At 34.5% G+C, this 72,089-nt stretch overlaps 3 protein-coding genes, 1 long non-coding RNA gene and 1 pseudogene across 9 annotated transcripts; 1 reads left to right on the top strand and 4 right to left on the bottom strand.

Annotated features, from left to right (window-relative positions):
* Positions 1-16,425: 16,425 nt before the first annotated feature.
* On the top strand, positions 16,426-23,756 carry LOC100527028 (uncharacterized). Its single transcript, NM_001250608.1, is given in 3 exon segments — positions 16,426-16,581; positions 17,153-17,351; positions 23,336-23,756. Coding segments are annotated over 2 exon segments (354 nt in total). The 5' UTR covers positions 16,426-16,581; positions 17,153-17,171; the 3' UTR covers positions 23,510-23,756.
* LOC113000132 (gluconokinase-like) lies at positions 23,739-25,456 on the bottom strand (annotated as a pseudogene).
* On the bottom strand, positions 24,629-30,034 carry LOC100775946 (putative pentatricopeptide repeat-containing protein At3g25970). Of its 6 annotated transcripts, none has more exons than XM_041012338.1 (3): positions 26,003-30,034; positions 25,807-25,896; positions 24,629-25,324 (listed from the first exon to the last, which is right to left on the bottom strand). In XM_041012338.1, the coding sequence occupies exon 1, from the start codon at positions 28,377-28,379 to the stop codon at positions 26,268-26,270; it is 2,112 nt and encodes a 703-aa protein (XP_040868272.1). In that variant the 5' UTR covers positions 28,380-30,034; the 3' UTR covers positions 24,629-25,324; positions 25,807-25,896; positions 26,003-26,267. The 6 variants fall into 6 exon arrangements, with proteins under 6 accessions (XP_040868272.1, XP_040868273.1, XP_040868269.1 ...); XM_041012339.1 differs by having other exon boundaries at positions 25,807-25,880; XM_041012335.1 differs by having other exon boundaries at positions 25,807-30,034.
* A 253-nt stretch (positions 30,035-30,287) lies between these two features.
* On the bottom strand, positions 30,288-32,475 carry LOC100775407 (gluconokinase). The gene is made up of 4 exons (XM_003551134.5): positions 32,325-32,475; positions 32,193-32,235; positions 31,091-31,170; positions 30,288-30,974 (listed from the first exon to the last, which is right to left on the bottom strand). The coding sequence occupies exons 1-4, from the start codon at positions 32,338-32,340 to the stop codon at positions 30,532-30,534; spliced, it is 582 nt and encodes a 193-aa protein (XP_003551182.2). The 5' UTR covers positions 32,341-32,475; the 3' UTR covers positions 30,288-30,531.
* A 2,115-nt stretch (positions 32,476-34,590) lies between these two features.
* Positions 34,591-37,447, bottom strand: LOC100820328 (uncharacterized). The gene is made up of 2 exons (XR_137510.5): positions 37,114-37,447; positions 34,591-35,038 (listed from the first exon to the last, which is right to left on the bottom strand). It is a non-coding gene; the product is annotated as an uncharacterized lncRNA (long non-coding RNA).
* Positions 37,448-72,089: the final 34,642 nt, after the last annotated feature.

Raw genomic sequence — 72,089 nt, 5'->3', positions numbered from 1 at the left:
GCTTCAGTTTTATGCGGCCAGTCCCTCATTAAATCAATCCTGTGCAATAATGTCTCCCAATTTTTGGTACAAACGTCCTAGCGCACTATTGTTGACATTTAGTGCATTAAGTAGTATTCACACTTAGTGTTTTTTTTATTTATTTCACTAAATTGAATAGGATATTTAGATATTCAAAGTTAATCAAAACATAATAAAAATTAATTTTGAAGGTATAACACATCATTTAAATGGCTTACTTAAACTATGATCCATCTAGCAACAACCTTAGATTTAATTTATTGATTATCGTTGAATCCCTTCAAAGTACTGATTAAGAGAAACATGCATGTGTATTATACAATAAAAATATTGATGTCAAATTGTAATCATAAAGTAAATGTATTACAAAATTCATTTCAATTAGTTGTTGGACCTATTTTGGAAGGAACAAACTCAGATGACAACATTGTCTTTAGGCAAAATAACGACCATTTGCCAATATATACTGCGTTGGAGAACATTAAGTTATTATGCATACATGATTTAAATTGATTTGTTCAATTTAACTTACCCATTTAAGTAGGCTCCTAGGTACACATCTCTTTATGAATTCATTTATTTCTTAATATAATCTTCTGATTCAAATTGCGATTGTCCAGATCTTTGTATAGACTGTGGCTTGAGGAATCCATACACATCAACATTCTCCGCTCACATAGTTGTCTCAATCGTGTGCATATTGTTGTTAAAGTATCGTAAACTATGCACGAGTATAAAATAATCAATTAGCTAATATTCAGTAATGTAAAGTGACTTACAGAATTCACAACAGTATAACAAAGATGCTCAGACATTGACTACCGTGAGCTATTTCAAAAAGATCTTCATGCGTACAATGGGAAGTTATCATTATACACCCTGAACACGCTAGCATCCCACGACACCTACAATGGCTTGAGGAAAAGCTACGGGATAGTCAATGCCATCAAGTAGAAGGGTTCTTTGTCAAGATCCGACATATGTACAGGTTTTGTCGGTCCCTCAACTACCTGTTTATCTTACACAGTTAATAAACATTAAGCGAATGACAGCCAAAACTTGATTTGTAACAAATCCTATATTAATAATTATAAAAAAGTGAAATACCTATTTTGAAAAAGGCTTTGCAAGATGTATTGGTCAAGCAAGGAAGGTGTTAAGTGTCTGCCCCATTAATTGAACCTCTTAAGTGGGTACAGGAACACAAGCATCAGCATCTCGGACTTGCTTAACACCGACCTTCACTTGATTATTTCCCAAAGGAATGTTGTGCACAGTCGTGGATCCTTCATAAACTCTTCCAACAACAACTAGTCGGGGAGGATTGTCATCGACATCCAAGTCACATTTGTCCGAGTCTCCCATTTCTGGGTCCTGCCCCGAGGGATTGACACATCTTTCCTTTGTGCTAACACGAGTGGCAGAAGGACCAACCTCAACCTCAGGAGGCAGTGCGAGTCCTTGTAATTGCATTTGCGACTACATCTAGCTGAAGGACATCATTAATTGTTAAGTCACTTTTTGTGTGATCGAATCCTCTAGTTGGCCTCTGATCTTTTGTGTCAGCTGTTTTAGGTCTTCAGCAGCTGATATAGCTCCATGTGGAGCTTGTAGGCCTTGGATCTTCTTCATCAATGGAGTTCTTTTGCTTCTTGAAGAACAATGACGATGGCATGGAGAAGGAAGAAAGATGATTAAAGATGCCACTTCAAGGAGAAGACGAGTCAAGAACAAAGCTCACCACCATAGGAAGCCATAGATAAGAGCTTGAAGGTAGGAGAAGATGAGTGGAGGGAGAAGGAGAGAAGGAACGTGAAATTTTATGTCTCAAATGAGGTCTGAAGTTTGAAGTGTAATTCTCAAATGATCAAAGTTGAAAAAATGCACACATAAGGCCTCTATTTATAGCCTAAGTGTCACACAAAATTGGAGGGAAATTTGAATTTCGATTCAAATTTCACTTGAATTTGAATTTGAATTTGTGGAGCCAAATTTGGAGTCAAAATTTCACTAATTATGATTAGTGAATTTTAGCTATGGTTTAGCCCACTAATCCAAGATCAAGTCCAAGATTCTCCACTAAGTGTATTTAGGTGTCATGAGGCATGTAAAACATGAAGGACATGCACAAAGTGTGACTATATGATGTGGCAATGGGGTGAAGCAAGCAAATGCTCACCTCCCCCTTAGGATGGTCCAAAATTTAATTGGATTGGGCTTCTCCCAATTCAATTAAATTTCTCTCCCAACACACACACACATCAAATAGTGCACTTAATGCATGTGAAATTATAAAACTACCCTTAATACAAAAACTAGTCAAGGTGCCTTAAAATACAAGGGCTGAAAAGTCCTACATTACTAGGGTACCCTCCCTAGACTATGGAGCCCTAAATACAAGACCCAAAAATAATGAAACCCTAATCTAGTATGTACAAAGATAAGTGGACTAATACTTAGCCCATGGGCCCAAAATCTACCCAAAGGCTTATGAGAACCCTAGGGCCTTCTCCTGCATCTCTGGCCCAATCTTCTTGGAGTCTCCTAGCCATGGCTCTAGTGATGGGTCCCTTCCTTGGGAGGATTGCATCATCCCCTCCCTCTTGAAGAGGATTTGTCCTCAAATCTGTAGACCCCTCATCATCAGAATTAGCTACACCTGCAAAAGGAACCAAATCAGTAATGTTAAAGGTGTTGCTAACTCCGTACTCCTCTAGGAGGTCTAGCCTATAAGCATTGTTGTTGATCCTCTCCAAGACCTGTAAAGGGACATCACCTCTGGGGCTAAGTTTGGACTTTCTCTTAGTAGGAAATATATCCTTCCTAAGATGGAGCCAAACCCAATCCCCTTTATTAAGCACCAACTCCTTCCTTCCTCTATTGCCTGTAGCTGCATAAACCTTTATTTGGTTCCTAAACCTCTCATGTAAGTTCTTCACAAACTTTAACCTAGATACCCCTTCTTTATGTATAAAAGAAGTGTCAAGTGGAAGGGGAATTAGGTCCAAAGGCGTGAGAGGATTGAACCCATAGACAACCTCAAAAGGTGATTGCCTGGTAGTTCTATGAACCCCCCTATTATAGGCAAACTCCACAAGAGGAAGGTACTCATCCCAAGACTTATGATTTCCTTTTAGGAGAGCCCTTAACAATATGGATAAAGATCTATTTACTACCTCTGTCTACCCATTAGTCTGTGGGTGACAAGTGGTGGAGAAAAGGAGCTTAGTTCCTAGCTTAGCCTATAAAGTTTTCCAAAAATGGCTAAGGAACTTAGCATCTCTATCAGACACAATAGTCTTAGGCAAACCATGAAGCCTCACAACTTCTTTAAAAAAAAGTCTTGAGATGTGACTAGCATTATCTACCTTGTGGCATGGTATGAAATGTGTCATCTTACTAAACCTATCCACCACCATAAAGATAAAGTCTACACCTCTCTGGGTCCTAGGAAGCCCAAGGACAAAGCCCATACTTATATCTACCCAGGGTGCAGATGGAATATGTAAAGGTGTGTATAGCCCATGAGGCATTATCCTAGACTTGGCTTGTTAATAAGCCACACACCTAGTGCAATACCTATGGACATCTTTTTTCACATGGGGCCAAAAGAATTTTTCCTTGAGGAAGACAAGAGTCTTATCAATTCCAAAATGCCCCATTAGCCCACCCTCATGGCTCTCTTTGACCAACAACTTTCTAATGGATCCTTAGGGTATACAAAGCCTTCCCTCCTTGAACAAATACCCCTTAACAATGTAGAATCCATCTTGGGCCTTATGCCCACAACTAGCATAAATGGGAGAGAAGTACTCATCAAAAATATACAATTCCCTTATGTTATCAAATTCTAAAATTTGAGCTCTAAGGGAAGAAAGCAATGTGTGTCTCCTAGAAAGATCATCTGCAACCACATGGGTCTTTCCCTTTTTGTATTTGATAACATATGGAAATTGCTCTAGGAATTCTACCCATTTTGCATGCCTCTTGTTTAACTTGCATTGCCCTCTAATGTACTTAAGTGATTCATGATCACTATGAATAACAAACTCCTTGGAAACAAGGTAATGTTTCCAAGTTTAGAGGGATCTAACTAAGTCATAAAGCTCTTTGTCATATGTGGGGTAGTTAAGAGCTGCACCATGAAGTTTCTCACTAAAGTAAGTGATCGAGGCCGTACCCGAATCAAATAAACATGAAAATGCAGTAACTAGGAAGTGATCCTAGGTCGTTTCCCAACGAGCAGTGACAAGCCAAATGTTCATAATATACTTGCAGTAACAGTAACGATGGGGGGGGGGGGGTTGGTTGTTTGGTAATTAAAGAGCAGAACAAATAAAATGGAATACGAAACTACTAATATTAAAAACGGGTTGTTTCCTCTGATTCAGAAGCCACTCTCTTATCCTGGGTTATGGAGAATTCGTCCCTAACAGTCAACCACTTAATCCAACCCTATTTCAATTTACTAAGCGAAAATCAACTTAGGGTTTTCAATACGTGATTAGGAACCACATACACCAGTTAGCCCTTCGTCCATTAAGCATGAACGCAAGTTAGGCTCAGAGGCAATTAATCGAACACGAAGCGTGCACCGATTAATATTCACGAAATTGGGATAACTGGTGAAGGAAAAACTGCCAGGAAACCACATTACAAACGAAACCTCAAAGAGAGTTGGGCTTCGTCCTCAAAAGGAAACAACACCTGAAAATCTAGCCTTCCATGGATTCAAACAGAAAACGCAAATGAAACATGAAGCAGAAACGTAAATGAACAAGAACGTAAATGAACAGAAACGTAAATGAACAGAAACGTAAATGAAAGTAGAAGAAGAAGCAAGAATGAACTCGTAATTAGAAGCAGAAAACGGAAATTTGCATTAAGAACGAAAACTGTAACAAGGGCACAGAAAAACGTGAAAACCTAAAACCAAAGCTCTGAATAATGAAAATAACATAGCAGAATAGAATGCCCTGCACGAATCCCAAGGCAGCTATTTAAAAAGAGTCACTCAAAGTCACTGGGCCCTATTACAATACTCTGGCCCAAAACGAAATAAACACTGAACAACATAAAATAAAATTGCGAAATTTCCTAATTAGAAATTAACTAAGGTAAGCGCTGCTTTATTTGCCCTCTTCAAGTCCACAACCAAAATCCGGATTAAGCCCAATGTTTCATTAATTCCTGAAATTAGATTAAAAACATCAAATTAGCTAAATGAGCCCAAACAATAAAACTGCCTAATTAATTGACAATTAAGACCAATCAATAATTAAAATGGTGCAAAAAGGGTTTAGAAAATAGAAGAAAATGATGGCACATCAGTAAGCGATAGGGTGCCCACCTTGCAACAACACAGCTCCCACACCTACACCAGAGGCATCGCACTCAAGCTCAAAAGTTTTAGAAAAGTCAGGGAGAGCTAGAACAGGTGCCTTGGTGAGCTTTTCTTTGAGCAAAGTAAAGGCTTGCTCTTGTCTCTCTCCCCATGTGAATGCCACATTCTTCTTCACCAACTCATTGAGTGGTGAAGCAAGTGTAGAGAAATTAGGAACAAACCTTCTATAGAAACTTGCCAACCCATGGAAGCTCCTAATATCTCCTACACTTTTTGGGGTGGGCCACTCTTGGATGGCTTTGATTTTTTCAGAGTCCGCATGGACCCCATTTTTACTAACCACAAAACCTAAGAAGACTACACTATCAACACAAAAGGTGCATTTATCTATATTAGCAAAGAGAGTGTGTTTCCTAAGAACTAAAAGAACTTGCCTTAGATGTCCTAAGTGATCATCTAGGTCCCTACTATAGACTAAGATATCACCGAAATAAACAACTACAAACCTACCTATGCACTCCCTTAGGACATGATTCATTAGCCTCATGAAGGTGCTTGGTGCATTAGTGAGCCCAAAATGCATCACTAGCCATTCATACAACCCAAACTTGGTCTTGAAAGCGATTTTCCACTCATCACCTTCTGTCATCCTTATTTGGTGATAACCACTTTTAAGATCAATTTTGGAAAATATATTTGCACCATGCAACTCATCAAGAATATCATCAAGCCTAGGAATGAGGTGCCTATACTTCACAGTTATGTTGTTGATGGCCCTAGAATCTATACACATTCTCCATTTATCATCCTTCTTTGGCATCAACAACATATGCACAACACAAGGACTTAGGCTCTATTGGACCCAACCCTTCTCCAACAATTCCTTAACTTGGGATTCAATCTCCTTGGTCTCTTAAGGATTAGTCCTATAAGCTGGCCTATTAGGAAGGCTTGTTCCTAGGACTAAGTCTATTTGGTGTTCTATTCCCCTAAGAGGAGGTAACCCAAGGGGTATCTCTTTGGGAAATACATCACCAAATTCCTGTAAGAGTTCTTGGACCTTTAGGGAAATGGTCTCAAGTGGGGGAATTGTGGCAGTGCTAAGGGAAGTCTCCATTGAAAGGAGAAGGTAGAAAGATTGCTTGAGAAGAAGAGTTCTCTTAATATCTCATTTTGTTGCAAAATGACTCTCCTTTTTTATAACTTTCTTAGAGGAACACCTTCCCTCTTTTTCCTTCTCCTTGACTTTTGGAACTAAGGCCTTACTATCCTTTTTTTTTTCTTTTGTTTTTCTAACTTTTCCTCATCCCTCTTGTCCTTCATTGTAAGTTGATCCTTAGCTACCTGTGAAGGTGTTTGAGGATGCAACACAAATTTAGTGCCAAGATGGGTGAGGGCAATCTCATTAGTTAGGCTATTGTAAATGATCTTCCTATCAAATTGCCATGGCCTTTCTAAAAGAATATGCCTTGCCTCCATGGGAACTATATCACAATTAACTTCATCCTTATATGTCCCAATGGAGAAAGGTACCTTCACTTGTTGGTTAACTATCATTTCCCCTTGCTCATTGAGCCATAGAAGTTTATAAGGTTTTGGGAGGGGAATGATAGTGAGGTTTAACTTGGAAACTAATCTTGTGCTACAATAATTGCAACAAGATCCACTATCCATAATGAGAGAACAAGTTTTATCTAAAATTTTTGCATCTTGTATGAAAAATGTTCTCTCTTTGGGATTGAGATAGATCACAAGATTGACCTTCAATGAGCCTTCTAACCATTAGGAGGTCACCTTTTCTTGCTCATTTCTTTTTCGTTTTTGTTCATTCTTTTTCCATTGTTTTCTTCCAGATGTCAATTTTATCCAGTTAAAATTTTAGCTCAAAACTCAAAGTATTCAAGCCATGGTGGAGTTAAGAAGACAATGTGCCAAAACTGACAGCAACCAGAATTTCAACCTAGAAATCAAGAGTAGTGTTTATGTTGCTTAAGGCTTGGATAGTTACAATTTGTGTTTGCTTATGCTCAATTGTCTTGAATAACATAATTCAAGAGAGCTTAAGACTTATTTTGATTCACAAATTCAGCCACAACTCAGCACCACAACTCAATTTCTTCATAGGCATCATATAGGAAACTTAGAAAACAAAAAAAAAGTTCAACAACAAGACTACTTCTTGGAATTGATTTAAAACATGTTATGAACTAAATAATATGCATGAATTAGACTCAAAATACAAAAGATAGGCTAAGAATGACAAGAATAAATTAACAAATGTATCTAGAATTCAATCAACCACAATCAAAATTCAACACAAACTTAGAACATAATGTAACAATTATTATGACTAAACATGACTCTAAGACAACATGGATTAAGTGATGTACACTTAGATTTTTGTTTTTTTTTCTAATCAACATTTTGGAAGAAAATTTAGATCTAAAGGTTTAGCGCAAGAAGATTATTACCAAAAAATGATAGAACCTAAAATCAACAAAAAAAAAACATGATTCAAGAGTAGATCTATAAAATTTGAACCATAGAAATGCAAGGACAAGTGTAAATCTAAGATTTAATCAGTTTATTTTTTTGAATCTACTCTAAATAGAACCAAACCACAATACAATGGAGAATAAGAGGAAGAACAAGGAATTAAAGTGAATTGACCAGAAAACAAAAGAACATCGCCTAGACGAAGATGCTCTTGATACCACATGATGTAGCTCCATGTGGAGCTTGTAGGCCTTGGATCTTCTTCATAAATGGAGTCCTTTGCTTCTTGAATATCAATGGCAACGAAATGGAGAAGGAAGAAAGATGGTTGGAGATGCCACTTCAAGGAGAAGATGAGTCAAGAACAAGCTCACCACCATAGGAAGCCATTGATAAAAGCTTGAAGGTAGAAGAAGATGAGTGGAGGGAGAAGGAGAGAAGGAGAGAAGGAGCACGAAATTTTATGCCTCAAATGAGGTTTGAACTTTGAAGTGTAATTCTTAAATGATCAAAGTTGAAAAAATGCACACACAAGACCTCTATTTATAGCCTAAGTGTCACACAAAATTGGAGGGAAATTTGAATTTCTATTCAAATTTCACTTGAATTTGAATTTGAATTTGAATTTGTAGAGCCAAATTTGGAGTCAAAATTTCACTAATTATTATTAGTGAATTTTAACTATGGTTCAGCCCACTAATCCATGATCAAGTCCAAGATTCTCCACTAAGTGTGCTTAGGTGTCATGAGGCATGTAAAACATGAAGGACATGCACAAAGTGTGACTATATGATGTGACAAATGGGTGTAGCAAGCAAATGCTCACCTCCCCCTTAGGATGGTCCAAAATTTAATTGGATTAAATTCAATTAAATTTCTCTCCCAACACATACACATCAAATAGTGCACTTAATGCATGTGAAATTATAAAACTACTCCTAATACAAAAACTAGTCTAGGTGCCCTAAAATACAAGGGTTGAAAAATCCTACATTACTAGGGTACCCTCCCTAGACTATGGAGCCCTAAATACAATACCCAAAAATAATGAAACCCTAATCTAATATGTACAAAGATAAGTGGACTAATACTTAGCCCATGGGCCCAAAATCTACCCGAAGGCTCACGAGAACCCTAGGGCCTTCTCTTGCATCTCTAGCCCAATCTTCTTGGAGTCTCCTAACCATGGCCCTGGTGATGGGTCCCCTCCTTGGGAGGATTGCATTAGCAGCCATGGACAAAGAGGTGCGGGAGGCCCTTGAAGCCGACCCAAAGTGTAGAAGCAATGCCTTCCAAGGTTATTTTGATGATTGCAAAGAATCAAGAGTTAAGCAAAGTTTCAAGTAAAGATTCAAGAATCAAGTTTCAAGAATGAAGATTCAAGAATAATCAAGATCATGATTCAAGACTCAAGATTCAAGAATAAAGAAGAAGATTCAGTTAAGATAAGTATTAAAAAGTTTTTCAAAACATTAAGTAGCACAAGAAGTTTTCACAAAGTCTTTTACCAAAGAGTTTTACTCTCTGGTAATCGATTACCAAAAGGTAGTAATCGATTACCAATAGCTAGCATTGTTTTTCAAACTGATTTACAAATCTGTAATCGATTACCATAATCATGTAATCGATTACCAGTGTTTTAAAACGTTAAGATTTTCAAAATTCAAAATGAAGAGTCACATCTATTGATGTGTAATCGATTACACCTTAATGGTAATCGATTACCAGTGACTGTTTTCGAAAAACTCATTTCCAAAAGTCACAATTCTTCAAGTGACTTGTTTCTGAAGATTCTTTCAAAAGTCATAACTTTTTAAGTAATTAGTTTTAAAGGAATTGCCAAGAGTTACAAGTTTCGACTTGAGTCATCAAGAAATTATAAATATGTGACCTTGACATGAAACATTTTAATTCATTGATCTTAATCATCTCTTTCAACAGATTGTTTCTAATTCATTTTCTCTTCATCTTTCTAAAAGTTTTTGTTCAAAACATTCTCTTCCAAGAAAATTTCTTTGTTCAAAAACTTGTGCTATTCATCTTTTCATTCTCTTCTCCCTTTGCCAAAAAGAATTCGCCAAGGACTAACCGCTTGAATTCTTTTTGTGTCTCTCTTCTCCCTTTTCCAAAAGAACAAAGGACTAACCGCCTGAATTCTTTTGTGTCTCCCTTCTCCCTTTTCAAAGAATTCAAAACGACACAGTATGAGAATTATTTTGATTCTTCCCTTTCCCTTAAACAAAAGATTTCAAAGGACTAACCGCCTGAGATATCTTTTGTTTCCCCTTCACAAAGTTTGAAAGGACTAAGCGCCTGAGAACTTTGTCTTAACACATTGGAGGGTACATCCTTTGTGGTACAAGTAGAGGGTACATCTACTTGGGTTGTTGTAACTGAGAACAAGAGAGGGTACATCTCTTGTGGATTAGTTCAAGTGGAGAGTACATCCACTTGGTTGTTCAAAGAGAACAAGGGAGGGTACATCCCTTGTGGATCTTTGCTTGTAAAGGATTTTACAAGGTTGAAAGAAATCTCAAGGACCGCAGGTCGCTTGGGGACTGGATGTAGGCACGGGTTGTTGCCGAACCAGTATAAAATTCTTGTGTTTGTTTTCTTCTTTCCTACACTCTTTAATTTCTGTTGTGCACTTTAATTATTGCTTTTACTTGTGGTTAAGTTTCAATTACTGTTCTTTACTTTCTTAACTTGGTAGTGAAAGCCTAATTAAATCTAGTAACATTAAGAATGATAAGTTTTAATTAATCAAGGTACATTAATAATTAATTCAACCCCCCTTTCTTAATTATTCTGAGGCCACTTGATCCAACACAAAGTAGTTATTGATGGTGACACTGGCTCTAGCAGCACGGACATGACCTGGGTGCTCTGATCGCTTAATGGCAACAGGTAATACATCTTAACATCCATGGGCAACAAAGCTTTCCTATTAGGCCTGCTCCTCCAAGGAATCATGTAGTAAACAGGCAAAAAAAAATAAAATTGGTTTACTCATCCAACAATTATTATAAAAAATTACCACTAACAAATGAAAGTGACTTACAATCCTGTATGCGATTTCATACAGGTATAAGTAACTATGTGACACGAATCAATGGAGTCTTGGTGGACAAAATGACAAAATTGATGGAAAGTAGCTTTTGTTGGTTTGGAGGTAGTGTCATAAGAGGGTAATTAGGCCTTTATGGTGGCTGAGAGTCATACAGGGGATGAAAAAATTAGAGGTAATGGGACCTAAGAAACTAAGCCATTGCATACCCAATACTAAGCCAACACCTTGGATAGGAAGAAGTCACATGGGAACCTTAAAAACTTGGTCCTGAATCACCAAGGTAACCTTAGAACATAGTCCAGAGCAATAAATGTGCTTGCCATTTCCCAACATCACCGAAAAAGCAATAGTTGGGGAAATGGGAAGGTTCAAATGGCCAATGAGCCTTGGTTGCAAAATGTTATGTGAGTTGCCCATGTCAACTAATACCATCATGATTTGGCCTAAAATGGATCTTTTAAAATGAAGGGTGTTAGAGGAGGGTAAACCTGTGAGGGTATAGGTGGATAGTTGAAGATGGAGAGTTGGTTCCTTCTGTGGCTCATGTGGTGGGTTAGGCTCACAAGTGGATTCTATAGGATCATCATCCATAAGAAACAACAAAAACTTCGATGCTTGGCACCTATGTCCTGTGACATATTTTTCATCACAATAATAATAAAGGACTTGGGCTCTCCATTCATGGTATTGAGCTTGGGTTAAGTGTTTAAAGGAAGGGGTGGCGGGGTTGGTAAGGTTAGATGAAGTAGTAGAGTAAGGAGGTTTGGTGTTGGGTTTAGGCTTAGAGTCTTTTAGTTTGGCCTCCACCAACTTGAGCATATTGATGGCATGATGGATGGAAAAGGGTTTGAGGACAGTTCTCAACAAATGTCAAGAAAGAGGCTTGAAAGGAAACAATTGAGAAGCATTTATGCATTTAGCTCGAAAACGCGATTAGAAAGATTCTCAAAGTGGTGTTGATACTCAGTCGTCGTGCTATACTGGTAGAACTTGAAAAGCTCTGCTTGGTGATTTTCATAGGACAAGGGCCTAAAGCGGACTTCTAAAGCATAGATAAACGTCTCCCAATCCATGAGTTGATGGTTGTGGTGCATCCATTTAAACCAACTCAAGGATTCACCTCGCATGTAAAACATAGTCATGGAAAGACACAACTCAGGGGGAACTTGGTAAAATGCAAAAACTTGTTTAGCTTGGAACAACCAATCAAGGGGGTCTTGGCCATCAAAGGAATTGAGTTGTAGTTTAAGAAGACAAATGGAAGGTTGGGGTGGTATTCAAGGACGAGACACCAGAGGGTGGTGGAGGGAACTGGTTATTGGAACCAAAACCAGGGGTATTATGATGGCAAGAATGAGCTTGTGGAGAGGGTGTAAGATTATGCAATGTGTCATCAGGAGCAACGAGGAAAATAAGGGATGTGCGAGAGACCCCATTAACACTTGGTGGATCGTCCAAATTAGTGGTAGGAGTGGAAAAAGTAGGTAATGAGGCCACCTTGTAAGCTAAAGAGCTAATAATACTTTGAAGCATGTCACAACGAGTGTCCATGGCAGAATGAAATTGCTCATAATGCATAGACTGGTGCTTTTGCATAGTATTAAGTCTATCGTTCAGAGTCTACAGAACCTCCTTGAGATTCATTTTGGGGGGCATGAGCATATCAAAAAGCACCAATGATAGGTTGAAGATCTACGAGAGAATACTAGATAACAAGGAATACTACACTAGACTACCAATTAGAGTAAAATATCCATTGTATTATTAATGAACCCTTTCAACAGTTAAATACAAATATCAAAATCAAGGTACAATGGAATATTACAATTGTCTCCCACTACTCAACAAGTATAATGAAATATTGTAGACCTATTTCATTCTTATCTGAAAATCCTGGGGTCTTCAAATTACGTTTGGGCCTGCTGTGAGGGTTGACCTTGATTGCAATACGGGCCCATCAAAGGATAACAGAGGGGGTTGTTGCAGCACTGGGAATAGAAGGGGGTGGGTATCAACTAGGTTCTTGTGAAGAGAAAGAGATTGTTGTGGCGCGGTTATGTTTTGGTGGAGAAGGTTAATTTTATTTGTCAAAATAGGTTTATTATTTTTGATTTTACATAGCAATTCTTTTTAATTATTAAAATATTCTTTAAAAAAATACTGGAACGGCACCAAACCCGTCATTTATTGACGGCACCGAAATAAGCACCTTAAAAATTATATGCATCACACTGAGTGTACAGGCAATAAAAAGAAATTACAAACAGGAAATCAGAATGAACAAAATTACACTGCCAGCATGCAATATTAAATCAGCTCCCCTCCCCTCAATCTTCATAGGGTCCTAACCCTTCATAAGCATGATTCCTATACTGCTATGTCAAATGCCCCTCCCACGTTTTAGATGACAATGCAAATTGAATGTTTGTGTTCCGATCCTGGTTGCTTGTGGTATGTTCAATTGTAATCAATTGTCACTTAATTATATTGATATTCAATTGGAATATTGCTACGTGAATTGTTTTGAAGTTTCAATTTCTATTACTATTATTATAGTTGTGTAGTTGAAAAACTATAAGGAAAAAGTTAAAAATTTCCTTTGCTACGTAATGTCACGTGAATTCCTTTACTGGAAATCCTCCAGAATGATGTTATTTTGCCAAAATCTTATGAGTAAGTCGATATTGTCTCTGAAAACTATAAGGAAAAAGTTAAAAATTTCCTTTGCTACGTAATGTCACGTGAATTCCTTTACTGGAAATCCTCCAGAATGATGTTATTTTGCCAAAATCTTATGAGGAAGTCGATATTGTCTCTGATAATGAGATAAGAGATTACCTGTGATGGGATAAAGAAAAATCTGATAAACAATTTAAAAAAAAAATTTACAAAAATTTTAAGAGTTTGTGTGAGATTGACTAATAAGATTTTTTACTAAAAAAAGTCAAATGAAATTTATCTTAAAAAATAATTCATCATTTTTTAACAGTTTTTATAAGTTATCAAAAATCTTAACCAAATACTAATGAATTTTAATGACTTTTTTAAAAAATCTTTAAAGTCTTAATTAAATAAAAAAACTTATTTATTCAATTTAAAATTTTTAGTTGAATATGACAAGGTTTTTTTACAGAAAAAAATCTTTTAAAACCGTTTGATATTCTAATCTAATACACTCTCTTTAATATTGTGCAGGGCACGAACTAATATTTATATATATAAAGGAAGATTTTATTTTATGAGGTGATGTGACTTAATAATTCTATATTCATTCTTCTCTTAAAGTCAACCAATTTCATTTTTATTTATTTTATTCTTCTCTATTAAATGTAATTAATTTGATTATTTATTTTAATTGTTTTATTTTTTTCTATGAAAATCAAAATCATACATAATAATTACTGAATTGCCTAAAAAATGAATGAATTAACAAATTTATGATTTGTATGATTTTTAGGATTGAATATTCAACCTAATAGTACAAGAATATATTATGATTCAAACTAAATTATATTAGTGATTTTTACCATTCAATTTTTTAAGATTAAAACATTCAAAACTAAAATTATATGTATATATTCTGATTCCTATTATGAATACTAATATATATATATATATATATATTAATACATAATTAACAAAATTTTGATTGTAAGGTTTCTATGATTTCAACATTTCAAACTAATAATAAAAATCATAATAGAATTTATGTCCGTCATTTATATTTATTATCATTAATTTATATTTTATTATTTAATGATTTAATAATTTATAATATTAATGTATTATAAAGATATTCATGATAATAAAGTATTATATTTCTTATAAATTAATGTAAAAAAATTAAGGTAATAGTATTATTTGATAATTTATATTTATCCGTTACCATTTGTCACATTAATAATTTATAATCTTTGTTACGGAGTATTAAATAATACTATTATCTTAAATATAAATTATTTCAAAATATTTATGTTGACAATAAATCATTATATTTATATATATATATATATATATATATATATATATATTAATACAATTACCTTAAATACTTTAAATAAATTATTATTATTATTGGTGTAGGTTTATAATGATTTTTTTAATAAAATATAATTAACCAATTATTACATATATTAGTGATAAAAAGTTTATAAAAAAGTTTTAGATTATTATTTTAAAAAATCATATATATGATAACTATTAAATATATTAGTCATAAATTTATTTAAAGTATTCTAATTAATATGTTATTATTTAAAAAATTAAATAAACATTGATTTGAATCAATTTACGAATTAGTAGTTATCTTATTAATACTTATATCAAATAAAAAAATACATTAAACTATATCATACCTATAATATATACAAATGATTCTATTAATTTTTATCACTCTTTCTAACAAATTAATCTTAGTGCTTTTAATATTTTTTTATATATGTTAACTTTAACATAATTAATTAATTTAAAAATCTACTAGAAGGTTTTATCATGTGGATAAATGTTAAAAAAATGAACTATATTTTGTTTAAAAGAAAATAAAAAAAAAACATAAAAGATATCACCAAAGTTAGGGGAACTCTACTTAGTACAACACCTCAATGATAACAATTTTTTAGAGCATGTATGTATATAAAAATATATTTAAATATTTATTGACATATTTACTAATAAAAATTTATTAAATATATATTTTTGGTTTAAACTAAATAATTAATAATATATGAAAACTTAAAATAATATAAAAAATTACTCTTGTAAATTAAAAAATGTGAATTTAATACAAGACACGGACACTAAACTAGTTGAGAAAATAAATTAACATAATATAAGTTTACTAATCTCCTATTTTTTTCCTAAATATCTTTAATTAGAATTTAATGTCATAAATAAAAAAGTAATTCAAAATAGAATCACTATTAAAGGAAGATTATTTTAAAAATAATATCATCAAAGAAGATATAATTAGTTTGATTTAGTTACATATAAATCCATCACATATGACAATTTTTTTGTTTATATTTGAGTAAAAACATTTAAATCCTTTCAAATTTATTTATTATTTTGTATACACAAATATAATGAGAGTATTCATACTTCAAAATTTACAATAAAGGAAGGAAGTTAACAATATTGACAAAGGCAAGACATGTTATTGCAAACAATATTTGTACGCATGCCACTTATAGATAAATTAAAAAAAAAACCTTATAAGTGCTTACTAGTCTCATATAGGAACGAAACTCACCCCAAATTTCTTTCCAATAAATTACACAATTCTGCCTTATTCTAATATCAAAAATAAAATTCCAAAAGAATTGAGAAGAAAAAAAACAAGGGACAAAAAATCTATGGGCTGAAATAAAAGAACAGAAAGTGGGACACAACATGGGCCCAATGAAAGTCCCTTTCTTAATTATTCAACTAGGAGCTTAAGACCCAAAATGAGTTTTCAACTTGGTTCACTCACGCATTCATTCACCTTTCGCGTGTGGCTTCGTCTCACTGTCACTGCCGAATGACATTGGTGATGGCTTCGTAGTTCATAGTAGTAGCAGAAGAAAACGAAACTCTCAAACCAAGCGAAACTATGGGCATATAACTGAGAGAAGAATATATCAATATCATCTCCAAATACGACGTCGTTCAGGTACACCTTCTCAATTCTCATTATGTGGTTCCGTTTCGATTATATATATTCCCAATTAATTAGTTTTTGGTCTGAATTTTTTTTTTACAAACTTCATACTATAAGGACCTTTTTTTCTTAATTATTTTAGCGTTGTGATTTTAGCATAAAAACAGAATAACAGGATTCAAGAGAATAACAGAAAAAAAACAAACCCAAGAGGTGTGTTTCTTGTGTACATCATTGTTTTGTCTTTTTGTATTCCTGTTGCTTGTTCTTGACTCTGAATTTCCATATTTTTTTTTCTTCTAATGATATGAAATTGCGTTTCCCATTGGGAACCTTCGTTGAAAAGCCTAAATTTGAAAATCAGGGAATGACAATTCATTGCAAAGGGATTGAAATGAAAAACAAGTGTTTGGTTTGGATTAAATTTTGAGGAAATGATTATTGTGTAGATTTGAAAGCTTTTTCAAGAAGCTCACAAAAAAAAAAGTAATTGAAATGAGCTTAAACTAATGTGAGTGAATTCCATTTCTCAAACTGAGTAATTGGATATAGTAGGATTATTTTTGGGTGTGTGTGGTGTCAGGTTGGGGTTTTAGCACAAGATGTCGCTGCGAATAAAGGCGGTAGTAGATAAGTTTGTCCAAGAGTTGCAGGAAGCGTTGGATGCTGATATTCAGGATAGGATCATGAAGGACAGAGAAATGCAAAGTTACATTGAGGAGCGGGAACGAGAGGTTGCTGAGCGTGAAGCTGCTTGGAAGGCTGATCTTTCTCGTCGTGAGGTATCTAACAAATAACCATTTCTCTGAAATTCTTAATCCTTTTAGTTTTTCGTACTTTAATGTGCGCTCTCCTATGTTAGGGAAACTAAAGAGAGAGAGCTGAGAAAGAAAGATGGAATACTAACACAGATGATGAAAGAATGACTTATTCTTATTATATTTTTCAACAGAATGCTTTTACACACTACTTATAGTAGTTGTCCACTTACTAGTCAAAACTAATCACACTAAGCTTTTATACTACACACTACTTAACACTCCTCCTTAGTACAAAAGCTTATAGAAAAAAAACTCAGACACCTGCAGAATTAACAACACACATCATCTTCCTGAGCATCTTGAACCTGTCAATCTTCAAAGCCTTGGTCATAATATCTGCTACCTGCAAATCTGTCTTACAGTGCTTCAAATCAATTTTGCCTTTGTTCACTTGATCTCTCAAGAAGTGGAACTTAGTTTCTATGTGTTTACTTCTGCCATGTGAGACTGGATTTTTGGCCAAATCTATAGCAGATTTGTTGTCCACCAACAGCTCCACATTTCCACTCATCTTCACATTCAATTCTTCCAGCAAGTATGTAATCCAATTGGCCTGACAAGCAGCATTACAAGCAGAAATATATTCTGCTTCACATGTGGAAAGAGCAATCACATCCTGCTTCTTTGAGCACCAACAAATTGGAACCCCAGAAAGAAAGAATACATAACCCATTGTACTCCTCCTATCCACCTTGTCCCCACACCAGTCCGAGTCTGAATAGGCTACAAGCTGTAGACAAACCTTCTCTTTTTGATATGGGAATAGAATTCCAAAACTAGCAGTGCCTTGTAGATACCTCAGTATCCTTTTGGCTGCAACCAAGTGAGATTTTCTAGGATCACTCATGAACCTACTCACCACTCCCACACTATATGAAATGTCAGGTCTTGTGTGGCACACAAACCTTAAGCACCCCACAATCTGCCTGTACATTGTGCAATCAACCTTGTCCTCCTCAGTGGAACTTTCAAGCTTCACATTCATATCAGCTGGGGTCTCTGCAGAATTGCAGCCTTTCATGTTGAACTTCTTCAACATATCAATCACATACTTCCTTTGCAGCATGAATGTTCCACAATTAGTCCTTAGAAATTCAATGCCTAAGAAGTAAGTGAGCAGTCCCAAGTCAGTCATTTCAAACTCTTGACTGAGCTGCTTCTTGACTCGATCAATCAACTTCACATCACTACCTGTAATAAGTAGATCATCAACATACAAGCAAATGATTGTGATATCTCCAGCTCCCTCTTGCTTGACATATAAACCATGTTCAACAGTGCACTTAACAAAGCCCACATGACTAAGAAAGGAATCAATCCTTTTGTTCCAAGCTCGAGGGGCTTGCTTTAATCCATATAAAACCTTCTTCAGCCTAAACACCTTTTCTTCCTCACCTTTCCTCTCATATCCAGGTGGCTGCATGATGTAAACTTCCTCATCTAGTGGACCATTGAGAAATGCTGACTTAACATCTAATTGCCAGAGATCCCAATGATTTAGATTTGCTAAAGCCACAATGAGTCTAATTGTCTCAAATCTAGCAACTGGTGCAAACACCTCTTTATAATCAATGCCTTGCTCCTGAAGAAACCCTCTAGCCACTAATCTAGCTTTGTGCTTAGATATAGTGCCATCTGGATTGAGTTTGGTCTTGTAGACCCATTTCACTGAAATAGGATTCTTATTCTGAGGTAAAACCACCAATTCCCATGTCTTATTCCTTTCAATTGATTCAATTTCTTCAGCCATAGCTTTCCTCCATACCTCACTATTGATGGCTTCATCAAAGCTGACTGACTCTATGTCAGATTGGAGTGCTAAATGGATCAAATCACCATCATTAGTCACTGCATTATCAGGAAACAACTCATAATCTTGCAGTCTCACTGGTTGTTGTCTATTTCTTACTGGTCTTCCTCTGACTCCTGTTGGGGATGCATCATGATTGAACCTTGTAGGATCATTAATCACCTCAGAGTTATCCCAACTGAGCTGCACTTGTCTTCTTGAAACACTGAAATTTTCAGTATAATCCTTCCATGATCTTTGTTCATCCACATAGACATCTCTGCTGTACACAATTTGATGTGCATTAGGATCATACAGTCTATATGAGCCTGTGGGATTATACCCAACAAAAATCATCACCTCTGACTTGGAATCCAATTTCTTCCTTCTCTGGTCGGGAACATGTTTGAAACACAATGATCCAAACACTTTGAAGTGACTCACAGATGGTTTCCTTCCAGTCCAGGCTTCCTCAGGGACCATGCCAATGAGCCTTTGTGTTGGATACCTATTAAGAACATAGGCAGCAATTGTAGCAGCTTCCCCCCAAAATCTGTGAGGAAGTTGCTTGCTTCTTAGCATGCTTCTCACCATGTTAAGCACAGTCCTATTCCTCCTCTCAGCAATACCATTATGCTGAGGAGTATAGGGTGTTGTTATCTCATGAACAATGCCATGTTCCTTGCAATAATTGGACATCTCTGTAGAGCAAAACTCTCCTCCATCTGTTCTCAGAATTTTAATGCTTCTCCCTGACTGCTTTTCAACCATACTTTTAAATATTTTAAAAGTCTCAAACACTTCACTCTTGAGCTTCAGCATATACAACCATAATTTCCTACTGAATTCATCAACAAAGCTCACAAAGTACTTGTTGTTCCCAAGTGAAGGTGTATCAAAAGGACCACAACAATCAGAGTATACAACATCCAACAAATTCTGAGACCTAGAGTGTGTAAAGTTGCTGAATGAACTTCTAGGTTGTTTGCTAAAGATGCAATTTTCACATACCTTTTTTGGAATAGTAATAGATGGCAGACCACGAACCATGCCTTTGGATCTTAACATGTTCATTCCTTTGAAATTCAAATGCCCTAGCCTGAGATGCCAAAGCCAAGTATCACTATCCAGAATTTCAGCTGACATACACTGAGATTCAGTGACTGAAAGATCCACTTGAAAGGTTCTGTTCTGGGCAAGTGGGATCTTCAACATTCTCTTCCCTTGTTGATCAAACAACTCCAGAACTCCTTCTTCACATTTCAGTTTGAATCCTTTTTCAACCAATTGACCAATGCTCACCAGATTACTCTTCATACCTGGAACAAACAAGACATCTGAGAGGAGAGCATTGCTTCCATCCTTCTTAGATATCAGGACATCTCCCATTCCTTGAGCAGCAATTGTTCTATTGTTAGCTAATCGAATGACACTTCTTTTTGAATCATCAAAATTTACTAGCCAATTCCTATGCCCTGTCATGTGATTCGAGCAACCAGAATCCAAATACCATGTTCTTGAACTGCCAGAATCTGAATTGGTGGTCATCATCATCATCACAGGAGGATCTTCATCAAGATCGCCATCATCTTTGAGCAAATTGGCTTCATCACCACCATGTCCATCATGATGATTTCCTTGGGCAGGGGCATTACACTCAGAGGAGAAATGACCAATCTTGTTACAATTGTAACACCTCAGCTTCTTGCGATCAATCACTTTCTTCTTGCCCCGATACCTTTGATTTCCCCCATTTCTACGCCCTGATGATTCAACTGGCTCTTGATCAGACTTTGAGGGTTCATGATTTCCAGAACCCTTTCCTGATGAACTCTTGTATTCTTTGCCTTTCACTTTGCCCCTATTGTTACCTTTGCGGTGAAAATCGTTCTTTCGTGAAGACTGGGCCTGATCCGAAGCTCTACCTGTGGTACGCTCTAGTAGGCGTTGTTCGTGAGCTTCGAGGGAACCTTGAAGCGCAGCAATCGTTATGGACTCCACCTTCCCGGATTCTTCCATGGCAACAACCACATGGTCGAATCTTGGAGCCAAACACCGCAAGATCTTCTCAACAATCGTCAAGGTCTTCAATTCCTCGCCGTATGCCTTCATCGCATTCGTGAGGACAAGCACGCGGTGGAAGAACGCTGCAATGGTCTCGGAGTCCTCCATCGCCATCAGCTCGTATTGCCGTCGCATTGTCTGCAATTTCACCTTCTTAACCTTCGCCGCTCCCTCATTCGCCGTTTCCAGGATTTCCCAAGCCGCATGAGCACTGGATGCCTCAGCGATCTTCTCAAAATGGGCTTCATCTACGCATTGATGAAGAATGTACATCGCCTTGCAGTCCCGCTTCTTGTTCTCCTTGAAGGCGGTGCGTTCTGCAGCGGTGGGTGCTTCGCCGAGCGCCGGGAATCCCTCCTCCACAATCTCTAGAACCTCTTGATACCCAAGAATCACGCGCATCTGGATGCACCACCGGCTCCAGTTCTTGCCGTCGAGGATGGGAAGGGTTGTGGGGAGAGAGATGGCTGAGCTTTTCTGGGCCATGGTCACAGATCACAAATGGATCTTGATTTGGCTCTTGATACCACTTTGTTAGGGAAACTAAAGAGAGAGAGCTGAGAAAGAAAGATGGAATACTAACACAGATGATGAAAGAATGACTTATTCTTATTATATTTTTCAACAGAATGCTTTTACACACTACTTATAGTAGTTGTCCACTTACTAGTCAAAACTAATCACACTAAGCTTTTATACTACACACTACTTAACATCCTAGTGGGATAAGACTATTGTTGTTGTTGTAATTTTCACTCTGCATTTCCTTTCCTATATGGATTGGCAGAGGAAGGTAATGAACAAAATGCAAAGCTCTGATCTCTCACTATGTAACAACCTAAATTTGTCACTGCTGCTTTAATATTTTAAGTCTTTGACTCTACCTGAGCTAAGTCCAGGTGGAGTGAAATTAAGTATCATTTATGCATACTAAATAACTATTAAACTCTCTCTCCTTAGCTTCTATTTTTGGTTCAAGGGAGGACTCATCACAGAGGTGGACCTTGGAGGAATCCCATAGGGGCATGGGAAGGGGATGGACTGCATTAGGGTTTGAACCCATGTTATTTGTCCTACATCTTTACTACCTGTGTTGTGTCATTGGGACACTCCCCATAGCTTTGCCTCTAATCGTTTTTACTTATAATTTTTTCATTGTTATGCAGACTACTGATAAAAGTTGCACCCAAATTATATTGTTACTGTTTCTGTAAGGCTCTAGTACATTATAAAGCAAAGTGACTTTTAGGCACTAGGCATTGTGCGAAATGATTCTTAACTATCACATTCTGAGGTAGATTCATTTGAGCTTTTTGGTACCGCCTATATTAATATTGATGCAATTTTAGCAAACTGCTTCTGAAATTGAAAAAAGAAAGCAATGTGGCTTTTATGCTCCAAGCACTATATGTAGAAAGGATTCTTTAACCATCACAAGCTGAATAAATGAAGCTTTCTAGCGCTCTAAATATGTCTACTAAGTGTTTGCTACATGATAAACCCCTTGATGGGAGTGATGGTTCAAATAGTGATCGTGGAACAAATCTAGATATAAACAAATTGCCTGAAATTTGAAGCAAGAGATAACAAATATAACTAACAGTTGCTTCATGGTTGCAAGAAACAAAATAAATGTATAATATAAAAAAATGAAATTAAGAATTAAACAGGTGGCATAGTTAGCCTTTAGAATCTGATATATGCCCTTAAAAGTTAATTTTAGATCTAAATTTGAAATTCCTTTGCCCTTAGAGTCTGCCTCTGGGATGTTGTTTTAGTGATCACTGTTCTTGCATTCAAGTTATCACATGGTCACCAGATAAGGCTTTCTGGACAGCACTTTTTAATGTTTCAATTAATGAATAATAACATGCTTCTCTATGTTCTGTAAAGATTTGTGCATATTACTGTGAAGCATAAATATTGTTGCACTTGTGAAAGAGAAAAAAGGGGAAGAGAAGTTGAAATTGACTGATTATTCTAACAATATTTCCATTCATCAAACAGATATTTCTATTTATGATCCTGCTATTAAAGAAAATAAAATAAAATAAACAACTCCTTCGTTTCCCTCAATTTTTTAATGTTCCAGGCAGAAATTGCTCGTCAAGAAGCAAGGCTGAAGATGGAGAGAGACAATCTAGAGAAAGAGAAAAGTGTCTTAATGGGAACTGCATCAAATCAAGATAACCAAGATGGAGCTCTTGAAATTACAGTAAGTGGTGAAAAGTACCGTTGCCTCAGATTTGCCAAGGCAAAAAAATAAGGCTTTGCTGGGGTGACAAAAAGGAAAAGTATGATTTTGACTTCTCTCCCCCAGGGCTAGTGCTGTCGAGGAATCACCTGAAATGCCAAGCTCAGTTTAAGTACTTCTAGGATTAATTATTGAAATTTAACTGTTTAGTTGTGGTTTATAATTCCTGTTAGATTTGAGTTAAGTGTCATGACTTCCTCAATTAAATTTTTATTTCATTCTTTTCTGTGATGGTGTTGATGCTGTTTGCTGAAATTATGTTTCCGGGTAAATTATTTATGACATTAGCTAAATTTAGTTACCAATTTTAACATCATGCAGAAAATTATTGTATGAAAAGGGAGACTAAATTGGTGAATTAAATTTCAGGAAGATCGATTTAATGAGTTGGGATAAATATGAAAGACTATTTTTGCAATTAAGTCTATAAATTAAACAAATATTGATGCATTAGTATCCAAGGGTGATGGTACAGAACTCGGTTCCATTTTGAGGGACCATAGGGGCCAAGTGCTTGCTTGCACAACCCAGCACTATAAAAGTTCTTTCCAATCAAAACTTGTGATGGGGAATCATGATGGCTGCCCAACCATGTCTTACTTAAGTCACCTTTGAAATAGATTGCAGACAGCTATTGTAAGTCTGGTCATGAAACAAGTTATTTCCATGGAATAGTTAAAGAATGTCAGTCTCATGCACTTTGGACTCTTTCTCTCTCTCCTATACCAAATGCTGTGGCAACATGGCAGCAAGATAGCTAAATTAGCTTTTTCAGTAACATCCAATTCATTCTTTAAAAAAAAATGATAGAACCAAGCTAAATTGTGATTTAAATTATCTGGGGTTTTAGTTTGGACGATGTACTATCACATTGTAACTTAATAGTGTACAATTGTCACGTCATTTAAATTAATTAAAGACTAAATTGCACTAACTACTAAAGAAATAGAATGGCATGAATCAATCCGGGGAATGTGAAAAATTCATATTTACAGCTTGATCTTTTTTTCCTATTGGTTATCCTGCTCTGAACCAGTCTCTCCCCCTTTTAGGCATAATCTTACTCTTCCTTTTTTTTGTACAAACTATTTGAAACCTGAAATAATGATGCCATGTTATTAATGAGTTCAATACAATCATGATTGAACAGCCCTGAAACTGGTGCATGTTTACAATGGCTTGGGGTCTCAAAGTAGCATCAACTCTAAGTACTGCCTCAGAAGTCAGAACATCAATCTTAAGTAAATCTAACTGAGATTGCAGAACAGATGCAGACTCATGCAGGCATATAATGTTTCCCTTCTGCAGCTCTCTTATTTACTTGAACACTAAGCACTCCAGCAGGAGCATCCAAGAGAATGAAGTTAACACCACTTGCATAAGTCCCCCATTCATAACCAGGGTCACTGATCTAAGCATTTCTCTATATTGATTCCTCAAAGCAGAACGACCAAGAATCAGACCCTTTTTGTTAATTAAGTATTCGTTTATGGTATCACATAGTGATTCAAGCCCGACATTCGGTCTTCATCCGTAAGTGCCAGTGGGATTCCCATTCGCATCTTTTCTGTTGTATTGGAAGAAGTGAGATGAAAACAAAGTAAAAAAAGAAAAGAAAAGAAAAGAAAGAATGAAAAACAGATAGAAACAAGTTCCTTATCGAGGGTTAATCAACGTGCCTACCTGTTCTATCAGCCAAATATGCATTGAAATATGTGCAATTGTGTATACTCATATATATACACACCTTTGTTTGATTCAGAATGAAAATCATCAGCATCAAGATACTTGTATTTCATCTCTTTTTCCAACCTCCGACCAATTGTGCTGTTGAATAAATATCCGATAGATAAGTTTTGCAACAAAAAATGTTAACCAACCAGTGCCGTTCAACAGCTTGAAAATGGTTAAATGTCCCACATATCATCACGAGAGCAAGCAATCACTTGCAAAAGCCATATTTAAGAATAATCATCCTTTTTCTATACATATATATAAAAAATTTGTCATGCCTTTCGATGATGATAACTAATATCCTAGGTAGATAAAGGCTATCTACTAAGTAATGAAAGAGTTCAACAAGATCTGCAGGCATTTTCACAAATTTAACGTACATAACACTAGAAGTGTCTGCTACTGTCCTTTGCAGGGAGGAGGGAAGTATTTTTTGGATATTGACCACAGGTATTTTTCGCAAAAAATAATCTTGTTCAAACTAGGTAGGATAACTGTGAACTCGGTAGGATAACCGTCAGCATTAATGAATTTAATTGGTATACAAAATGAAGGGAAAATAGTGGATCATTTACCCTTGTTTGAAGCCATATTAATGTATATGATTGGGATGCAGAGATCAGAAATTGTATATCTTGACTTTGGGAACCTGAACAAAAGAGAGCCTGGAAAAATATATATTATATGTGCACAAAGAAAATGATAAAGTTCACAATCACATGCATTTTGCAGCCAACGTGGTTTGCACCAAATAAAATGAGGTAAGATTACCTCTCTTAACGTTGCGTGCCTTATCAGAATTTAAGTCTTCACTGAACTGTGATTGTCATTGTAGTTGTCGTTGTGGAATGTGGATATACGTAGGATCCAACTCATCCCATCAAGTTATACCGATCAATTGTAACTGCAACTGATTTTGCCTAGTATGGGTTTTAAAAATTAGATCTCAGTGACAAAGTTCATATCACATCTTGTGAAGACTCTGTACACCATCCTTGAAAGCTTCCAACGAAATCCAACAAACAAAATACAAGAATCATAAGAACTTTTGATCATCATAAACATCTAGATTATCTAAACTTTGCAGTAACATTTGATCGACAAAATTATCAAATAACTTAATTCCCTCATTTAGTTGTTGTAGTAGTATGTATATCTCTTCACATTGGGGATGGGAATGATCTTCAGCGTTGAAAGCATGCACATTATTTTTCACTTCTATCCAACTCCAACCTGGAACCTTTTTCACTCCCCTTTCTCGCATCATCCTTGTTACACTAGCCTTCTCACCCCACATCTTGAAGCGCCCATACATTTCAGAGAGTATAACATATGTGCAGTGCTCCTCAGGCTCCAGCTCTAACAAAATTTTTGCTATTTGACTAGCCAATTCAATATCACCACAAAATCTACAAGCACCTAATAAAGTTTTCAACACCATTGCATCAGGTTCAAAAGGCATTGTTTCAACCAAAGCTGTTGCCTTCTTAAGATGCCCTGCCCTACCATAGAGATCAATTGCACAAGCATAGTGCTCCTGTCGTGGTGGAATACCAAAATCAGACTCCATAGACTCTATAAAGTTGCAGCCTTCTTCTACCAGCCCATTATGACTACATGCAGTTAGAACTGCAACAAAGGTTATATGATCAAGTTTCACCTTTCTCTCTTTCATCATGTAAAAGAGGTCAAGTGCAATGTTTCCTTGTCCATGTTGTGCATACCCAAAGATGATTGAATTCCAAACAATTGCATTGTCTTTGGAAGTTGCTTCAAAAGATTTCCTAGCATCTTCTATGATCCCACATTTAGAATACATGAAGATCAACGAACTCCCGACATAACTATTGGTATCAAAACCTACTTTAAGTGCTAAGACATGAAATTGTTGACCTAACTGTAAAGTTGCTAAATCTGAGCATGATCTTATGACAGCTGAAAAAGTATAGTGGTCAATTTCTATGACCAGACATCTCATCTGTAAAAATAACCTCAAGGCATCTTCACTCAAACCAACTTGTACATATCCTGCCAAAATGGAGTTCCAAGTGCAACAATCTTTGAGATCCATGGAAAAGAAGATTCTTAATGCATCTTCCATGCACCTATCATTAAATCTGATATACATGGAAATCAAAGCATTGGAAACTGGCACAGAATTGTCAAGACCCCTTTTTATCACCAACCCATGTAAACATTTTCCACAGGTTTTATGCTCTTGCACAGAACAAGCACCGACAATCCCAGTGTAAGTATAAGCATCAGGCTCAAACCCAAAATTCTGCATATCAAGGAAAACTTTAAATGCAAGATCTTCTTTCTCATGCATCAAGTAAGCACCAAGCATGGAATTCCATGTAACCAGATCACGACACAACACAGCACCATCAAATACTCTCTCAGCATCTTGCAAAGAGCAGCACTCTGAATATGCCGTGATAGTGGCATTGCAGACAGTGTTAAACAATTCCAGCCCATGTTTCACAATTTTACAATGCAACTGCATTGTCAACTTATAAAACATGGCATTATCAAGCAATGTTAAAAGTGGAGACACTGTGCCATCATCAATCTCTACACCTTCAAGCTCCATACAACTTAGCACCCAAAATGCCATGTCACAATCACCAACTCGAGAATAACTGGCAACAAGTGTATTCCACGACACATAATTGCGCTCTGGCATGCTCTGGAACACAACATATCCATCGTCAACTCTCCCACACTTGGCATACATATCCAAGAGGGCACTACCAGAAAACACGTTTTCTGATAGCCCCACCTTGAGCATAACAGAATGAAGTTGTTGCCCTAGCTTGAGCTTGCCAACATAGGCAACACCCTTGAGAATGCTTCCAAATGTGCGGCTGTCAAATGCATGTGTAGACCTTCTCATGGCACCGAGGAGTTGCCATGTGGTGTCCAGGTCACCGGAACTTGCAAAAGCGGAAATTATGGCATTCCAAGACACGGTGTCTCTGTGGGGCATTTCGTCGAACACTTGGTGAGCAGAATTTAACTCGGTGCATTTTGCATACGAAGTTATGAGGTTGTTGGCAGTGTAAGGATCTGCGATGGAGCCTAACTTGATTGCTCGGCAATGGGTTGCTATGAGGCCAAGCAAAGTGAGGGAGTGCAACCTCTTCATTCAAAGAGACGATAGCGTGGTTTTAAAATACATAAGATTTTGATGCCCATAATGGAATTTGAATGAGACAGTGAAAGAGGTCTTAATTAACCAAAACGTTGCGTTCCCAGGTTTTAGTTTCAAATTGCACCAAAAATTACGAGTTTTGAAGGCTACCAAGACGTTGGTCATGGTACGGACGGGCTTTGTTTTCATCCATTAAAACCCAAATTCAGTTTTGAACTTGGTTCTTGCATTTTTGTCTCACTGTGCTCAATGGTTATGGCTTCGGAGTTGTATCAGAAAACGAAACCCTCAAACATGAGCATATGTCAGCCTTAAGTGAGAGAAGAATATATCAATATCATCTCCAAACACGACATCGTTCAGGTACACCTTCTCAATTCTCATGCCTTTTACTACTACTAGTATTAGGGTGTCTTTGGTTTAAACTTTAAAGTCATGACTTCAAAAAAAAAAAAAAAAAGATGTAAAAGAAAGAAGAAGATGTATTTAGTTTAAAGAATGGAAATATAAAAATAAAAAATAGAAGTGAATTTTTTTAATTAAAGTAGAGAAGATGTATTAGTTTAAAGAATGGAAATATAAAAATTGAAAATAGAAGACAAATTTTTTAATCAAAGTAGAATATAAAAGATATATGTTTCACATGAAAAATACAAAATTTATCTTATATTTTTCTTCTTCTATCCTAAACTAAACACAATCTTATTATTATTATTACGAGGTTATATAGTTTCATAATTAGTTCTTGAAAACTTAGTTTTAACTTAATTGAATTTCACAAATTGCAAATTATAGAGGATTTTTGTTATAGGGAATAAAAGAAAAAAAAAAACAACAAAGGTGTGTTTCTTGTATACATCATTGTTAGATTTTCAATTAAATTTTTTAATTTCAGTTTTGCGCGGATGGAGTTGATGCCTTGTTTTGCTGAAATTGTTTACAACATTAGCTAAATTTAGTAACCAATTTTAATGTCATGCAGAGGATTTTTGTATGAAAAGTATATAACGTTGCAACTTCTTTTTTTCATTGAAAAAAAGAGTAATACTTGCAAGTACAATGAAGTTAGAGGAGAGATTCAACAAATTTTACTGGTTTGTAGGTCATTTGCCAATTAAGTTATACAGTTCCAAGTTTATGAACTTTACAAAAACAAGTCAAAATTAAGGATTGAACCAAACTCTCTGGTAGTTGAAATGTGTCTAGTCCTAGAAAAAATGAACTGGCGGTAGTTCTTGGAATTAAGGCAATGGAGAGTCACCAGAAATATTTCAGTCTTCGTGCCTTAATAGATCATAATAACAAATATTCAACTGTCTGGGATATGGAGGTATAAATTAAGCAAATATTGTTGCATCAGTATCCAAGGATGGTGTTACATGAGACTTGGCATCATTTTCAAGGATCATAGTGGCCAGGTACCTGCTTGTGCAACCAAGAACTATCAAAGTTGTTTCCAACCAAAGCTTGCAAAGGCGATAAGGAATGTGATGGGGAATCATGATGGCTTCCCAAACAGTCACGGCAAGCCTGGTGGCAAGACAAGTCAGGAAAAAGAAGCTATCTCCATTGAATAGTTAATGAATGTCAAATTGTCAGTCTTATGCACTTACTTTGGCCTTTTTGTTGGGCAATATGGTAGCACACAACTGACACTAGTTAAGTTAGCTTTTTCCTTAGACGAGATGTATTTATCCAATCTGATGTACAGTTTTAGGCCAATGTTGAAATTCAATAACATCCAATTCATTCTTCAAAAAACAGAAGGATCAAATCAAACTGAATTGTAACTCAAATTATTTGGTGCTTTAGATTGGACAATACATGATATGTTCCAACTCGATACGTGTTCAATCGCCACATCATTAAAGTTTAATTAAATGATAATAAGAAAAAATTCAGTTACAAAACAATGGTCTATTGAGACATGCAATTTTCTATATATACATCATATGGTGAAAAAGAAATAGAATGGCATGAATCAATCCAGGGAATGTTAAAAATTCATATTTACAGCTTGCTCCTTTTTTACTATTGGTTATCATACTCTGAACCATTCCCTTCAACCTTTCTTTCATGCATAATCCCATTCTTCCATTTATTTGTACAAACTATATTTGAAACCTGAAATAATGATCCCAATTTATCAATGAGGCTCCACAAAATCAACATTGAAACATCCCTGAAACTGGTTCATGTTTAGAATGGTGTTTACAATGGCTTGGGGTCTCAAAGTAGCGTCAACTCTAAGTACTCCCTCAGACTCATCAATCTCAAGCAAATCTAACTGTGATTGCAGAAGAGATGCAGGCATATAATGTTTTCCTTCTGCAGCTCTCTTATTTACTCGAACACTCAGCACTTCAGCAGGAGCATCCAACAGAATGAAGTTGACAGCACTTGCATAAGTCCCCCATTTATAACTAAGGTCACCTGATCTAAGAATTTCTCTATATTCCTTCTTCAAAGCAGAACAGCCAAGAATCAGACCCTTTTTGTTATTTAAGTATTCTTTTATGGCATCGCGTAGCGATTCAAACCATGGCATCCGATCTTCATCTGTAAGTGGGATTCCCATACGCATCTTTTCTGTTGTATTGTAAGAAATGAGGTTGAAAAAAGTTCAAGGAAAAAGGGGATGAAGAAAACATATTGAAACAGTCTTTATGGAGGGTTAATCAAATTGTGCATACTGATATACACACCTTTGTTTGATTCTGAGTGAAAATCATCAGCATCAAGATACTTATATTTCGACTCTTTTTCCAGCTTCCGACCTATTGTGCTGTTGAATAAATATCCATTAGATAAGTTTTACAACAAAAAATCTTAACCAAGCAGTGTCGTTCAACAGCTTGAAATTGATTAAATGTCCCACATATCAAGCAATGACTTGCATAAGCCATATTTAACAAGGATCATCCTTTTTCAATATATATATATATATATATATATATATATATGTATGTATGTATATAAAAGAAATCGTCATGCCTTTATATGTTGAAGTATGTGATAGCAGGCATAATAATATCTATTTTTGGGGCGCTACATAATGATAAATTTTATCACCAAAAGAAGTAGTAATAACTAGTAAGAATGATAATTAATAACCTAGTTAGGTAAAGGCGACCTTCTAAGTAATGAAAGAGTTAAACAAGATTACGTTCCACAGCTGCAGGCATTTTCATAAACTTAACGTACATAACACTAAGTGTCTGCTACTTTCCCTTACAGGGCAGAGGGTGGTAAAAGAATTGGATAGTTAAGGCTCTCCCAAAAATAAATGTTAATAGAAAAATGAGATTTAACTCTTGTAAACTGAGTAAAAGTGCAAAGTGAGAAAATAAAGGTATATTTATCATTGAGGTACAGTTAGTTTAAATTACAAGTACTTTAATTGAGATCAATGGGGAATGCACTTTCACTTTTCATTTTACAAAAGCACCAAGAAGACAAATCTTTCATACATATATTATGACGTCTTTTTTAGTTCTAGCCCCAAAATAACTGTAGTTTAATGCATATGAATCTTTTCTTTTAACTTAAAGTATCCTTCGGCCGGGAGTTAAACACTAATCCTTGAGATGTTTTGATCAACATCTCCTGATAGATTTTTTTCCATACGCACACAAACCTGGGATTGAACCGTTGAAGGGACAAAGTTATGTGTCAATTATGTTATACTATGTAACAATTGGTCCAATCCAGCAAAATAGCATGATAATAACACAAAATGAAATGTAGTGCCTATCTAATTCTTATCTGAAGTTTATTTCATTATATGGATTGGAGTTGGACACTTACGTTTTTCCAGCACCGCTGACACCCATGACCACGATAACTACACCTGTGATGTTTTCGGTTTCAGATATGAATTTAATTGATACACAAAAAATGAAGCAAAACATTGAGGAAGAGAAATAGTGAATCGTTTACCATCGTTTGAAGGCATATTGATCAATTAGATTGGAACGCAGAGATCAGAAATTGTATATTGACTTTTGGAACCTGAAAAATTGAGAGAACCTTGAAAAGTACATAGATATTATATTATATCATATGCACGAAGACAATGAAATAATGTTCACAATCACATGTTTTTTTTTTTTTAGACAACTTCACGTGGTTTCTACCAAATAAAACAAAATATCGTTGTTACCTCTATTGTTTTTTTTTTTTATTTTTTTATTTTTTTTATCAGCATATGTTAATTAGTTTGATAACAAGGGAGAAATCAAATCTAACCTTTTCTTTTTTTTCCTTATTTCTTAACAATCCGACCAATCTTACATCTTATATCTGTTGTTACCTCTATTAACTTTGCGTGTCTTATCAGAATTTAAGTCACGATTGAACTGTGATTGCCGTTACGTAGATCCGATTCATCCCATCAAGTTATGCTAATCCATTGTCACTGCAACTGATTTTGACAACTATGGGTTGTAAAACATTAGATCTGGAGTGCTTTGAACAAAACAAAATCAAATTATACTTTTTTTTCAAGGATGAAATCAAATTATACATTAATTGTTACATTCTTTTGAGATTTTATACTTTATTAATAACGTTTGTCCAATGTTGCACACCATAAGAGTAATTAATTAGGTACTCACTTTCAACTATAAAAAATCAATATTCCTTTAAAAAAAATCAATATATTAATTATTAAGATTCCTTCAAATAAACAATTGTCTATTATTTATTTATTTAATACATTTATTTTCTATAATATCTATTCTTTTAAAATATATATATATATATATATATATATATATATATATATATATAATTACTCATTTAATATTGTTATAACCACAAATACAGGGACAATGGACCCCTAACAATGGTGACAGTAACAACCATAATAGTGATGATAGAGGTGGTGATAATAATGAAAATGAGAACTATAGTATGAGTATAGTTATTATTTTTTAGAAGAGATATTATAAGAAGTGAATTGAATAAATATGAAGTAGATAATTATTAGTAATTAATATATGGATTTTTTTAGTTAAAAGTAAGTAACTAATTATTTTGCGTACAACATTGCACAAATTAGAAAAAAAAAATTCATTATGTAATCTTTTCTCAATTTTTTAAATTAAAGTAAAGTATGCATTTTTACTTTAAATTAATATTTTCTATTATCAGTGAAATAAATTTTTAGATGTAAGGTTGTATATAAATTAGAAATGTATGTAACAAAAAAGAAATGAAAAATAGCAAACTATTTTTTTTTTTGTCTTGGTAAGTTAGTATTGTTGTTAACTTTTAAACGAGTGTTTTCCACTATTTTGATTTATCCAATAACTCTTATGGAATCCATATTTAATCCAATAGAATTTTAGCATTTTTTTTTTACCAATGTAGAATTATTTAATAAAAATTCAAGGTAGGCAAGCAATGGCCCAAATTGAAGAAATTAACAATAAGTCAGACATTAAAGTAGTGTTTATTGTTATTCTAATGCGATTATTGTCACTCTTATTTAACTATTTTTTTTAAAAAAAAATCTTAGTTATTGGTTTAATCGATGAGAATAATATAACATTTTTTTTATAAAGGTGTTGAATAAGAATGATAATAGACAAGACAATAATAATAGATACTCACGTTGGGTACAAGCACAAGATATTTTTTGTGCTATATAATAAATCTCTTACCATTTCATTGAAGCATTGCTTGAATAGCACATGTTACCTTACCGTTTTATTGAAACATTACTTGAATAGCACATGATAACGAGGCTTCCCTCAATCAATTGTGTTCGACCTTATCTATTCTTTCTTGGTAGGATTATGATACAACCAATTAGAATGTTTTAAATAATGCTACTTACACATCACATATTTTTTTTTTCTTTCTATCGTTTAATTATATCTGGTTTTATTTTATTTTGTACTTCCCTACCTTTGATTGTGATACAACACATAGATGTGATGGAATGTCTACGAAATTGTACACCAATCATTATCCTTGCAATTCATTGTCAAAATTCTTAATCATTTCCTAGTGCCATAATTACTATTCATTACGACCAAAACTGCCTTGGTTAAGATTTAAGACAGAGTTTTCACTTCATTAAATTTACCTGGCTATTACAAATGTTGATAAACTTCCTAATGTGACAAATCACAGACTACTTTCTTATGCCAACATACATACTATTAACAACAATAGAACATGATTGAACAAAAAAATCTATTGTATAACATATAGCATGTTTATGTACCCACTGCTGAGTGGTGATCAACACTAGGGTTTCAGAATACAACCATCTACAGGAATTTTATAGCCAACCCAAAGCAACAATGTGACTCATTTTTTTCGCCCTCTGAACAATTTAATGTAATCATAGTGCAGCTACAAAGTCACAATAATTGTCTATATGGCATATAGAAATTATCTACTCGAACAAATGAGCAAGATCAGGATCATTCAAGTCCACATCCAACCATCCATTCAACTTCATATGTTCTACATAATGATTGGGCGGCTGCACTGCACGAGTACGTTTTGGAGTAAAGCCGTGAATTCTTACAAGGTCTCTAGCAAGCCATTTAGCATAAATCTGGTTCACAGGAGGTACAATCTTGAGTAATATTATGTCATCCTTCTCTTGCTTCTCCCATTTGTTTCCCCTGACAAATCTGTTTCCCATGACAATTTAACTTGAATGAAGGTTTTTGAAAAATGTCAGTTGTACAAGGTATTTGTATGGAACTAGCAGAAATGATGCTTATAGCAGTCATAACAAACATTGAAATCAACATGTTTGGTTTGCTTGTGCTCCCAGAGTGTAGTGCAGAAGCAGCAAGCAACACTAAAATTACTTTGGTCCTGTTTTGAATGAATTGTTTCAATTAAGCACTCATAGGAAAAGTGCTTATCATAAAACTGATGTCAAAAGCTACTTCCCAACATGTTGTTTTGCACCTGAATGTACACTTGCACATGAGTACATAAATGATAAGTTCTGTTTGGATGTATTTGTACAAGTGCTTCAATTTGATGAAATTACTAAAAGGTACTTATTTGTAATTACAGTATCAAATGTACAGACTAGTCAAAAATATATATATCAAATGTAGCGAAGTTAATAATATTATAATGTTTTATGTAATATCCAACAACATAGAACATCCAAAATAGTATCACACATCGTCTTATGAAAGACATGGTACTGAAGAAAAACGTGATAGCACATTGCCTCAACCACAGAATTTGATCTCTTTATTAACAAACATAGCTGATACGACTACAAGTGTGATCCGATCTTATATGGACTCAGTGTCAACCATGCATAGAATGTTATAATCAAACTATTCCTCTCTTTGACTCAACCATTGGCTCAGTCTGCTGGCAAAACGTTCTCCTACAGTTTAATATGCACAATCACCAACTCCACTAGCAGGGTAAGTTTCAGTACGATACTGTGGTTTCTGGTTCTGAAGTCAATAGAACTCCTATTGTAACTAAGGGTCATGACACCTTCTACTACCTCTCATTGGTAAACTCAGAAACAAGCATTCACTAAACAGTCTATACTTCTGGTAAGATGCTAAATTGGCTTATTGTCATTGAATCTTTCAAACAGCCTGATATAAATCAAGCAAACAGTTTATAGAGTTTACATGATTTTGCTGTTTTTTTCATCTACAAGGCAAGACTACCAAGACGTTGTTTTATTTATAATATAAAAGAAGTTACTGTAATCTACCAAAAAATTTACATAATATATATGATTCTTTTTTTTTCATCAACAAATATTAGTTCGTTAGAATATTAGTTTTGTTAAAAGAGGAGATTGAACCCACGACCTTTCCCCTCTTTCTCTCTCCCTTAACCATCCAACCCACCTTACTATTCAATCAACAGAGGATACTGCTTTATATAAATGAACCCTATTTTTTCTAAAAACAAGTTGTCAACCTAGGCACCAATGCTTAGTGTAAAAATGTTTTTGAACTAAAGGTTGAGATACAAAAAAGTTAACCTTCCAAAGGCATTTAAATCAGCTTTTAACAAAACTGGTTTACTAGGCCAACTTTGCCATTTCTAAGGATGGTAGATTGGATGAGATGCTCATAGTACTCTCACATCACTCACTTAAGTGCTTTCTTAAAAGTGGGATCCAGGTAAAAACTAATAACTCTCATCCTTTCCTCTCAATAAATCATTAATAAGAAAAAGGTGGGAGAAAACTATGCCTAATGTAACATCTCATTGATTCTCACATTACGCAGAGGAGAGGTTCTAAAGCTCCCTCCATAAAACTTCTACAAAAATAATTAGAAAACTCCTAAAAAAATCAACAATGTGAGAAAGCATCAAAACCATACTTTGACAAACCCCATTCCCAAATCCCAAACTAACTCTTTCTCAAAACACAGCAAAGTTCAATTCCAACCAATACCAACTTGCTAAGTTCATGGAAAACAACATTAAACGAAATTCATTCCTACTTAATAGTTCAATTTATCATATCCGTGATCAGTGCATAAACTACCCTGTTGGCATCAGTAGGCTGAATTAACAGAATTAATTAATATAACTGCAAATAAATAAATAAACAAGCATCAAAGAGTGCTAAACATAAAAAAATCAATCGAATTCAACAACTGAAAATAAAAAAACAAAAAAAGAAACCTAGAAGCACCCATTACAAATTCTAACATTCTCAGAAGCAACAACCGAAAAAACAATCGCATTGGAACGTACATACCGTGGCCAACACAAAAGCAGAGCGATTTTTAATGGTTTGGCGATGAGTGGTTCCGAATTATACAGAGTTGGTTTTCGGGATGGATTGGATAATATAAGGAGGAAAATGGCTCATCCTCGCCTCAAGTTCACTCGCAGTATTATATTTCTGCGGGGTACTATTAGTATTTTATTTATTTAAAAGTTTAGGGAAGTTGGATTTTGGTACTCAAGAGTGTCAAGGTAGACCTCTCAATGAATACTTATTTAAAAGATTAGCCATTAATAATATCTCACCTCGAAGGCAAGAATCAAATCATGTCCTTGAAATATCAGTTGGTAGTTGTTTATCAACAATTGGATCAACTTTCTTGATAAGTACCAATAGTATTAAGTAGATTAGGGTTTGTTTGAATGCATTATTGTAAAAGATTTTATAGACAATGAACTTGTCTAAGAAGTTTTTCTCTAAAAAGTTACTTTTACATAAGTTAAATTGATATTTGAATGATAAAGTCTTAAGTACTTATTTAAATTAATATGGTGTTTGGATGAAATTATAGAAGATCTTTTACATAATTAAAATTATCAAAAAGGATATTATATGCTTCGACATTATTAAAACTAATAATTAAATACTTAAATATTATTATATAATTATTAAATGCCTTAAATAATTAAATATTATTAAAAATAATAAAATTATTTTTTTTCTATTTCATTTATAAAAATATTTTGACTTTATCATTATATTTAAAATATTGTTATATATTTTCTAGAAATTTTGATTAAAAAATAATTATTTTTATAAAAATAAAATAAATGTATCTCATAAAAATATAATTATACGTCTTTCTACATAATTATTTTTCATATTTAAAATCTAATTAATTTATTGTTTTAGTAATGTTGTCACATACATTCTAGTTTATAATTTAATTATTATCTATGTAATTATAATTTATAAGAAAATATAAAATATCATTAATCTGATAATAATACAATCAATAATGTCTTCCAATATAAAATTGTTCAAATGTACCCATACCATAAACATGCAAACTTGTATTATTAAAAATAAAGAAATTAAATACGTGTTGGAAACATACTCTTCAGAGATTCTTTAAACCGTTACATTTGTAGAGTACTTTGAGCATCCGGTTCTTCCCATGTTGTAGTACTAGGACCAACTTCACTTTCATCCTCATCACTATCTATATATTTGTTATCTTCATCTAGTGAATCAAATTCTCCATCACTCTTGTAATTTCTTTGAATGAAGTTATGTATAGCCATGCAAGCAACAATGATTTAGTTTTGTGTTTTCAAAGCAAAAGGTGACATATTACCCAATATCTTCCACCTTGCTTTACATAAACCAAATACACGTTCAATTGTACTTCGAAGACTAGAATGATAATAATTAAAAACTTCAACTCTCCCCCTAATTTTAGGGCCAATTCTAAATTGTTGGAGATGATACCTAGTTTTCTTGTACAGTCCTAAAAAACCCATAAAAGTAGGATAACCAAAATCAACAAGATAATATTTACCTAAAGAATAAAACAATAGAGCAAGTTAGAACACAAAATTATAATGATACATATATTATAATATATAAATTTTAATTTACCTTGAGGAGGATGTGAAAAATGCAATGCAGGCTTACGTATAGCTTCCATAAATATCTTAATATCATGTGCAGAACCTTCCCAACCTGCCCAAACAAAAGTGAAACACATGCTAAAGTCACAAACATTCATGACATTAGTGGTAGTGTAGCCTTTCCGACCAATATAGACTCCTTGTAGATGAGAGGGAACACAAACTCGTATATGAGTACCATCTATTGCACCAATACAATCCCTAAAATAAGGACGATATCTGACATCTTTTAGAATCTCATAAGGAGTATCTCTAAATAATGGATCAACATGCTTAATTATATCCTTTGCAAACATACACACAGCTTCTAAGACACTATGGAAATGTCTAGATATTGTTTCACCTGAATGTTGAAATCTTTCCTCACAATTACGAACAAAACCTGGTTGACTCAACATGTATAAAAACAAGCCAACTTGCTCATAAATGCTGACATTTCGAGTTTTCTTTAAGTTGTACTTGGTTTCCAAGATATCACATAATTCAAGAAAGACAAGTTTCTTCATTCTAAACATCTGATAACAACGTATTGGATGACCATTTAGAATTTCAGATACCCAACGATGGCCTGTCATGCTTGAATCTCTACATGGATTTTTCACAACATAATTCATGAAGTAATTGGTAACATTAGCTACAGCAAACATCAACACTTTGTTCTTCGTAATGTGATCTTCATCGTCAGATGAAGAGTCATTTGATGATAGTGATGAGTCATCTGATGATAACGATGAAGACATCCTGTAGAAGGAAAAAAAATTCATAACACAACTGAAAATAAAAATTAAGAGCCAAACCATAACCAAGATCCATAACATAACAAAAATTAAAATCAAAGATCCATGACATAACTGAAATTAAAAACTAAGATCCATAACACAACCAAGGTTCATAACCAAGAAAACTAGCAAGTGTCAATGATATCAGATAGAGGAGAAACTAAGGAACTTGTGCTTAAGTGTCAGACTTGATCCATCCAAGTTGTAGCTCAGGCTCTTCTAAAGCAACAAAGGTGATCTTGTTTGCCCTTTTTTTCATAAGTCTAGTGGCTTTGTAAAATAGTTCACTCCCACGCTCAAGTCCTAATAGATCTTTCAACTTTGCTACACATGCAGTAATGCTAGTTGGGTCTTAAGCAGATGCACTAGATTCAAATGTTTGAATAATATGATCTAATTGTGAGGAAAGCTTGGCAGCAAACCCAATTCTTTTGTCACCCTCTCTACCTCTCTTCCTCTGTCCACGTTCCTTTGCCGAAGACATGTTCTGAGTTGTCGTGTCTATCTCAGGATGATTCACTTCCATGTCAGTGTTATCATCAATGTTATCATTTGTCTCTTATGTTCTTGTGTTGAATCCTTCATATTGTCTTGAATCCTTAGATGGTGCATATGCTGCAAAACCAATAGCAATAGTACCCTTAAAAAGGAATTCCATCTCAGGTAAGAATTTGAGGCCTTGCTCTCTAAACTTTGCTACTTCAGGATCCTCCTATAAAATAAAAAATAAGAATTATAATATATATATTTGGCATGGAAGTTAAGAGATAAAAATCAATCTCATTATAATATATAGAAGTGCCTTCAAATATTACTCATGTTACATTTAGTCTGGCATCATAAATTCTCGTCATCCATTTATAAGGCACACAACAAGGACAGAGGAATCTATGTTTGTGGGCTGTGGCCATAAAATAAAGATAACATCAACAGCAGCTGAAGAATATTACTGAAAACAAGAAAGAATAACCATTGTGCTTGTAAAGATCATATTTGTTTAAGGGATAATTACATCAATGAAATACATACTCCTTGGTATGATACTTTTTATTATTTTAGTTCATAAACAACTAGTCTTATTTGGTATCATAATTTTTATTATTTTAGTTCATTTCTTTAAACATTTCAAGCATGAAATTTACAAGAGCATACATTTTTGGGTGATCTAATAGTGGATGCAATGTTACCTATTTATATACACTATGTTGTCCTAGTCACAGGTCTACTTGAGATCTCCAAGGTAACTCCCATAATTTCACATTAAGTACATTAGTCTCTGGCAAATATTCTTGCCGTAGGCAACAAATTTTTTTATTTCTGGCTTTGTACTTTTTAACCACTTTTGGCTCTGTATTTGTGCTCCACGTTCACATGGCACTATATTGTCTGACTTTTGAACATATATACATATTGTATGATGCCAAGTTTATCATCATGGTAAATAAGATGTCGATCAGTAGTCCTACATTTATGAAAACATGCTTACCTAAGAATTTATCCATATGCAATCCAATACGATATGTAAAATCCGAATCGTGTCAATTAACTTGTAGTTTTATAGAAAATTTCATATTTTTAAATTTGAATCCAATACCCAAGGCATCCGGTGAATTGGTACCTCATCACTACTTTGAAGCATTTCTTTGTAGCCCTTCACAAAACCATTACAAATGGCTTTCCTTCGATCTACCTTGGCAACCTTGATGGTTTTTTTAGCAATGCTATCCATTGCCTCCGCAACTGGCTATTATGGATATGGTCCAACACCAAAGCTTGAGAAAATTGTTTTTCTGCCTACTTTCTATTTACATGTTGGAACAAAAAAAATCCTAATAGGTTTTAAATCATGACGAATGACTATATATATTTACACCTTTGGGCAGATTTTGACAGAGAAGTGACTTGCACTTTTGGAATTTCTCTGAAGAATGATGACAATTGTTTCGTCCATATGCCATTAAATAACTTTGGATCTTCCAGAGGTCCCATACAGTCAAGTAAGAAAACCATACAAAATGTCAAAAAAAAAAATGGCATGCACATATTGTCTCATGATGCAAATGAGATGAAAATGATGGTATTCACAAACATCTGTCAAGCCATTACTTCAGACGTTATGAAAACTGTTAACACAAAAGTGAAAGGAGGAACATAGGATTTGTAGTGACAGGAACAACTCATGTGTTTGCCATTGTGATGAGATTGCAAGTGGCATCAAACAACTGATCATGATAAGAGCTTTGCAGTTGCTGAAGCTGCAACATTTTGCAAATCATCTGTCCAACATGTATAAAATTGGAAGTGTCCAATAGGTATGGCCACTGCATCAGCATGGTGCATTTCATTTTTTACCCATTAGACCAATCTTTGGTTATATTCTGTACATTTACATGAATCAATAGAAAGAGAACTATTCCTTTATAAATTTACAGATAACAAAACATGCCTTTATGCAATACCAAACGATGCAGATAAACATGCAGCAGACAATAAAAACAGAGTAATAAAAAACATGCCAATAAATTTCCATTTCATTAGGTTTTAAAAGAAACATCACTATATCAACACATTCATTTCTTTGCATGTAAACTACCTCAATTGCAACAAGTAACAGAGTAATAACCAACCTAATTATCAACTAAAATTTTAGACGCAAGTTTCTAAAAAACAGTCTGCAACTTCAATTTTTGCCGCAAAGTCAAGAATCACACATAAAAAACAAAAGAGTGGCCTGCACAAAAACTCTATTTTCGTTGAATAATACATACCTGAATTTTGGCTTCCCACCATTCATCACTAGCTGCAATGGTTTTCTTCTCCCCATCCCAGTCAAGACCTGTGTCCTTCCCTATAAGCTTAACCCATAATTGTCATTCCTTTTTCAAAGAATCCCACCTATTTCTGAATTGTTTATATTCATATTTCAAATTTGTTGCCTTATTGAACTTTTCTGCAATATTTGCCCAACCAAGCTTAGTGAAGTGGCTATAAGGTTTATTTCCAGCATTCACCTATTCTATGCACACTTTCAACATAACCTCAGTATTTTTATTACACCATTCTGCTTTCTTTCTTTTCATAGGAACTTTATTGAGAGACATTTCACAAGCTTAATGAAACAAACAAAAGTATAACCCTAATCCATAACAATTCAAAATTTAATGAGAAGAAAAAGAAATTAATGAAGAATTGGTTAACCTGTGATGCTAACAAAGGAAGAAGAAGAGATGACGAAGGATGATCGAAAGAGATGAGGAAGGAGATCGGAAAGGATGAGGAAGGAGATTGAAGCACGAGAGAGATTGAGGAAGGCACAGCACGCACGTTGTGAGGAACTGGAGAGAGAAATTTTGAGGGTTTAGAAAATGAGGAGCGCATGCTTTGTCATTTTGAAATTTTTTGAGGACATAATTGTCCAAGCATTGTTTAGGGAATAGATTCCCGAAAAGCAAAATTTCACAAGCTGCAGATTTGAACTTCAGGAAAAGATTTGCTCATAGCTTTCACTTTTCCAAAAGCTAAAAAAAAATTAATAACCAAACACTCTTAAAAAATAAAAAAGATCTTTTTCTAATAGATAAGATGGTAAAAGATCTTTTGGGCTGCATCCAAACAGGCCCTTTGACTGATGCTTTTCACGAGATAAACAACATATTTAGTAATTTTTATTTAAATTTTTTACAATATATAATTTGTTAAATTTTTTCTTTATAAATAAATTAAATAATTTGTGGTGGTTAAAATTCTCCAAAATAAATAAACAATTTCTAGCGGCTCAAAAATTGTAATTTTTGTATCACTTTCTAGACGATTTTCTTGTAATTTCTAATGAAATTAGGGGAAACATGAAGCAACAATGACTTTTGGTGTCTTCAGAGTATATTTGAGAATGTAGAGAGATAAAATAATTTGATCCATTAATCACGTTAGCAAACATCTAATAGAGTTAGCACTAAAGACCAATAAAAATATATTTTATTTTTACAAGGACCAAATTAATAAAAAAAATTATTAAGACGAAATTAATACTTTTCAGATTTTATAAGAACTCCAAACATATTTTTACCCTAAATAAAAAATGTATAATGATTTTTGTAAAAAAATCATTTATATAAAGAAATTTAATTTAGCCCTAATAATTTAGATGTTAATGCAATTTTAGGTAAATTGTTTATTCTTGTGAGTTAATTAAGTTCAAATTTCTGTACTTGATTTCATACAAAAACTCAACATGAGTTTTATATAAGTAATTAGTAAAGTAAAAAAATAGATATTAATTTTATTGATACTTTTTTTATGATAGATAAAATAATGAATTAAAATTCGGGTCCTTAAAAACAATGTCATTTTAGTCCTAATAGTAAGATTTTTTTAAAAAAAATTCTGAAATTGCAATATGTGCTAAGTATCTTATTTGACACTAAAAATTATGATAGATATTAATTTCTGAAATTCTTGTGATATTAATTTGTGTTTAAAAATTAAAGTGATACTAAGTATCTTATTTGACATTCTAGAGACTTATTTTGAATTTTTTTAGTTCTAGGATCTAATGTCACAATATTTTAAAATTTTAGGGATGCAAATGTAAAATAATGTTTATATTTTATATATAATTTCTATTTTAATAGATTTATATTAAAATGTCTGGACAATTTTTTTAAAATAATCTACTAAATATAAAAGATAATAAATAATTAACAAAAAAATTACTTTAAACATTACTTTTGCATGGAAGAAATTATAATAAGTATTTATTTAATTTGATTTTTATTATGTAATTAAATATATATTAAATTAGATTAAAAAAATTAGTTTAATTGAACAATTTTCTTTTAGTAAACACATCAACATGCTTTAGTTTTAATGATTATTTTTAAGTTCACAAATCTAAAAATACAATTCTCACTAAAAAATAACAATATAGACAAATATATTATTAATGAAATAGAGATTAGTAGATGAACAATTTTGATATAGTTAGATCATAATTCACTTGCAAAATAAATACACTACTACAAAATAAATGTTTTATGATGGTGATTCTAGAATATGATACAGTGACATTTTTGTAATTATATGAATGAAAAAAGTTTTTTACGACTGTCATTCTAAGACGGTTGTATGAACCCGTCTTTGATTGTGTCTCGGTGGCAATGTCGTAATTATGTTTGTTGAAAATCAAGATGGTCTTTCATATAAGACTGTCGTCGTTTTGTCAACCTTAAAAAGAAGACGGTCTTATGTATAAGATCATCGTTGTTTTGTGAACCTTTTTTCCCCCTCCCGTGCACCCTAAGTCATACTTCATTTACCATCTGTGTGGCTATTACCTCCGTCGCTCGTGCTCACAGTCGATTTGTCGACCCTTAGTCCATCACTCTCCTCCCTCATTGGACCATTCTCCTCCCTCAGTCAATCAATCACTCTCCTGCCTCCCTCATCGCGCTACTTGGTGTGTGGTTTGCACATCGCCCCAGAGGTACATTCTTCGTACTTCGACGTTTGTGATTGCTATGGTGTGTGCTGCCAATTACTTGAAAAAATATTCACTACTTCAATCTTGTTTGTGCTCTTTGGTGAATATCTGTTTGTGGTATGAAACAGTGCGAAAAGTGTTGTACTTACCATTGGTGATAACCTATTTTTTCACCAAGTCGTGTTTCATATTAGTAATTTTGTTGCATGTAAATTGTTTGTAAGAATGTCTACTAGGCGTTATTACAAGAGTCAACAATTCGTTGAACCTCTTCGATGCATTTCCTGTAGTGTTGTTTGGTGAACTATTCCATGCATTAATTCCATTGTCTTTCTTATATTATTTCCATTTTCACTAATCAAGCATGACTTCTACAAGGTTCAACAATGAACCTTGAAAGTCCATCAATAACTAAAACTAATTCAAGAGTTGAAATCTTTCAAGAATAAGAGGAAGTCCAGGAAAAATGAAAATAACATTACTTCAATAATGATCATTCAATGAATATATGACACCTTTTTTTTGTTGTTGATAATTGATATCTATATTGTGGAAGCAAAGCTTCATGATGAATCAAAAATGATTCAAAGGTGTTTTGATGATAACAATGATGACAACAAAAGATGATGACAAAGGTGATGAACAAAAAGCTCAAAAGATCAAAGAACAACTCAAGTGAATCAAAGAACATCTCAAGTAAATCAAGAACAAGTCAAGAGTTCAAGAATCAAGGAGAATTCAAGACTCAAGGAGAAAGCCTAGAATCAAGAATCAAGACTCAAGATCTCAAGAATCAAGATCAAGATTCAAGACTCAAGATTCAAGAATGAAGAAAAGACTCAATGAAGATAAGTATTAAAAAGTTTTTTTCAAAACTTTGAATAGCACATGAGTTTTTGACAAAACCTTTACCAAAGAGTTTTTACTCTATGGTAATCGATTACCATATTGTTGTAATCGATTACCAGTAGCAAAATGAGTTTGAAAAAAGTTTTCAAACTGAATTTACAACGTTCCAAATATTTTCAAAAGGCTGTAATCAATTACAATGTTTTGGTAATCGATTACCAGTGTTTGGTTCTGAAAAATCAAAAGATGTAACTCTTCAAAAAGGTTTTGACTTTTTCAAATGGGTTTTAAGTTTTTCTAAAAGTTATAACTCTTCTGAATGACCTTCTTGACCAGACATGAAGAGTCTATAAAAGCAAGACTTTGTTTTGCATTTTCAATTCAATTCATTCTATCAATCAATCTTTTCCAATTCATTCTTTACACAAGCAAGTTTTCCACATTGATTTCTGAGTCTCTTTGAACTTCTTCTTCTTCTTCTTCCTTTTGCCAAAAGCTTTCCAAAGTTTTCTGGTTTTTCTAAACCTTGAAAACTTGTGCTATTCATCCTTTTCATTCTCTTCTCCCTTTGCCAAAAAGAATTCGCCAAGGACTAACCGCCTAAATTCTTTTTGTGTGTCTCTTCTCTCTTTTCCAAAAGAACAAGGGACTAACCGCCTGAATTCTTTTGTGTCTCCCTTCTCCCTTGTCAAAGAATTCAAAACGACAAAGTCTGAGAATTCTTTTGATTCTTCCCATTCCCTAATACAAAAGCGTTCAAAGGGTTAACCGCCTGAGAATTCTTTTGTATCCCCATTCACAAAGTATCAAAGGTGTAACAGCCTGAGATCTTTGTCTTAACACATTGGAGGGTACATCCTTTGTGGTACAAGTAGAGGACACATCTACTTGGGTTTGACTGAGAACAAGAGAGGGTACATCTCTTGTGGATCAGTTCTAGTGGAGGGTACATCCACTAGGGTTTCAAAGAGAACAAGGGAGGGTACATCCCTTGTGGATCTTTGCTTGTAAAAGGATTTTTACAAGGTTGAAAGAAATCTCAAGGACCGCAGGTCGCTTGGGGACTGGAGGTAGGCACGGGTTGTTGCCGAACCAGTATAAAAACTCTTGTGTGTTTGTTTCCTTCTTCCCTACTCTTTTACTTTCCGCTGTGCATTTAATTTTCGCTTTTACTTTCTGTTAAGTTTCTCTTCTACTCCATATTCTCTTAATAACAAAAGTAAAAGCCTTAAAAGAGTAATTTTTAATTGGTAAAGTTTTAGGAATAATTAATTTAACCCCCCCTTCTTAATTATTCTGAGGCCACTCGATCCAACATATATGGTCCTTCAGATTTGAAAATAAAAAAAAAAACAGAAGCATATGAAGCCATGACCCTTACCACTGAAATAACAAAAGTTTTAAAGCACCCTGTACATTATCCATCATCAAATATAGCTACTTGCCAAAGTAAAAGGCATGGTCAAATCCAATTCAAATTCAATAAAGGGCAAGTATGCCATCCAGATCAAGCAGTACCAAGAATTTCTCAAACATGTCTTTTTAGCAGTATTGGAACTTAAAAGTTGGCTCATGAAGGTAGCCTGTAGTCAAAATTGTATGTAATAGGTTTTTCAAAGCCTAGATAAGGTGCAAGAGATTGTAGTCTTAAATGTAAATTGTAAATATATTTATAGCATGCTCGTTAATTCCCTAAATAAAGCTTGGTCTACTGGCTTTGACGTGTAGATAATGGGAACCAAGATCGAAGTTTAGCTCCATTAATAGATTGGACGTAGTTAATAATTAGGAGTATGAGTGAGAAAATAACTGGTTCTGTAACAGCAAATCTATTAGAATGCAATTTTGTATTAGGAACTGTAGGATGATAGTTATGCATAGAAAATAATTGCTGATAATTATGTATTAAGATTTAGAAGTATATATGTGATAGCAAATATACTAGAAGCAGTTTTGTAGTAGAAACTGTATGACAGTTATGCATAAAACACAATCATAGGCGTATTAGAATGTATCTTATAGTAGGTTGTATAACTAGGAAGTGTGTAGTTTTGGTTTAAATACTCATTTGGTCCTTATCCTTGCACCATTTTTATGTTTTACTCCCTATACCTAAAAGTAGACATTTTAGTGAGTTTGTTTTACTCAAAACACATGTTCCTAGGCATGTTCAATGCAATTCCTGTGAGATGAAGCTTTAGCGTTGAAGATGGTTTAACACCAAACCAAACACTGCCTTAATCCCTACACATGCACTTTTAATTCTATTTTAATCCTTGTCGTTGAATGTGTCTAAATTCTGTTAGGTAAAATTGCCAAAAATCCGGCAGTATGGAGTAAACCAACAAATAATTGTTATCAGGGTAATCTGAATTTCAATTTACAAACCATTCATTTTTAAGGTAACTGCATGCTGTGAATTTGTCATTTACATGGTATTGCACTGATTGGCGACCTAAATCATTATGGGATTGTAAGACCAATAATCATTTGACCTCTTGTTTCATATTTCCCCCCTTAATTGTCCTTAAGCCGGTTTATCTGACCTAAACCTGTGCTACTGTTGGATGGTTTCATACTCTAATTCATGATACCACAGTGGACCAGTTCAATGGAGAAAGTAATCTTGTTATACTTCCTTTGGATGAGAACCAGGTCAGTTTCTTTCATTCATCTTGTAGGGTCTAGTGAACTCTTAAATAAAGATCCTTGTATTGCCAATGGAAAAGTAACAAATGAAAAAAAAAGTAAGAGGGTTAGAAGAAGACTTCATGAAATCCCTTTCTTTTTTTTTTCTTTGAATTATATTGTCAGTGGTAATGTAGTATTTTACAAGTATCTATAAATTGTAGGTCACTTTCCTCATTAGTGCTAACTATATATGTCAATGAGACTCTTAATGTGTCTAATCATATATAAAGATCCTTCTTAGACCTTTCCATATTCTTTCTACTTTGCTCAATAACTTCCAGAGTTGTGGTTACAATTTTGATTTCATAGCATGGTGATACTGGGGAAACAAAAGAAAAAGAAATATGTTAAGAGGCACAACAAGACAACTTAGTTGAGTGTGGAAGCGTTTTGTTGCTATCTAACTCGAATCATTGTTGATTTTTTCTGATTTCTTTCCCCCTAACATTCTTCAAAGTTGAGGATTCCATTAACCACAACATTCGGCTTGACTTCTGATATTCTATGGTTATCCCCTTTTTCATTCTGCCTTGTTATTTTTCTGCATTTAGACTTTAACTTCACCTATTATAATACATTGATCCATTCATTTTCAACTACTTTTTTTTCATGAACATTTAAAAATTATGAAGTCTCATTATGCTAATTACATATTCATACAGATGATAGTGGGCTTAAAGGAGTTCTTCACTGGCATAAGAGTTGGTGGTATGTTTCTGTATATTCATGAGAGTTGGTCTTGACTTTAACACATGTAGTCTTAAGAGACATGCAGTAACACTAGGATTGTTTTGCCTGAAATATGAGGAAGGAAAACAAAAGGTACATAATCAGAGAGAGATAGGTAACATTTGAATCATGTTTGAAGGAAAATGGGAGAGAGAAATGATAACATTTCATGGGTCCCACATAAAATTCTTCCTCTAATCTTAGGCATGAAATGAAATGGATTTTTTCACAGAAAATCTTTCACCCTTTTCTGCATCTCCTCCCTCATCCCATCCGTGTGCAGCACCAAATTGTTAACAGGATAAATGTGCTGACTTACATATGCTATGACTTACGAACAACAAAACACAATATTGGGCTGTGAAAGCAATTTTGATTTTGTCCACACATTGTAGGTTTTCTCTGTTGTTACAAGAGTTTTTTCAGGTTCAAATGGTGTTTTCTTATTACCTCTTATTTCATTCATTCATTCATTTCACCCATCCAAACAAACATATCTTCTCCACTTCACGAGAAAAAAAAATAGTTCCTTCTTAAACCTTGAATTTGAATTTATGGAAAGTCATAATTATAAGTACTTTAGTGGTCTATTATAAACTACATAGGATAAAACTTGTGAACTGTACCATGAAATTATGGGATAAAATTGATTGAACATATATTTAAGACAAGGGACTAGGATTATAGAGAAATTCCTCTATGCTGATAGAAGGTATCCCTTATGAGTTGTCTGCGCTTGAAGAGCTTACCTTCTTGAATTTGTTTATAAACAAGTTGCATGGAGAAATTCCTCACTTCATTGCTGACCTAGCTAGATTGGAGAATATGTTATTTATTGGCGGAACAACATCACTACAGAGATTCCCTCACTACAGAGAGTGGCTAATTCTCCCTCCACAAATTTGGGAGGATCCATATATTTCAATTTCCTTATCTGGCTGCTTATGATATAACCTCCCAATTAGATAACCAACTATTCTCATCACCTTTATCTAAGGTTAAAGAAAAGACCGATAAATATTCTCCATTAGCAGCAAAAGTTATGCATTTGTTCATCCCTCATCTCTAGACTCATACCCTTGCTGAGTTGAGCATAAGAATTCTTAGAGGTGACACCCTCATTGTTATGGAACATGAGTGAGTTCTGAAACATGAGTGTGGTAGATAGTTTAATCAGAAAGTTTAGGTCTTGTAATAGAATATTAACAAGAAACACTTAGCCCTATACACATTGTTGAAACAATTTTTATCCTTGTCTTCACTATCTGTGTTGCTAACTAGTCCTGCTAATTGCAAAACTTTGACAGCAGTTAGTATTGCAGATCCCCATATCAACTGTTTCTATGGCAAAAATTGATGTTGCCAAACAAAATCTATGAAGAAAGCTAATAAATCCTGTGGAGATCCATCTTGTATGTATTCCTAAAGCCAAATATGCAATTCATTTTCAAGTTAGAATATACCCATATTCAAATAAATTCAAGTAGCATCGAGATTAGTGTATAAAGTTAGCAGAAGAGTAAGGAATATAAGGAACATTGACAGGGTTTGTAGGATAGTTGCTAGTACTACAGTGGTACTAGTGAATATGAAGGGTCTGACCCAACCCAGTTTAGGAGAAATGGCCTGTTTGCAAAAATTAAAACATTGCTTGTTTATCATTACATGCCAAATGGAAGGTTGGGAGAAGTGTTGGATGGGAAGAGGGGTGAGTTTCTCAAGTAGGACACTAGGCTCAAAATAGACACAGAAGCTGCAAAAGGACTTTGCTATTTGTACCGTGATTGTTCCCCTTTGATCATCCATAGGGATGTCAAGTCAAACAACATACTGCTGAACGGACATTTTGATGCTCATGTTGCTGATTTTGGACTTGCCAAGTTCATGCAACATAATGGGCATCTGAGTGCATGTCTTCCATTGCTGCCTCTTATGGCTATATCGCTCAAGCTACTTACTTTAAATATTCAACTATATAATTTGAGTTATCATAATTTATAACTTCAACTACATTTATATGTTATGTCTTAATATATATATATATATATATATATATATATATATATATATATATATATATATATATATATATATATATATATATATATATATGTAAGCATCACTAACTTCAAGTTGAAGACATTATTACTTAACCAGCAACTCCCCAAAAAACATATTACATTGTGTAGACTAATGTACTAATCAATCTTCATGTGGCATGCTATATTGAGATTTTCTAACACCATAGTGATATGGTTGTCCAACACCATGACTAGATTAATACGCAATGTTACATAGAAATATATACATTTCAATGTATTCAAAATTAATGGTTAAGTTTCTTACCTACACATATCCCTTCCTATTGGTTGTAGGTAATACTATTTGATAGACATTCAAAGTTAACGCTGGTTTATCTTCTTCTTGCTTCAGTGAAGATACATTAATACAATTTTTAAGCTAGCATCACTTCACTCAAGGTATGTATGTTGGTATCCCACTTAATTAGATATTATAATTGTCTTAATATATCAATATTGTTTATTATTAAAATTGTATGCATTATGAGTGAACCTTAGTTTTCCATTTGAGGTTCAATACAGTGATTAATATGGACAGTTTGGATTAATCATTGTATTGAATCTTGAATTATCCATTTGGACAGTTTGGGAACACTCATTTTTTTTTTACTTCATTCACAGTCATAGGTTAAGTATATTGTGTTACATTTTGATGAAATTTTCGTTTTATGCATATTGCTTTGTTCTCTGGGTGCATACTTGATCGTGGTCAGTTGATGTGACCACTTTCATTTCGTGTACTTGGAGACCAATGTGAAATGCTGCTGAAATTTCGTCAAATTTATCATAACATACTTAACTTGTATGCGTGAATGAAGTAAAAAAGGGAGTTCTTGAATGGGATAGGGTCTTACCTTTATATGAAAAAAGTGAGATTCTCATGCATATATGATAATGTAGCTGGAACCATAAACTACAAAATAAGGATCGAAGTTGGATTCAAGCACCGCGCATAAGTGATGACTATCAGAATGGGGTTGAAAGTTTCTTGCATTTTGCGCAACAAAATGGATCAACACTAGGTGGAAAATATTTTTGTCCTTGTGTTAAATGTGTGAATGGGAGACGCCACTCATTGAATGATATTAGATCACATCTTATATGTGAAGGCTTCAGTCCGACTTACACAAACTGGATATGGCATGGTGAATTGCCACAAATGTCAACTGCCCCTGACATTGAGGTGAATGATGCACAAACAACAAATTGTATGGAAGACATGATGCGATGCCGACACAAATAATAGTCATCCAGTGAAGGTTTGTTGGTATCTTCCAATAATACCAATGTTTAAGAGATTGTTTGCTAATGCGGAGGATGCAAAATACCTTCGATGACATGCAAATGGAAGAATAAATGATGGGTTGCTCCGACATCCAGCTGATTCTCCATAATGGGAGAAAATTGATCGGTTGTACCCGGAATTTGGACAAGATCCCATAAACCTAAGGCTTGGTCTTGCTTCAGACGGAATGAATCCTTTCAAAAACTTGAGCACCAACCATAGTTCATAGCCTGTTTTGCTAATGATTTACAACCTTCCTTGTGCATGAAGTGAAAATACATTATGTTGTCTATCATGATAGCAGGTCCAAGATAGCCAGGAAATGATATTGATGTCTATTTGACTCCCTTGATTGAAGACTTGAGAAAAGTGTGGGTTGAAGGGGTTGATGTGTATGACCAGAGTGTTCAACAAACCTTCAGGTTACGTGCAATGATGTTTCGCACCAGTAATGACTTTTCGGCTTATGGGAATTTGAGCGGATATACTGTCAAAGGACACCACACATATCCTATTTGTGAAAAAAACACCAGTTACATTCAACTTAAACATGGAAAGAAGACAATGTATACAAGACACTGAAGATTTTTGAAGCCTCATCACTCGTATTACCGATTGAAGAATGCATTTAATGGACAAAATGAGATTGAAAGTGCGCCTAAACCCTTAGGTGGACAAGAAGTTTATCATCGGGTGAAAGACATCGTTACTATCTTTGGTAAGACACAAAAAAGGGATGCGTTGGGGAATGATGTTTGGAAGAAAATGTCAATATTCTTTCATCTTCCTTATTGGTGCGATCTACATGTACGACATTGTCTAGACGTCATGCATGTGGAGAAAAATGTTTGTGAGAGTTTGATTGGCACCCTTCTTAACATTAAGGGCAAGACCAAGGATGGTTTGAAATGTCGTCAAGATTTGGTAGACATGGGTATACGAGACCAACTACATCCAGTTTCATGAGGTGATCGAACGTATTTGCCCCCAGCATGTCACACAATGTTTGTGAGAGAGAAGAAAAGTTTGTGTCATTGTCTCAAAAATCTGAAAGTGCCATAAGGATACTCTTAAAATATTAAGAGCCTTGTGTCAGTTAAGGATTTGAAGTTGGTGGGTTTGAAATCTCATGATTATCACATGTTAATGCAACAATTGTTGCCAGTGGCCGTTCGTGGTATCTTGCCTGAAAAAGTTAGGTTTGTCATAACTTGTTTGTGTTTTTTCTTTAATGCTATCTATAGCAAGGTAATTGACCCTCAGCAGTTGGATAATTTGGAGAATGAGGCTTCCATCATCCTTTGTGAATTGGAGATGTATTTTCCGTCGTCATTTTTTGACATCATGATTCACTTAATAGTTCACCTTATGCGGGAGATTTGGTTTTGTGGGCCTGTCTTTTTACGCTGGATGTATCCTATTGAGCGATACATGAAGGTGTTGAAAGGATACACAAAGAATCAATATCAACCAGAAGCAAGCATTGTTGAAAGATACGTTGCTAAAGAAGCTATTGAATTTTGCTTTGAGTATATAAATACCGCTACACCAGTCGGGGTTCCTCAAAGTTGTCATGACTCCGTGATTCAAGGTAGAGGTACACAGGGATTTAATGTTGTAACCATGGATCGACAACAGTTATCACAAGCTCTTCTATATGTACTAAACAACACAGCAGAGGTGATCCCGTACATAGATGCTCACAAAAAACATGTGTCAGATACTCACCAAAAAATGAACAAGATGAGATTGTTGCAAGAGCACAATAGAACTTTTATCAATTGGTTTAGAGAAACAATCTTCACGGATGATAGTGCTTCGAAGACACTGATATTATTAGCTGTTGGTCCAAATCTAAATGTTCCAACTTGGAAGGCATATGATATCAATCACTATTCTTTCTACACAAGGTCACAAGATGAAAAAAGTAGCATGCAGAATAGTGGGGTCTATGTTGATGGTCATTTAGATCAGTTTTGTAGTGCTTCTGATAATAATCTGATTCATGCGTCCATGCCTTACTATGAAGTCATTGAAGATATTTGGGAGCTTGATTTTTGTGAATTTAGAGTGTCTGTTTTCAAGAATTTGTGGGTTAATGGAAATACTGGAATACGTAAAGACAAAATGGGTTTTACTTTGGTAGACCTTCGAAAGGTTTCTTACAACAACGATCCATTCATCATGGCAGCGCAAGCTAGACAGGTGTTTTATGTCGAAGATCCATGCGACTTAAGATGGTCAGTGGTTCTTCAAGGGAGAACAACTTGTATCAGTGACTGGATTGATGGGTCAACACTTGATGTCAGCGAGATGTCGACTTTCTGTGATCAAATGCCTTTTATAAATGGGGAAGATCAATAGGATGATGTACATGAAAATCATAACGATCATGATGAAGGTTTATGGGAGAATATTCGTACATAACTGCATACTCACAAAATAATTATGTCCTAACTCAATTTGTTGGGGGTCAACGCATTTTGTATATAAATGATTAATTATGCTTTATTCGTATCTTTTATATAAATGATTAATTATGTCCTAACTCAATTTCTAGGGGTGAATGCATTTTGTATATAAATGATTAATTATGCTATATTCGTATCTTTTATATAAATGATTAATTATGTCCTAACTTAATTTGTTGGGGGTCAACGCATTTTGTATATAAATGGTTAATTATGCTATATTCATATCTTTTATATAAATGATTAATTATGTCCTAACTCAATTTGTTTGACTTACACAGACTCATGGCAACACCCCCAAGGTCTCCTTCACATTTAGATATTCATTTGGAGGCTACGTCTAGGAAGACTACATAATCGACCCGGCTGAGAAGGTTGACTGCTTGAAGTTTGGATCAGCCACGGCCAACGGTTAACATAAATGCTACCACTGGGAAAGGATCAGGCCCCCATAAAGAAAAGTGCCATAGTTATTTGGGGGTTGTAGCATGAGAAAAAATTACTATTACCCACTCAAATTGGAATGATGTACTAGAATCTTTAAAGAACCTAGTATGGGATGACATTTTGGTAAGTGCGTATTTAAGTTCACATTATAATTCGATTTTACTCAATTTATTTTAAAATATTATTATTCACTAACTGTTTCATAATAATTTTGATTTGGAGGGGAAATTTGACATCCCTTAGGGTGACAATGCTAAAAAGAAGGTCATGTCAATGGTGGCTACCAGATGGAGGCAATTTAAGTCCTCCCTAATGACAAAATATGTTTATGGTGACAATGATGATTAGTAGAAAGATGATCCTTCTGTTAAGTATGGTATTGATGCAACAACATGGGCAGAATTTGCAAAAAGCCGCCAAACCCTAAACTGGTAGGTATATTTAAGTACTTTTCAACTATAAAATTGAAATTGTTATCAATTTTTTATTTACTAATTTTGTCCAACCTGTTCTTGGTTCTATGTAAGGGAATACGGAAAAAGGCCCAGAAAATTCAAAAATACAATGACTGCCCCCTCTTATTGTCTCGAGGGGGTTAGGATCTACTAGAAAAAAATTGATGGATGAGAAAAGGAGGACACGAGAACACCAAGTTAAGTTCACTAAAAATTCATCATTGAGTGTCGACCCACCATCGCCTGTTTCAAGACATATGAAGTGAAAGATGGCCCACACAAAGTGATATGGGTAGATGACCTCTACAGCGGCCTAAGAAATATAAAAAAAATTGTGAGTAATGACCTCCGTGTTTCACAGTCTGACTTAGTAAATTGTACAATAACAAGCTACATTATATTTATTTTGAAATTGTGTCTTTAACAAGACTTTTTAGAAGAACAGAGGACCCAAGGAAGCTTTGTTCCGCAAGGTCATCATGACATATTGAACACGGTTCTTGGCCGGCCAGAGCATCCAGGTTGTGTACATGTGGCGGGGACAGGTGTTACAATCAACCAGTATTATGGACAGGCATCTTGTGGGTCAAATAGTTCTTCCACATCAATCAGTCAACAATAATTGGCTCAAATCATTGGTAACTTGAAGGAAGAGTTAAGAAAAAAAGTTGAGGAAGAAAACAAAAACTTACAAGAAGCATGGAGGCGGAAGGTAGAAGAGGAAAACAAATGCAGTTTGGAAATAATTAAACAAGAGTTGAAGCAAGCAATAAAATTAGAATTATCCCAAATTGCATCACAACACTCACCACCACTTGAGGCACCTGATATACAAGTGTTAGCTGCACGTGTGAGCACGAAGGGGAGCTGTGCTGAAGCTAACACCATTCCATCAGCTAAAGACCCTTCTAATGTTCACGTGGATACTATGGGGTTATACGTAGTTCATGACCATTGTACTCAACTAGTGGCATTGGGAAAAGTGTATGATAGTGCGTCCACCATACATAATATCCCTTATGTAGATGATGTGATTAGGGTAAGTGTTGTGAAAGTTTACCATGGTGACGCTCAGGTCCTTTTTCTGGCATTAGAGATTTAATTTGTGAGCCAGGCTATTGGCACATTCATTGGGTGGCCAACACATCTGGTGAAACCTGTATGTAATGAGGTATTTTATTTTCCCTGCAAGAAGTTTATTACAATGACATTATTTAATAAAAATTTAGCTATTCAAATTTTCATTAAACATGTAGGATTCACATAAGCTTCTGCCCAAAAGGGTTACATCTACTGGAATTGACAATGCAGTGGTTGCAATTGATCCATTGGGATAATTGGTTAAGAACATGTTTGATGTTTACCAAAAGCCAATTCAATTGCCATGGGATGGGGCCAAATTTGGCATACCTAATGTCAAAGACGGTTTTTTCATCACACACACAGATGTAATCGAGATAATTTTAGGTGACAAATGTTTGAACATATCCATACTACAAATGTGGACAATGTAAGTTACTTTGGTTCAGTAGTTGTTCAAATTATATATTAACTAATAATTAATGTTGCTTACAATATACAATTAACAAAATTGGCCTGGACTCATTGAAATAGGTTTATGAATGATTGGAGCACAAGCATAGGTTATGGATCATTGTATGGTTTCCTTGAGCCTCAATCTATACACAACGCAAAGGACATACGTCAAGAATGTCAAGAATACATTCAAACATGGGTCAAGGAATCACAACAACAACGGTACCTAGGAGCTTATTTTAATCACTAAGTGAATTTCATTTTCAACAATGTATAATGCATTACATTATATTTGAGTAACTAATGTTTTTCGTCTTCAGGGCATATTGACAACTTATTATTCTATGTCCACGGGACAATATTGTTGTTTGGTTATGTTCTCTGTGTAAGAAGCCTGATGTTAACATCAAGGGTGCAATTAACAGGTTACTTTCTCATTTTAAAGTCAATCAATGTATACCAGTTGTAGTGGTCAAACACAATGATTTTTATGTTATACATGTTACAACTATTTTGAAACTAGTGCAATGAAGACATTAACCAGTACTTTGGAGGGAAAGGCAGATCAACCTGTTCCTCGATGGCTTGAACCAAAGGTATGTAATTATTTCTTCAAAAGTACTTTCGAGTTACTACGATGTGTTACTTTCATAGTTGTAGCTTTAGTTAATGTATTTGATTTTCATTTAGAGTCATGTTCAAACCGGAGGCTGTGAGTGTTGATATTATGTAATGCATTGGATTTGGTGCATAGTGAGTGGCGGTTTGAAGAATGAATGGAATAGGGTATATTTAGTTGTTTACTAGACCAGCTTGTAATTGTTACTTTTGTATCAAAGTGTAATTCAATGTTGTGTGTACGTCACTATACTACTATTTTGAATTTTGCAGTGGTTTTCTGATGGAACACTGTTAGACAAAGCATCCATGGCAACACTTTGCAACAAATGGGCAACATATTTTCTCCAGATTAAAAACATGGAAATTAGAAAAATGTAGATGACATACATGGAATCTTTGTTTGATAGTACACATTTTCATTCTTTACATTATAAACAATTATGGTCACTTGAGTTTTCATTCTTTATATTATAAACAATTATGGTCACTTGAGTTTTAATTCAGTAATGTGTTCACCCTTTTTTATCTATACTTGGTTACCCTTCATTTTTGTCTGATGACCTAATAACCACATGTTGGATTTGTTTGTACAAATGACTTTGTGGGATGAAACACTTCCTTAATTGGGTGAAACATTTTTTATAAAAGTAATAGTAATTTGTCATATTTCTTTATAGTGTTCATTTAACAATTGCAGATGAGGTGAATGAAATAAAGGTAACGTGTTGAATGGGATATCTTTTAGAGATCATGTTGAGCTTTCGTCTATGTTCATACTATCTCATCCTTATCTACTGGGAACTTGTTTGCCATTGTCTGAGCCCATTAATCTTGAAAGGATGGTGTTTTTGTCATAAGTTATTGCTTCCTAAATCTTTCTAGATTTTCAATACTGATAAAACATGAAACTATTTGTGCAAATGGTACTAAAACTATTTTTGTATCTCAACTTCCACTACATATCTCATGAATAGGTAAGTTTGATTGAGAAACTTGCAAAAAAGAGCTTATATGATGTAATTCCTCCTTATGACCAAGCAAAAGCACTTGGGAAGACACATATCGATGTTGATCGTATAGCTGCTGGATTACGTTGTGGTATTGAAGGGTTTCTATTAATGTATGCTCGATGGAAAAAGCTTGAAAGGGACATGTATAATGAACGCAAGGAGTAAGCATTTACATTTATTTTTTTTGTTTATTCTTGTTTTGTTTTATTGTATTTCCTTCTACATATTAGGAAACAAAAATGTCACTTCAAATTCCATTGACACATGACAAACGGTTTTAGTTACAAAAACCTTCATAACGAAAAGTTGCCAGATAGGAATTTTTTAAAACTAGCTATTTGTGAAGTGAAAACTTATTGCACCCCTGTAGTTTGCTCACTATTTGTATCTTTCGTTGATTTGTGGATGAACTCAATTTTGAATTCATATATGTATTATTTAATCATCTCATCTGAATTATTTTTCTTTTATGTCCATTGTAATACAATATGCTTTACTTTTACATTGTAGTTTGTAGCTTCATGAACAAGTAAAAAAATGCTTTTGGTTGTAAAAATATTTAACTTTACTTAATTAAAATGATTTTTAATTTTCCGAGGATTTTAAAGTTAGATTTTTAATCATACACAAAACTATCATGAATTCCAAAGTTGCTCATGTATAGCTGTTGTGCTTGTGTAATGTATTGGATGATGCACTGATGGTGTGTTACTTTCACAGGCGCTTTGACATCACCGAAATTCCTCATGTCTATGATTCATGCAAGTAAGTTATTTATTTCCTTGGGTTTTTATGATGACTTAGTTAGACTTTTTCTAGATCTACAATATTTGTGCAATACTGCAATCATGGAGATTGATTAGATAACTTGTGTGAGAATTTTCTCATTCTGAGTGAAATTGCCATAAAAATTTACTGTCACAATTGTAAGTTTGTAGGAGCTTGTTTGTAGGTTTCAAGGGAATGTTATGTAGTGTTGATTGTTGAGTTTCTTGATGGATCTATTAGTTCTATACTTTTACTTTATCTTTCTTGTTCACTATTGAAAATTTTTTATATATCAAAGAACTAATATTTCAACTCATTTGGTGTAAATGTAGCAAAATTTTTGTACAGATGAAACCAAGTAAGAATGAAGGAATATGATTTCATGCTATAAATTTTAAAGATGAAGCTTTTACATTATCAAAGTTAAATTTTTAGTGTCACATTGTTAGGAAGAAACAACCAAGCAAAGCATGAGTAACTTGAAGAAAAGGTACTTATAGCTAGATATTAAGAGATCTCATAACCTGACTTCCACTGAAGTGTTTTGTTCGGCCAAGTTGTGTGAACTTCTTTTTTGTATTACCTTCTAGTTTTTTTGCCTATAAATTCTCAGCTTTGATTAATTATTAAATTCTTGACTGATTGTCTCTATTTTCTTAGTCTTCCTTGCTAATTTTACCCTACTGCCCATCTATTACCTTCTTGTTTTCAATTGTCCCTCCATCATGTTGTCTGTGTCATGTGTCTCCAAAATATATGTAGATTTTTGAGTTGTGACTACTGACTAGTGATTAAGATTTGGGAAACCCACTACAGCTACATCTGTTTGATGAAAATTTGCATGTTAAGGTAGCTTCAACCAAACCATTCAAACTCTTCTATGTTTCTGTGTGTATAATTTGCAACTTAATCAATATGAAGAAAAAATTGGCAGTTTCATTTAAATTATGTAGCTTTTTTTATTCCTTTTGTTTGAGATGTTAACATTTACTTTCACATTACAAATATGATCTCTTGCATAATCTCATCTTAATCTAGAAGGATTGGATGAGCATTTCAAGGTTGCTTAGGTATGGGAGTTTTGTTAGGAAATTTATGCTCAAATAGAACTACTTTGTATAAGATAGACTGACCAGGCAGTATTTGAATCCACTTGATATACTTTTGAAATATAACTTTTGATGGTTCACTATTGTTAATGTTTCCATGCCACTTAGGGTTGAGTATAAATTTCATCTTCAATTTGTCACATGCAAGTTTTTGGCCTTTGAAGTTGTATCCTTGTAGCTGATATCACCTAGTGAGATAAGACTATTGTTGTTTTCTCTTCTACTTGTATCCTTGTTGAAAGAAAACCTTATTGCCGAGTTTGAGCCCCTTTTACTTAGCAAACCTTTTTCATAAAATTTTGAGTAATATTTTGGCTTTACCATTTTGAAAGAAGCTTTCGATGTTAAAAAACTAAAAGAACGTATTCCCTTGCAAAGATAAAACACCCACATGCAATATTCCTGCGAGTATCATCACCTTGATCAATGTAGTTCAGTCTTTTTGGTTTCCTTATTGCTATGCCTTCTTATTTGCAAGCACTTGCTGATAGTGTAATTCCAAATGAATATGGAATTAATCCAAAGTAGAAGCTAAAGATTGGCTCAAAGGTAAAAATATGTAAGGCATCTTGCAAATTAATACTAATAATTTTAAAACATATTCCTTATAATGCATCTGTAATGAATAAGATTCTCTTCTTTGATTATAGGTGAGATAATTTAACTTATAACAAATATGAAATTTACTAGATGCCATGAAATGTGAATTGAATCTAAATAGAATAAAATAGACGGGTCTGCAATAACTTTTGAAGGCAATGCATTGTTTGATACTTGGAATATGGATTGAATGAAAGTTATTATAATTAAATGATATAATATTGAAGGGAAGGGAAGGTTAGGGTAGGCACAAAACAAAATTGATTGTTAGGTAGGATACATTTAGTAAATAGTAAATATTGTCAATTGTTATTGTATAAAATGAATGACGTTTTGTTAAGAAAAATAAATTAATTAATCTCATTTCATGAATGGAGTAACCATTCTTACCTCTGTAGGAGGGAATGATGATAATTTCTGACTCTATATGGTGAGGTGCTTGTTTATGCTAACAAATATGAGAATGTCCATACAATCTAATAAAGCATGGAATAAAATCACTATTCGGTGTACCAAACATCATATAAGGGAAGTAAGAAATGGGCACTTGATTTGAATGATAACTCTAAAACTGGATGCTAGGCTTGGTTAAGTCCAATTATAACTTTGTTGCAGTTGCTATTGCTCGATGAACAAGTAGTTCTTATAAGTTGTATCACCGATTACATTGTTTTAATTTTAATTGTGTGTGCTATTGTGATTAGATTGCACGTTGATTATTGGGCAAAATTTTAATTGATCTGAGGAACACTCACGAGGAAGCCATTAGTGTTGCTGAGTTAAAGAGTAACCAAGACCATGATTCATTCTCTGTGAAAACTGAAAAGGAAGATACAGAGGCCAAGTCAAAACTTCTTAACAAGAATGATGAAATAAGGAAATCCAGCACATTGAATGATATATCAATGGATGAAGATGATGATGATGATAAAGAGACCAAATATCGTTTGGATCCAAAGTAAGTATTATGTCTTTGTTTTATTTTGTACATTCTCACTTGTATTTGAATACTTTTTTATCGTCAACCTCCAGGTATGCAAATGCAAAGTCGCCTGAACGCCATGTGCGAACACGCCTATACTTCACATCAGTAATTGTTGTGTTAGATTGTGTTAATAACCTTGAACATAAATTTACTTTTAAACCTCTCACTACCTATTGTGTTTCTGTAATTTTAAAATATTTTTTATCTACTTATTTAATCACTGATAGGTTACTCATTAACTACTCTCATGAACATTTTTAACCTATTAAGTGATTAATTATTCCCAAACTAAGTATTTTATGGTGAGTGTCATTCTAGTGATTTACCCTAAATCTTATCATCATGTTGACTGGGGACTCTTGTTGGAGATTGGGATCCTTTTCATCTTGTTCTTTGCACTTTACGTCAAACTGGTTCTACAACTGGCTTGATCCAAAAAAAAAATGGAAAAGGAAAAAAGTAAAAAATAAAATCGATGTGAAAAAAATTCATATTATAGTGAAAGGGTTGCAGGGGGTAACAAAAATTGACAGTCAGACATGTTGGACTGGCTATTATGGTCCAGTTGCTAGCATTATTTACTCCCTAGTTAAGTAGAATGGTTTTAATTAACTTTTCTCGGCATGAATCTACTTGATTGATGATATTTGATTCACGTCGTATTTGTAACATAACAAGAATAAAACAAAGTCTTGTGGCAAGTAACTTGTCTTTTAGTTTATTTCCATACTTTTGTTTTAACCTATTATGTATGTTGACAGGAATCACGTATCCATTCTCTCATGAATGTAATTCATTATTGTAATTTGGATGAATCTCTTTTAGATGAAGAGAGCCTCGTTTGCTATAATGCTCTAGAGTGCCTCTATAAAACCAAAGAGCTTCATTATATGAGCTACATTGTGCTGAGGATGTTTGAAAACATAGAGGTAGGTTATTTTGGCCCTTTCCCAAGCATTGTTTATGATTTGTTATTGCATGTTTACAACAACCTAGTCTTTTACCACTAGTTTACATTTTCAGTGTGGTGTTGATGGAATAAAATGTATCACCTAAATACTCAATATTATTTTTTTCCTTTTAATCTTTCGTTTTGGTAGGAAAAAAAGGTTTACTAGGAGGGGAGGCTATCCCATTCTCAGGCTAGGGCAAGCTACATGCCTTAGTGAGGGTTTATGGTGGTGTGATGTGTTGCTAATAGTTATTTTAAGCCTTTTAGGGACTTGGATTGATGGATGGATGGCTTGTACATGTGTATCTTAAGGGTGAGGTGGTCAAGTGCCCCTATTCTCTTTAGGTGAACTTGGCCGTTCAGTTCTGGTGTACTGTATTTTGTGTTGAGTGGTATAGGAGTGATGAGTAAGAAGGACTATAGGAGACAATCCACCACAAATTGAATAGCCTCAAGAATTCATGTTGGTTTAGTGTATGAGGTTGCCTTTTGTGAGGCTGTTCAGAAGCCTAGAGATCCCAACTAACTATGCCATGCTAGCAAGCAATAACAATAGTGGAAACTAACCAAGCCGTTGCAACTGACTGGCCTAACTAAGGAAGCTTAAGGCTATGAGAACAGAGAAAGAGACCTATCTCACAAAACAACAACTATCATATTTTGATGGGGCAGAATTATCTAGAGTATGTGTTGTGTAGTTCCTTTAGTATTTCTTTTATGGATTTTACTTTGGCTTTCAAATTTCAGGTGGCCTTAGAAGATCCAAAAAGGTTCCGCATTGAGCTAACCTTTAGCCATGGTGATGATTTATCCCCCTTTGAGGTTGTCATACCCTAATTTCGTCCGGAGATTATTATTTGATGATATACGACCTTTGATTGGCCGCTTCGAGATACTTGGCACCCTTTATTGCATAATATGTGAAGTCCCGAGACGTGCCGAAAATCAAAAGGAAGCAGGCTTACGCGATCCGTGAAAATTCCGTAAGGTGACGGAAATCGAAAGGAGGTGTTTTCCGCAATCCGTGAGTTTTCGTAACTTCTTCGAAAGCTAAAAAAGAGTAAATACATAATCCTTAAGGATTCGTAACCTTGCGGAAGGAAAATAAGTACCGTTACAAAATTCGTAAAGTTTCGTAACGTTGCGGAAAAAGAATTACCAAAAAAGGTAAAAGGGGTGCATTTAGTAAAAAAGGGAGTATAAATAGCAATCAGGCCCACTTGGGCCTTCCAGATTCTTCCTCCAGAAGGCTGTTGCTTCTGGAGGAAGCAACCTTGCTCGCCTGGGCAAGTTGGGTGGCAAGCTCCTCCCCTATTTTGCTATAAATAGGGGGAGGAATGAAGGGAGAAGGGGTTCAACCTTCTTGGCACTTCTTATTCTCTCGAAATTGCTGAGGAAAATTGTTTCTGTGAAGAAAATCCAAGCCGAGGCGCTTCCGTAACGTTTCCGTAACGTTTCCGTGAGTAATTACGTGAAGATTTTCAACCGTTCTTCGACATTCATCGTTCGTTCTTCGTTTTCTTCAGTCTTCAACTGGTAAGTACCCCAAACCGAGCTTTTCAATTCATTCTATGTACCCGTGGTGGTCCACATTTTGTTTCATGTATTTTTATTCTCGTTTTCATTCGCTTTCTATACCCCCTTTTGACATGCTTCAGTCATTTATTTAAGTCATTTGTCGCCTAATCAAAAAATAAAATAAATTTCCACCGATCATTTGAATTGTATCATCCGTTAATTTCGGTTAAAATGAATTCCGACCGTTCGGTCGTGCCGTAACCACGTTGGAAATCAAAAAAAGAGGTAAAATAATAATATAATAATAAAAAATATCTTTTAGTAAAATGAAGCGAAAAAATCAATCGGACGTTTTCTCTTTGGGATTTCTCATTCTTAATTGGATTGACTAATAACTAAAGTGAAACTAAGGCTAAAATCAACTCGCCTAGTCAAGCTCGTCCACAAAAAATAGGGTTTGAAAGTTTATCATTTCAGTTTCTTACCAAGTAAAAAGGATCAATTTTAAGGTCCAATGCCTTAAAAATGATCACAATTCTTGTAAAAAAGAATCGCTTGATTCACTCTTAAGAAAGAATTACGTAGGTCTGATTTCCTCTCCAAAGGAGGGTACGTAGGAGCAAAAGCCCCGCTTTTGTCGACCTCAAAAAATAAAAAGAAATAAAAGTTAAGGTAATACAATTTCCACAATTCTAAAAAATAGACTGTTATCCTTTGAGACAAACGTGAGAGGTGCTAATACCTTCCTCAAACGTAAATACAACTCCCGAACTTAGAATTTTCATTTTGACCGGTTTCCTTCGGTTTTCCCGACGTTTTCCACAAATAAACGTTGGTGGTGACTCCGCGCATCTTTCCTCCTTTGGAAAGCGCACTCGTGAGCCTCGCCTCGCTCGCCCGCAAAAGGGCACGTTGCGACAGAGGTAAATGATATTTCTTGTTCACTAATAAGAAATGTAAAATAGGGGTTTGAATTCTATTTAATGTATCTGGTGTATGGATTGAAAGTGAAATTCAATTCAATATCCATTAAGCATCAGGATACAAATGGTGAACTGGTTTCAAGCTTCCAATATGGGGCTTCTGTTTTTACATTACTCCTTTCATGCAAATTCCATTTATTGATATGATAAATTGTCAGTAAATACACTTATTTTAGGTTTTGATTTCTTTGTTAGCTTATATCTGTTTGTTGTATGATTTACTGAAAAATGATTACAATTTTTTTGAAGATTACCCACAACATCGGCTAAAGTTATTCTCTTTATTGCCCGCTACTCATTGTTTCCCTGCTTTGATCTACTTGTTAAGTCAGGTTGTGTTTCTTGCCTGCACTTTGCCTATGCTAAACGAACTACATGGCAGTTTATTTGATTTTACCTCATATTGAGTGTGACTGCTCTTTGAATTTAGTTTGTGTAGCTTGTGCCTCATGCTGTTTGTAATCTGTTCCAGCATTTGAAACTTGTTATGCATTCAATAATATGGGCGTTTCGGCATACAGAAAGGTACATTGCTGAAAGTGGGTTGAACCCCTTGTTAGAGATGCTGAAGAAGTTTCAGGTGTGGTCTTTGTATATTATTTTGTTCATAACTCTAACTGTTGACCTTTAAAGTTTCTTTGCCAGTTTTTCTTGTTTTTTATTATGCATAACTTGTCATGTTTTGGAGGATTTGTGATCCTGCTCAAGTTTTCCCTCATTAAATCTCTTTGTAATATTAAACAGGCATCAGACTACTGTAATCGATCACTTTTATCGAACAAACCTGGTTGACAATTGAGCAAGAGATATTTTTTGTCTTGATGGACACTTCACAAGCCTGGCATTAGATTTCATGTCTTGGTGCTTCAACATTTGTTGTCTGGGGTAGTTTCAAAATCATGTTTTTATTTGTTTCATTATTAATCAGTGACAAATTGTTGTAATGAACAGAGTTTGAGGTTTTTCAGGCAGAAACTGGTGCCTTAATTGAGCCTCTTTGGGAATGCTGCTACAAATCCTTATCCATACCCAAGTATGCTGCTACGTACAAATCCTTATCCTTAAAAGGGTTAAACCTTTTAAGCACTTCATTTTCAAACATGACTACTTCAAAGGTTATTGAGGAGAAACAACTACTATATAATTAAATCCTATTGCCATAAATTATATTGTATAGGTGGTAATCAAAAAACAAATGGCATTTAAAAAAAATAACTTTCTAAGACGGTTCTGACGAAAACCGTCTTAGAATGTATGACATTCTAAGTTGGTTTTGACATGGACCATCTTAGAACGTACATTTTAAGATGATCTCGATGCAAAGACCGTCTTAGAATGTCATTCATACTAAGATGGGCTTGTCCTCGAGACTGTCTTAGAATGACATACATTCTAAGACAGTCATATGAATCATCGTCGTAGACCCCTAGTGTTTTTACGACGTCTGCTACAACAACATCTCGTAATCGACATTGTATGTTCAAACTAACCGATGTAAAACGCTTCTTTTGTAGTAGTGATAAGTGCCCTAAATAGTGAATTTATATAGCTAATCTGAGTGGAATATTTGATGCACCTTAGGACAGTATTTTTATATAATAAATACGACATTGAGTAGAACAAAATAAATAAATGTATTGTCTTTATGCTCAAAATTTTTTATTCATACAAAGAACCATATAGAATACTTTTGTCTAAAAAGAAAATGACTGAAGGCTCAGGCTTCATGTTCTCTACGAAAGCTATGAATGGGTCAAGCTTTGTAAGGATCCATGAGATGGCAACGGTGACAATGTTGATACTACAAAGATTTGATTTAAAGACAAGGTTATGGTGAATAGAGAAACACTTGCGACACGCCCACAAGTTGATCTTATCAAAGAGAATTTGGAAAAGATTGAATGTGAGGATAGGAACCCCCTCAAACCCATGGTGATGATTTCTGATTCAGTGTAGGATGGGTTGTGTGCCCCTTGGCAGGATGCTCTTGTGGTGAAGTTGTTAGGCAAAAGCATTGGCTGCAAAATTTTGAGGGAGAAGCTTCAACGTCAATGGCAACTCAAAGTGGGTTTTGAGATGCTGGACATTGGGAACAAATATTTCATGATACAATTTGATATATAGGAGGATCACACAAAAGTCATGGAGGAGGGACCTTGATGCAATCCTACCCCGCAAGGGCATTGGATAGAGAAGACTCCAAGTAGATTGGGCTAGAGCTACTAAAGAAGGCCCTAGGATCTCATGAACCTTAGGGTAGATTTTTTAGCCCATGGGTCAAGGTTGGATCCACTCTTCTTTGTAAATCTTAGAATAGGTTTTTCCTTCTTTTGGGCCTTGTATTTTGGTCATTCTAGTAGTATAGGGTTTTAGCCTTGTATTTCAAGGCATTTTGAGTAGTCTTTGTAGTAGGGACTTTTTTTTTTGTATTTTCATGTATTTTTGGAATGATGGTGAGCTTAACTATTATAGGGGGTGTGTAGCTAAGCTCTAGCTTCTCATCTCAAGGAGGTGAGCTTAGCTATTAGAGAGGTGTGTGTAGCTAAGCTCTAGCTTCTTTAGGAATATTCTCAAGGAAGCTTCTCAAGGAGGTGAGCTTAGTTATTAGAGGGGTGTGTGTAGCTAAGCTCTAGCTTCTCAAGGAAGTTTTCTCAAAGAAGCTTTTCAAGGAAGTTTTCTCAAGAAAGCTTCTCAAGGAAGCTACCTAATCTATAAATAGAAGTATGTGTAACACTTGTTGTAACTTTGATGAATGAAAGTCTTATGAGACACACTTCAAAGTTTCACTTCTCTCCCTTTTTATTCCTTCAATTTCGTGCTCCCCCCTTCTCTCTTTCTTTTCCTCCATTAATGCATCCTTTTCAAGCTTCTTATCCAAGGCACATTCTTGGTGGTGACGCTCCTTTTTCTATGGCTTATTCCCTAGTGGATGGCGCCTCCTCTCACCTCTTCTCCTTTGTCTTCCGCTGCATCTCCATGGTGGAAAATCACCATTGAAATGGCTTATTCCCTAGTGGATGGTGCCTCCTCTCACCTCTTCTCCTTTGTCTTCCGCTGCATCTCCATGGTGGAAAATCACCATTGAATGACCTCAATGAAGCTCAAAGATTCAGCCTCCATAGAAGCTCCACAAGCAAGCTTCCATCAGACCTTGGATTGTCTTTGGTCATTATCTTACAATTCAAACATGGTCACTGGTGTTCGTCTCCCTGTCGACAAAAATTGAGAAGACATTGGTATGGACTCGTTTTCCAAGGCTGAATCTAGTCTATTATGATGAGAGTATTTTGCTTGCTTTGGCTACAACAAGGTTGACTCCAACATGAAGGATGCAAGGAAGGGACATTTTGCTCGAATTTGTGTCAAGTTCGATCTGACCTAGCTAGTCGTGGGAAAAGTATGGCTCAAGGGATATTGGTACAAGGTTGAATACGGAGGTCTCCATCACATGCTTTCATTGCAACTTCTATGGGCATTTGCCCAGAGAGTGTTCTTGTGCTACACAAGGCGAGAATGAACATAACAGAGATGAAGTGGGGGGGGGGGGGGGGGGGAGGGGGGAGGGGGGCTACCACCAAAAAATGGGAGCCAGCCAGCACCAACAAAACCGAATGCAGACAACATAGACAATAACGTTGAAAGCAACAATAATGGGGTGCAATCATTGCCCTTAAATGCAGTAAGTAATGACCAAGAGCCATTGCATGGTGATTGGCTCGTGGTTAAACGCAAGAATCGTGGGAAGAATGTTTTAAAAAAAACATAAAGACAATAATGTCAATTAGCCGCAATTGAATATTCCAAATTCGAGGAAAGAGAAACAAGCAGGTGGAGAGAAAAATATCTACAATATCCCACGTGATTTGAGTGGGCCAAGCAATTCAAATTCAGGAAAGTCCCCCTCCTTGCCGTCTAAGAATAAATGTGCAAGACAAACAACCATGACAATTTTTTTTCCTATATATACAAAAAAAAATCAAAACATACAACTCCCCCAATAATTTACACCAATATACATGTTTATTATTCATAGACCCGAATTTACACTGTGACTCTGAAAAAAATTGCATTTTTACATTCGGGTTCCCCCAACCCAAATTTTCAACGTGTTTTTTTTTTAATTTTTTAGAAAATTATTTTTTTTAAAATATTTTTTTAGAAATATATATAGATAAAAAAAAAATAATAAAATTAGAGAATATTATAATATAATTTTTTAGTTACGATGTAGGTATTTTTTTAACTAAATTTATGTGTTGTTGACGATTTTGTTTTGATATGTACGTTACTTAAAAAAGGAGAAAATTAGTTAGTAGTATTAAAACAAATTTAAAAAATAGTGAATAAATAATTGATACATCTTATTTATATAATACACAGAAAATTAAACAATGTGATGGCTAATATGATAGACGAGAATAACAAAACATACTAAAAAATACAATTGCAATGCAAATATGACGAAACTAATTATAATCTGAAAGATGTTGTGTAGGAGACATGTCTTCTTCCATTTGGGTTACTGGTTAGCTAAAAATAGCTAAAATTTCTATTGGATATAATCGTTTTCAGTAGTTGGATTCTACTAACACCTTTAGCACGTCTTCATCGTTTTCCAACTCTGTTATTTCATATTCGATTAATTTTTCTGAATACTTAGCATGGTCTGATTGTCGAAAGAAAAATCGTATGACCACCTATGATTAGTGAATTCCATAAGGGGGGACCCCTAGAGGTGCAACTTGCTTGATTATATCCTTGAGTTTGTCCATGCTACATCCCAAAGGAATATCAAATCTTATTTGATTTGTTCCAGTGAAGGAGTAATCCAAAAAGCCATCTTGGTGTGGTATGTTCCACTTCCTATTGTAATACAACATTGCATCATGAGTAGGAGTAATAGTGGATTGAAGAAGGTTGAGTATACCATTCGGTGTTCTATTGATGGTACATAATAATTCTATAGGGTCAATACACGAGTATTGTTCATTGCACATTAACATTGTGTGAACATCATCATCATTTTTCAGTTGTAGTGATTGAAAAAAAAATATTGTTGACCTGCATCTATGAATGACTATCGGTAGTAGATTTCATCCACTAATTGATCATTGGTTAGCTGAAGGGTGTTGTGCATTCTACTCTTGAGTGTCTCAAAAGAACAACTATTAGCAACTCGCATTGGTGTTGGAGTGGGACTTTGAAAACAAACACCAGTTTAGTTGTGAGTAATTGATCTATTTGGAAAAAATGAAGGTTAATCTCGAGTTAGCAATGTTCTGACTGCTTGTTTCTCTCAAGAATGTAATAATATTAAGATTGAATTTGGTTTTTGAAGGTATGTTGTGTGGAATTATGTGGTTGTATTGAGGGTGTTTGGTGTTATTTATAGTTGTATGAACATTTTGCCCCGTTGATATGTATTGGAATCTCATAAGGTTAGAATTGTGTTCCTGCTAAAGACTTCTCTGGAATCCAATGTTGATGTTTCCCTGGTACATGATGGAGTAGATGTCCATTATAACTTTCAGACTGAAAAAAAGATTTTGAGTTGTCCATTTTATGTTAGATTTGTTGGTGAAACATTTATTTTTTTAGAGACGTGAGAAAATTGCAGTGTTGTCAATTTTAACTGTGATTTTTCCATGGTACATGATGTAGTAGACGTCCATTATAATTTTCAGACTAAAAAAGAGATTCTGAGTTATCCATTTTATGTCAGTTTTGTTGGTGAAGCCTTTATTTTTTTAAGAGACGTGTACAAATTGTATAGTGTTGTCAATTTTGACTGCGATTTTTCCCTGGTACATGATGTAGCAGACATCCATTATAATTTTCAGATTGAAAAAGAGATTGTGAGTTGTCCATTTTATGTCAGTTTTGTTGGTGAAGCCTTTATTTTTTTAAGAGAGGTGTGCAAATTACATAGTGTTGTCAATTTTGACTCTGATTTTTCCTTGATACATGATGCAGCAAACGTCCATT

Source organism: Glycine max, chromosome 18, assembly GCF_000004515.6.
Source record: "Glycine max cultivar Williams 82 chromosome 18, Glycine_max_v4.0, whole genome shotgun sequence".
Classification (NCBI taxonomy): Eukaryota; Viridiplantae; Streptophyta; class Magnoliopsida; order Fabales; family Fabaceae; genus Glycine; species Glycine max.
Note: the sequence above shows the minus strand (reverse complement) of the source record. Positions and strands in the feature narration are given on the sequence as shown.

Excerpts from the sequence above, each read along its gene's own strand:
- LOC100775946 (XM_041012335.1), bottom strand. The coding sequence starts at position 28,379 with ATGAAGAGGTTGCACTCCCTCACTTTGCTTGGCCTCATAGCAACCCAT.
- LOC100775407 (XM_003551134.5), bottom strand. Across the intron at positions 31,171-32,192 it reads GTCAGCGGTGCTGGAAAAAC|CACAATAGGTCGGAAGCTGG; the intron begins GTAAGTGTCCAA and ends TTTATTCAACAG. Across the intron at positions 30,975-31,090 it reads TCACTCAGAATCAAACAAAG|AAAAGATGCGTATGGGAATC; the intron begins GTGTGTATATCA and ends ACAATACAACAG.